The 62,765-nt window shown below is 37.2% G+C and overlaps 1 protein-coding gene across 1 annotated transcript; it reads left to right on the plus strand.

The window, feature by feature from the left end:
* Positions 1-7,136: 7,136 nt before the first annotated feature.
* Positions 7,137-55,617, plus strand: LOC127424991 (collagen alpha-1(IX) chain-like). The gene is made up of 39 exons (XM_051670560.1): positions 7,137-7,158; positions 10,640-10,793; positions 17,870-17,952; positions 22,705-22,776; positions 24,787-24,916; positions 29,559-29,955; positions 32,241-32,321; positions 32,988-33,005; positions 33,887-33,979; positions 34,795-34,830; positions 36,771-36,842; positions 37,566-37,610; positions 37,738-37,773; positions 37,897-37,920; positions 38,058-38,111; positions 39,049-39,120; positions 42,304-42,345; positions 42,870-42,926; positions 44,212-44,265; positions 44,368-44,421; positions 44,555-44,608; positions 45,107-45,160; positions 45,505-45,558; positions 45,679-45,732; positions 46,503-46,556; positions 46,818-46,871; positions 47,150-47,194; positions 47,318-47,371; positions 47,453-47,506; positions 48,270-48,323; positions 48,833-48,904; positions 49,016-49,051; positions 49,148-49,192; positions 49,288-49,320; positions 49,679-49,825; positions 49,942-49,996; positions 51,314-51,508; positions 54,319-54,396; positions 54,908-55,617. The coding sequence occupies exons 1-39, from the start codon at positions 7,137-7,139 to the stop codon at positions 55,105-55,107; spliced, it is 2,988 nt and encodes a 995-aa protein (XP_051526520.1). The 3' UTR covers positions 55,108-55,617.
* Positions 55,618-62,765: the final 7,148 nt, after the last annotated feature.

The raw sequence follows: 62,765 nt of genomic DNA on the forward strand, positions 1-62,765 counted from the left end.
CATTTTGAAACTTTAATCTTGATGAGTGAATGAAGATGGTCTGGGCCCTATGGCGATACCCTAAATCCTCTTGTAAGGTATAAATTACCTCACATTTGATGTAAGAGGAATCATTGTGGCTGACATGCCTGCGAGTCACTTCCATAGCTCCGTTTTGATGTCATTTGAATTGCCTTCCCCAGGATCTTTCTCTGATGATGGCAAAGCTGCAAGGCAAAACCTTCTTAGTACAAGCACTTCAGATCAATTTCACAGAGCATTTTATGGCAACATTATAATCTTTTTTTCTATGTTTAAGTTTAAACAAATTTTTACTGTGTCTCATATTAAAGGAATATTCTGGGTCCAATACAAGTTAAGCTCAATCGACAGCATTTGTTAACTACTTGGACCCCGATAACTGATACTTACTTTTAAATCTTTAAAATAATATATATATATATATATATATATATATATATATATATATATATATATATATATATATATATATATTTGCAAATTATTATTTGCAAAAAGCAGATTTTTGATAACTTTGCAAATTTATTAAAAAGAAAAAAACTGAAATATCACATTGACATAAGTATTCAGACCCTTAACTCAGTACTTAGTTGAAGCATCTTTGGCAGCAATTATCTTTATTGGGTATGATGCAACAAGCTTTGCACACCTGGATTTTCTGCCATTCTTCTCTGCAGATCCTCATAAGCTCAGTCAGTTTGGATGGGGACCGTCGGTGGACAGCCATTTTCAAGTTCTCTCCAGAGATGTTCAATTGGGTTCAAGTCCGGGCTCTGGCTGGGCAACTCAAGGACATTCACAGAGTTGTCCCTAAGTCACTCTTGCGTTGTCTTGGCTGTGTGCTTAGGGTCATCGTCCTGTTGGAAGGCGAACCTTCAGCCCAGTCTGAGGTCCTGAGCATTCTGGACCAGGTTTTCATAAGGGATATCTCTGTATTTTACTGTGTTCAGCTTTCCTTCAACCCTGACCAGTCCCCAAGTCCCTTCCGCTGAAAAACAGCCCCACAGCATGATGCTACCACCACCATGCTTCACCGTTGGGATGGTATTGCGCAGGTGATGAGTGGTGCCTGGTTTACTCCAGACATGACGCTTGGAACTGAGGCCAAACAATTCAATCTTTGTTTCATCAGACCTGAGAATCTTGTTTCTCATAGTCTGAGAGTACTTTAGGTGCTTTTTTGCAAATTCCAAGCAGTCTTTCATGTGTCTTGCACTGAGGAGAGGCTTCCGTCTGGCCACTCTGCCATAAAGCCCAGATCGGTGGATTATTGCAGTGATGGTTGTCCTTCTGCAAGTTTCTCCCATCTCCACACATGATCTCTGGAGCTCAACCAGAATTACCATCGGGTTCATGGTCAACTCTCTTACTGGCCCTTCTCCCCCGATTGCTCAGTTTGGCTGGACAGCCAGCTCTAGAAAGTGTCCTGGTTGTTCCAAACTTCTTCCATTTAAGAATTATGGAGGCCACTGTGCTCTTGGGTACCTTCAATGCAGCCAAAATTGATTTGTAGCCTTCCCCAGATCTGTGCCTCGATACAACCCTGTCTCTGAGCTCTGCAGGAAGTTCCTTTGACCTGGCTTTGTTTTTGCTCTGATATGCATTTTCAGCTGTGAGACCTTATATAAACAGGTGTGTGCCTTTCCAAATCATGTCCAATCAATTCAATTTGCTATAGGTAGACTCCAATAAAAGCGTAGAAACATCTCAAAGACGATACAGAGCAATGGGATGCACCTGAGCTAAATAGTAATATCTAAGTGTCATAGCAAAGGGTCTGAATACTTATATCAATGTGATTTTTCAGTTTTTTTCTTTTTAATAAATTTGCAAAGTTATCAAAAATCTGTTTTTTTCTTTGTCATTATGGGGTATAGAGTGTAGATTGATGTGAAATATATATATATATATATATAATTTAAAGCATTTTAGCATAAGGCTGCAACATAACAATATGTGAAAAAAATGAAGGGGTCTGAATACTTTCTGAATGCACTGTATATATATATATATATATATATATATATACTGCCTGGCCAAAAAAAAAAAAAAAAAAAAAAAAAGGCACCGTTTGGATTTCAATAATCAGATACTTAAGAGCCTATGATTGGATCATTATTGCAGTGATTAATATGTTTCAGCTGGCAACAATTCTTTTAACCCTAAATGATGCCGTGTGTAGCTTCTCATTTCTTAAACAACCACATCCCGTAGTCATGGAAAAGATGTTACTTTGTTTCAGAAGGGGCAAATTATTGGCATACATCAAGCAAAGAAAACAACTAAGGAGATTGCTGAAATTACTGGAATTGGGTTAAGAACTGTCCAACGCATTATTTTTTGTTTTGCGATTAATTATTTTTATTTCTTTTATTGATTCAACCATTAAATATAAATAGCAGAACACACATATACAGAATCAATATCCAACCCCCACTATCCCCCAACAACACCCCAGTGGTCACACAACCATAGACACACAACAAAAATAAATAAATAATAAAATTAAAAAATAAATAAATAAAGAAAACTAATCACACACAGAAAACCCCCTACACCTCTCTCTCCACTTTCCCTCCCTGAGAGCCCTCCAAAAAAGACAGATATCTGCCCCACTTCTAAACTCCCCAGTCTTCTGGATACCCCCTCCTCAAGAGCTGCCACTCTAGCCATCTCTGAACACCACTCCTGAAACGAGGGCGCTCCAGCCGACTTCCAACTCCTCAAACTGATCTGTCTGGCGATCATAATACTAGTTAGGACCCAGTTTTTCACGTTCTTATTCTCCAAATGAATGACTGCCCCATCTCCTAAGATACAGAGTCTGGGGCAAAGTAAAATTTGAGAGGCCAAAACCTCGCACATAAAACTCTGAATCCTCATCCAAAATTCTTGCATCTTAACACATCCCCAAAAGACATGGATTGTGTCTCCATCTTCTGATTGACATCGCCAGCAGGTGGGTGTGTCTTTAAGACCAAGCCTATGCAATCTAGAGGGGGTCCAATAGACTCTATGTAAAATCTTAAATTGCATGAGGCGAACCCTTGCGTCTCTAGATGCAGATTAGACATTTTTTAGAATCCCAGCCCACTCTCCCTCCTCCAATACCAAATTTAGATCTTTCTTCCATAATCTCTTAAGAGAAGTTGCATCCCCCAGACTCTGAATTAGTAGGGAGTAATACACTGATGCCTCATGACCTTTTCCAAAAGCAGTAATCACCACTCCCAGAGTATCTGCCGCTTTAGGGGGGTGTAAACCACTCCCAAAAACAGTACAGAGCAGGTGGTGCAGCTGTAAATACTTATTGAACTGAGATCTAGGAATCCCAAAAAGGTGAACCAAATTTTGTAAGGATCTCAACACTCCATTCTCATATAGGTCATCGAGTGTAGTAAGCCCCCTCCCAATCCACTCTGACCAGCAAAAAGGGGACTTGTTGATGCATTGTTTGGGGTTCAGCCATATGCTCGAGGCAATATTTAAAAAAATTTCCAAATTAAACAGTCTGGACACTTTTGTCCATACCGAGTTCAAGTGCGAGATAACGGGATGTAACTTAGCTTCTCCGATTAATTTGATAGAAAGGCTCTGCAGTGGCAAAATAGGGGCAAGAACTTCCTGTTCTAGACAAAACCAGGGAGGGGCTCTCTCAGGTGGAAGCGACCAATGAGCCAAATGTCTGAGACCGAATGCATAATAATAAAATAAAATCTTGGGCAGGCCTAGCCCACCTTTGTCAGTCGGCCTGTGTAACTTATTGAAATGTAATTTGGGACGCTTACCATTCCAAATGAAGGACTTCGCTATGCTATCAAATTGCTTGAAATAAGAGAGGGGGACATCTACAGGGAGAGACTGCAGCAAGTAATTGAATTTTGGAATACAATTCATTTTAATAACATTAACCTTCCCAATCATAGATAAATGTAATGAAGCACACCTGCCCACATCACTCGAAAACCGTTTTATTTAGGGGTCAAAATTAATTCTAACTAAATCACACAAATTTGCTGGAAATAAAATACCCAAATACTTAATGCCCTTTTTTGGCCACTGGAAAGCGCCCGGCTGGAAAGCCGTTTCTGGGCAGTATGCTGTCAGAGCCAAAGCTTCGGATTTAGACCAATTGACTCTATATCCTGAAAACTTAGAAAAGGATTTAATAATTCTGTGGAGGCAAGGCATAGATCTACTGGGGTTAGAGACAAATAATAAAATATCATCTGCGTAAAGCAAGAGTTTATGCACCATACCTCCCGCCACGACCCCTGGAAAATCATCCTCCTTTCTTATCGCGGCTTCTAATGGTTCCAGGGCAAGACAGAACAATAATGGGGAAAGAGGGCAACCCTGCCGGATGCCCCTTTCCAGAGTTAAATAATCTGAAATTAATCCATTTGTTTGTACCACCACTACTGGGTGTCTATAAAGTAACTTAATCCATCCAATAAATGTACTCCCGAACCCGTATATATCCAAAACCTTAAAAAGATAATCCCATTCTACCATATCAAATGCCTTCTCGGCGTCAATTGAGATAGCAGCGACCGGAGTCTGATCATTCGCCACTGACCACATGATATTGATGAGATGCCTAATGTTATCAGAAGAGCTGCAGCCCCGAATAAACCCCACCTGATCTAAATATATAAGAGATGTCATAACTTTACTTAATCGGTTAGCCAAAATTTTTGATACAATTTTTACATCTAGCTGAATCAGGGAAATTGGACGGTAACTCTTACACTCACTTGGATCTTTGTCCTTTTTAAGGATCAGACTGATCCGGGCTTGTGTCATGGTTGGCGGAAGTTTTCCATTCTTTAATGTTTCAGTCTAAACTTCTAACAAAAGTGGAGCCAATTCTGTAACATAAGATCTAATAAAATTCAGCAGCAAAACCGTCTGGCCCTGGAGTATTGCCTGTTGGCAAGGCCTTAATTACCTCATCAAGCTCCTCCAAGTTTATCTGAGAATCAAGAGAATTTTTTTGCTCAGTCGTCAATTTAGGGAGTTCTAATGGTTCCACAAAGTTTCTAATGTCTTAATCAGTAGACAAAGACATGGAACTATAGAGATCAAAATAGAATTCTTTAAAAGCATTGTTAATATCAATGGCCATGGTAAATATTTCACCACCAGCAGATTTCACTGAAGGAATGGTAGAAAAAGGCTCTCTCTGCTTTATATATCTAGCCAAAAGCTTCCCTGCTTTGTCCCCCGACTCAAAGTATGACTGTCTTGCCATGAACAACCAAAACTCCACTTTCTGTGACAAAATAGTATTATATCTGTATTTCAAACAGGTCAATTCTCTGAGGCCATCAGATGACATTTGGCGCTTCAGCTCTGCCTCGGCACTTTTAATATTCTCTTCCAATTCCACTAGTTCTCATGCTTGGGATTTTTTGGTGAATGAGGCATAACGGTATGATCCAAACCCCAAGAACAGCCTTAAGTGCCTCCCAAGCCACGCCCACAGAGGATACTGAGGACCAGTTAGTCTCCATATAAACATTGATTTCAGTCTTTAACATTTGTTGGAAATCAGAATTTTTCAAAAGGGATACATTAAAGCGCCAACTATATGATTTATTTTTCTCTGTATGTGGCAACATCTCTAAACTCACCAGGGCATGATCTGAGACTAAGATATTTCCAGTTGAGCAATCAACAACAGATGAAATGAGGGACTTAGATATATATATATATATATATATAGGGGGGCTTACACACATTTGCTTCACTATGATCAAGGACTGAGTCCATCAAAAGATTAAAGTCTCCTCCCAATATTATACCATGAGGGGTGCCAGCGGCATGCAACTTTCTTCAAGATCTATAAAAAAGCCCTGATCATCAGCGTTAGGTGCATAAATATTAGCCAAAATCAACCTTTGCCCCTGAATTTCAGCTAAAACAATAATGACTCTCCCTAATTTATCTTTAGTCTGTTTGAGACATTTGAATTGTAGATGTTTATTAATCAATATAATGACTCCCTTGCTCTTACTTGAGCCAGCACTAAAGAAAACATGTCCACCCCATATCTTCCCAAATTTTTCAGCTTCCTGCGGGGAGAGATGTGTTTCTTGAAGAAACACTATATCATATTTCTTATGTTTAAGAAAAGTAATAACCTTCCTTCTTTTTATGGGGTGCCCCAACCCATTTACATTCCATGTGGAGAGAGAGAGTACACTCATATTAACATTTGACATTTTGATATTGTAGAAAAAATAAATTGTGTGTAAAAAACAAAATTATACAGAATACATTCCCCATTAATGAAACAATCAAACCCCGAACTTCCCCCCGAACAAAACAAACAGAAAAAAGAAAAACGTGCAAATTAACCCCGCGCACGAAAGCGCCGACCGGCGACAATCCCTCTAAACTCAAAAGGTCCATGAACACCCACGAGTCCCCATGACAACTTTGCCATCGGATTGCTCAAAATTACATAACAGAAAATACTTTGTAAAATAAACCCCAGCCAATAGGAAGAATGAACACAAAGAACGTGTGGATTCATTCACAGAACTGTCTCAAAGGTGTGATCTTCCTAAAAACAAATTCCAGCTGATATAAAACCGTTCAGATTCCTCGGACAGACAAAGGGATGTTCAGTGAGCCAGCTGTTATGAGTTCAGCGGATGACGTAATCATTCCAATGTCCCGTAAAAATACTCAACAAAACAAACTCCAGCCAGCAGGAGGAATAAGCACGAAGAACAAACAGATTAATCCACAGCTGTTCCAAAGGTGTGTCATTCAATAGAACAAGCTCCAGCCACTAGGCGGAACCAATACAAAAATAAACAAAACTGGCTTCCCAGTTCCCCGGATGGTCGATTCAATTCACTCGGAGGCCGCATAAAAGTATATATCATGACTTACTCAATCTGTCAACTTTATAAAATACATCCTTTGTGTGAGCATGTAGATATTTTGCGGTCATCCGTAGTGTCCACTCTCAAACTGGCCGGGAACTTCAATGCAAAAGTAATCTTCCGTCAATGCAAATGTTTCTTTAAGGGAAAGTGTTATTCACAAAACAAACTCCAGCCGCTCGGTGGAGCCAACACAAAAAGAAAAAAGAAACCAAAATGACGCCCAGATTCCTCAAAAGTACAGCGAGTCGACCCACTCACATGAGAAACACCCAATGATCCTCACCCATTGATTCTATAAAAGACATTGTCTGATTGGGACATGTAAATACTTTGCGACCATCCTTCATTTCTATTCTCAGTTTGGCCGGAAACATCGAGCAAAAGTGATCTTTCACTGATGTAAGAGTTTCTTACATTCCTTGAACCGATCGCGTTTCTCTCTTGTTGAACTCACAAAGTCCAGAAACAAGAAAATATTATGTTATTTCAAGAAACTTCCCTTTGCTCCTCACCTGGCACAACACAAGATCTTTATCGGATGATCTCAGAAATTTGGCCAGGATTGATTGGGGCCTTTCTCCCTCAGCAAATCTGTGAGCTGGGACTCTGTGAGCTCACTCGATTTCCAGTTTATGGCCTGTTATGTCGAGCAGACTCGGAAAAAGTTCATCTAGGAATTTCACCATATCTCTGCCCTCCTAATGCTCAGGAATTCCAACAATTCGAACGTTATTCCTGCGGCTTCTATTCTCAAGATCTTCAAGCTTTTCAAGAAGATGTTCCAAATCAACTTTGGTCGCGGGCGGATTAGCCGTTAATTCCCTCTCCGAAGACTCCAGACAATCGACCTGTCGGGGCTTTCATCCTGAACACGTAAATATCTTTTAATATCTCCAGAGCCCGAGGATTTTGACTTCTTTGCCATGTTTTGCCTCAAAGAGCAAATGTGTAACTGGGTGTATCACATTTCACCAGATTATAACGTGAAAATAATTAAATATTTAGCAAAGTGCGCAGAGCTTGTCGCTCACACATCTGCTTCTTGCATGGCGTCACGTGACCTCTGTCCAACGTATTATTAAAACCTGAAAGGATAGTGGTGTACCGTCAGCTTCATGGAAGAAATGTGGTTGGAAAAAATCTTGAATGATCTTGATCACTAAAACACTTGGTGAAGTCTATGTTTAAGACTATGTTTAATAATGAAAGTAAGAGCATTTCCACATGCACAATGTGACGAGAACTTACAGGATTGGGACTAAACAGCTGTCTGGCCACAAGAAAGTCACTTGTTAGTGAGGCTAATCGGAAAAAAAAACTTCAGTTTGCTAGGGAGCATAAAGATTGGACTGTGGAGCGATGGAAAAAGGTCATGTGGGTTGATGAGTCCAGATTTACCCTATTCCAAAGCGATGGGTGCGTCAGGGTAAGAAGGGAGGTGCATGAAGCAATGCACCCATCATGCATAGTGCCCACTGTACAAGCATCTGGAGGCAGTGTTATGATCTGGGGTTGCTTCAGTTGTTCAGGTCTAGGCTCAGTAACATTATAAAATGAAATCAGCTGACTACCTGAATGTACTGAATGACCAGGTTATCCCAACAATGGATTTTTTCTTCACTGACGGCACAGGCATATTCCAGGATGACAATGCCAAGATTCGTCGAGCTCAAATTGTGAAAGAGTGGTTCAGGGAGCATGAGGAATCATTTTCACACATAAACTGGCCACCACAGAGTCCTGACCTTAACCACACTTTACGGAGTGGTTCGACTCTCCTGTCATCAATACAAGATCTCAGTCAAAAATTAATGCAATTTTGGATGGAAATAAATGTTGTGACGTTGCATAAGGTTGTCAACAAAAACAATGCCATGATAAATGCCCATCCATTGACATATTAGAGTATGTGATTTTTTTTTTTTTTTTTTTTGGGCCAGGCAGGTGGTGCATTCAACTTTTTATTCTCCTTAAATAAATTAATAGTTTTTTGCAAAAATAAAATAAAATAAAAAATAAATAAAAAATCAAATCATGTGCATTCAATTTAAATGAACATTCCAGTCATATCATTAGCCTAATAAAAGCTGTTTTATTTTTCATGGAGCTGGGATGCTGGCCAGCCGAATATTACTAATGATATCTCTGTAACCCACCTATTATTGGAGTCTTTTGCTCAAATTATACGTTAATCAGGGCTGACTGCACAAAAATGTACTGCAACTGTAAGAACAACTTAAATTCTGGTTTGTTCCTCATACAAAACTGTCATATGGCTTCAGAAGACTTGATACAATATAGCACACAAGTCATATGTCATTTTAGAGCTTCCCAAACAGTGGCTGGTATATTCTTCAGAAATCATCCTTTTGAGTGCCATGGTAGAAAGAAGGTCATTTGGATTTGGAATGACATGAGGGTGAGTAACAAAATTATGACAAAATTTTCATTTTGGACTGAACAGTTTGTTTCAAAGTTAAATTTGTGTACATTATTTAATGCCTGTCAACAGCATTTAACCCATTGTGTGTGTGTGTGTGTGTGTGTGTGTGTGTGTGTTCGGGGGGGGGGAATTAAATTTTCACACTCTCACCAGTTTATTTAATTTGTCTACTAACAATGTCCAAAAGTGTATGTACATGCATCATCACTGAAGATTTATGTCATTTTTTTGAAAGTCATGAAAATTCCCACCATAATGTAATTTCCAGCACATCTCAGATTCTGTATTGTGTGAAATAGAATTCTGTGGTGAAAATGAAACATTTTTGGAATAAAATGTTCTTTGTCTTGATAAGGTTAATTTTATAGATAGCATTTTATGTATTCTAAATACACACAATAACATATTTTCAAAAATGTTGTATAATTTGGCAAAATAACAGCTTGATTGGAAGTGGCGCCCAATAAATGTGATAGGCTATTTACCTTGATTTTTCTTTGTTTTATTTAAAGATCACATATCTCATATTTCATCTCAAGCATGTTCTTTACTGACACTTTTGTTGACATGGTTCACAAGTACACTAACTTTTGAAAATACATTCTTAGGGGCAAAATTGTTTGGTGTAATGGAAATGACACCACAACTGTGGGAAAGGCATACTTTTTAAAACACAATAAATATTGTAATGGTTTATGTTTACTTCACTCTTTGTTTAGATTATCATAGTTTCAAATGTGTTATAATTAGCATTTTTATAATGGATTTTTCTTTTTAAAATCTTGGTCCGGGACATGGCTAAAACAATAAAATCTATACTCATAAATGTTTCTAAGCCAGTTTTAATGTGACCTTCATAAAACACAAATAAAAAAGTTATTTTAGTTTTAATAAAAATCAGTCCCTTGGACATAAAATTGCCCAAAGTTGAAGAAACACCCCGTGAAGTTTGATCTCCTTTATTATCTAAGTCTTGAGCATATGTTCAATATGTATTGCATGTAATATTTGGAAGTATATAACAGGGCCTCTCTGCAGTAGGGCTGCTCATTAGCAGAATTACCGCTGCTCAACATGTGTTATTAGCTCCTGTGCAAAAATGAAAAAAGGTGCTTGTAATGCCTGAGGCTCAACATCTCTCTTAAACATCAGTCATAAACCTATGCCACCGCCCCTCAGACCTCTACCAGCCAATAGGATGCCAGGAACAAAGCCAGGTTGCCCTTGCAAAAAACCCTTAATGTGTCCCAAACGTTTGGCATCTCCTGCACAGGTCTTCTTCAGTCAGAGAAGCACCTGGGTACTGCTGAGGACGAATTGGAGGGTGAAGACATCTCTGGACCAAAGGACAAAACTTCTCCATCTATTCAGGTTCTCGCATCCCCTTTGAGGGACAGAAACATGGCTCCTCACCTCAGCATAAGCAGGTAAGATCTGGTGACCATCATCAAATCTCACGAGACTTGGAACAGGTCTTGAAAACTCATTTTGTGCTCATTTTATCTTCTGTTTTCTGCTATCCAAGCTGGTTTAAGCTAGTTTAGCTGGTTGATCAGATAGTCTTACTGCTGGACCAGCTCAAAATACCCTCTAAAACCAGCAAAATAGACTAGCCTAACCAGCTCTGCCAGTCTGAGAGACCAGCTTAACCATCTTAATTTTTAAACTGGTTTAATTATTTTAATGCTCTTAGACACTAATACTTCATTTCTGAGGAGGAATGGTACAGTACAAAATTAAAATTCCTTTTCTATTCCCTGAGCTTTCTGTGTCTAATTTTACTCTGATAAACTAATTTCACCCTTAGTACACTTATTTACAACCTAAATTGTGCCTTGTCAGCATTTAGTGTTGTTCTGTTGGTCTTTTTACCCTTGGGTCTTGCATCAGTGCAGATTCTTGGAGTTATAGATTTAGGGGGAGTTCACTAAACTACTTTAGTATGCGCTATTTTTGCGCAACATCCTGCGTCTTATCCACAAACAGTACCAACCGCTGTCCAACTTAACCAAATGTGCTAGTATAGTGCTGCGCAGTGCAAATTTAAATGTAGTCATTGTCATTCTTTTTTGGGCAAACATGCCTCTTTTCTATCCAAAAGTGGCGTATATGATAGATTGTGTGACATTTTGCACTAGTTGTCAAAATCTGATTTGCCCCATTCACTTCCATTGTAAGTGCCTCACTGTAACGTGAAGATTTTTTAAAGAAAAGAAGGGACAAGTTAACACATCTACAACACAATTACATCACATGTGTTGTCAGTTGAGCTTAACTAATATTGAACCCAGAATATTCCTTCAAATTTGTTTGCACAAACTGTTACAGGGCAATGCCAGCATTCCTAGATAAAGTATGTATGGGAATATATTCATACTACACACCTGCATACCTAAGGAACATACTTTATTAACAGTCGAGAAGTAAGTTCTCAATCAAATGCAGTACAGTGATCTGCCCAAACTATTACTGGCACTAATTTGAGGCCATGTTTGTGCTGTTACCTGATTTGCATAATTCCTTCAGTAAATGAGGTGCTGCAACTATGCAGATAGCATGTATAAATAAACAACACTATCAGCAGAGGCTGTAGTTCAGATATACAGTGCGTCAGTAAACGGATGCCTCCCCCTGCCAACCTGTTAAATCAAACTGTACATAATTTCTTCTCTAAGCGCCTTTGTAATTATAGTTTAGATAAAAGTTGAGGAGGAACTTCCCTTAACATCTGGATGAGAGTTGGTTTTGTCAGGAAAACAGCAGTTGCCTAGCAAATAAAATGACATGTCCTAACACAAATTTTGATGATATTCCAAATATACAGTATACTGTAGTGCTTCACATATTTGGTCACACATTAGCTACTGTACCTGAATATGCCACAATGGTGATATTTCATAAACCTGTGGTGTACATTGATGGTACTTTTATATGTGCCATGATACTGAATGATTACCATATTAATTTACCTTGGTATTTACATGGGACTACAAGGTACTTCATGGTATATTCTAAAATAAAAACCAAAAAACATGGCATTACCATGGTACCATGTCCAAATAACCATGGTAAAACCATTGTACTTTTTTGTTCATTTCATCTATTGTATTGTCTTCCTTGAGGTCCAACTGATAATGTTATAAAGGGTTTTTTTTTTTTTTTTTTTTTGCACCAATGATCATTGTCCACTGTGTTTTTGGCCCTCTGTCTGAAACACTCGGTTTTGAGCACCTCCTTAAAACTTAACGTAAACGCCCACTGTTCTGACTGACTGACATCATGCAGCCCCTCAAATTCAGTGAACTCAATCGGAAGAGAATGAACCTTGACATTATAAAACAAAATTGCAGGTTTACACATAATGCACATCCAACATATTGCATCTGAATATATTAAACTGTTCATCTCAAGCACAATTTTTAACACTCAGCACCATAAACTATCAAACAGTCATGACATTTGAAATATTCATGAATGAAATGCTTTACTTAACATTTTTGAAGTGTTTTTAACTGCCCCATCCTTCAATAACAGTTCCTTTGCCAAGCTTGAATTGTATTATGACTGTTCACAAGCAATCCATGCTGACATGAGCCGAAAAAAAAAACAAACGCATCATAGTCCAAAGAATGGTGAAATCACACACACACGTACTGTAGACGCACTGAGGTGCACACCAAAATTGTCAAAGATGTCCATCCCACATCGTCAAAGAAGTCCTATGTTTATATACACCAATAATTAAAAATTGTGCAGATGGGCAAAATAACACGTCCACAAAACAACAAGAGGCAGCAGCTGAATGAAAGAGACTTGCTTCTCCCTTTCAGAGTTGTAACTTTACACCGCATCTTTTAAAAGCGGCGAGATACATGGGAGCAGTCAAAGAGTCTGTGTAATTCCTGTTTATATACAAAATAATTCAAAACAGTCCCTCAGGTGTTATGTTAGGAATAGTTAGCCACACAAGGCCTTGCTCTCTTGACTTGAACGGTGCGATACAAATGAGCAATGTGTCGTGACGTCACGAACAGACGGATTTCAAAACGAGACATTTCAGCAGGGTGGCAATTATAAATGCTCATGGGAGGAAGTTTTGAGTTCTAAAATGTACAGTTATGTAAAAATTTACATGTTTGTATAGTACAGTTCCCTCCTATATGTCTAAATATCAAGGAAAATTAGATTCTCCATTTCATGATCCCTTTACAGCTGTCAGATTTTGGTTTGTAAGTGTCTTGCCAGTTGCATTTGGGTAGATGACAATTAACATCTCATGTCTTTCCTGTCTCCTCTCTTAATATTTTCTTTAATACTACGTATCAGAATCAGAATCAGAATCAGAATCAGAATGAGCTTTAGTATGCTTACACACAAAAGGAATTTGTCATGGTGACAGAAGTTTCCAGTGCAAAGAGAATGCAACCATATGTACATAGAAACATATACATTTAAACATATATACATATAGTGACATTAAAAAAAAAAAAGATATAACAGATAAATAAAAAGAGAAATATACAATAGTGCAATAATGTTGTTCGAATATTTTATATACAGATATACAGTTATGTGCAGGTGATGTAATGTATTGAAGAAGAGGTAGGATATGTTTAAAAATATAAATGAAATATAGATATAAGCAGGAATGGATGGATTGAATATTACAAATGGTTGTGTTGACAAAAAGGAAAGTATTTATAATAACAGGCCTACATAATTTTGATGAATAAAATGGAAGTTTTACTATAGTAATATTGTAGTAACCATGTTTTTTTAGTGGAAACCATAGATTTTATGCAATTAACAACTGTGTTACTACAGTACTGTGGTGTTGTTTATATAGTAACCATGTTTAATTTTGTGCTTACTATTATTTTACTACAAAATACCATGGTGATACTATGGTTACTTTATAATATAATAATTTTATATAATGATAATTTTCTTTATTTATCACACATTATACATTTGCACATATACAGTGAAACTCTTCTTTTTCACATATCCCAGCTAGGCTGGGGTCAGAGTGCAGGGTCAGCCATGATACGGCACCCCTGGAGCAGATAGGGTCAAGGGCCTTGCTCAAGGGCCCAACAGTGGCATCTTGGCGGTGCTGGGGCTTGAACCCCCAACCTTCTGATCAGTAACCCAGAGCCTTAACCGCTGAGCCACCACTGCCCCTAAAACATGGTTCATTTTTGTAAAGGATGGTTAGGGTTAGGTTTAGGGGTATATACTCTATAAAAATGCACAGGGGTGCAAACAGCATCTACCATTATTTGTACCAGGGTTGGGGTGCAAATAATATTTGCCAATATCTTTGATGCAATGGCTTTTATAAAGTACTAATGATATTTCTATAACCAACTGCCAAAGAAACATGTTAATAACAGTAGATTTAAAGCAAAACATTATTTATGAGCCTTTTTATCTAGTGAGGACAGCTAAATATGTTCTCACAAGTCACTATATTAATGAGGATATTTTCGAAAATTTCACACACACACACCACATGCACACATGCACGCACGCACGCATGCACACACCACATGCACACACAGACACACCACACACACACACACACACACACATTGGTGCGGCTATCCTTATGAGGACTCTCCATAGACATAATGATGACCCTAACCTTTCCTAACCTAACCTTAACCTAACACTAATGATTTTTATACTGTGCAAACTATAGATTCTATCCCCTAACCCTACCCCTAAACCTAACCCTCACAAAAAACTTTCTGCATTTTTACATTTTCATACATCGTTTAGAATGTTTTTTAAGTGATTTGAATTAAGGGGACACTAGAAATGTCCTCATAAACCACATTTATAGCATAATACCCTTGTAATTACCAGTTTGTAACCTAAAAAAATGTCCTCGTAAACCACCCAAACCTGCCCACACATGCACGACACACACACACACACACACACACACACACACACACACACACACACACACTGCTCTGCCTCAATGTAACATCTGCCAATGAAAAATACAAACTGTTATCTTTTGTATAATAGAACAATTTCTCGCAAAGCAAAAGTGTTTGTCAAGGGGAGTAAGATTAAGCTTCGATAGAGAGAGAGGATCATTTTGACTCTTGCATTATGTCAGCAATTGTGCTAACAGGGTGCATGTAAGGACATAATTGCATTAAACACATTCAGCTTTGAAAAACTGACGTTAATCCTAACAGACTAGATTAAAGTAACAACACTGGATTCACGTCTTGTTTGTGTGGTTTTCCCCTCTAATCAGGCATTATACAGTATTTATATGAGTTATTCAAAAATAACATGTCAATAAATGTCAGATTTTAGGTTAAAATATATATTTATGTCCAAAATGATCACACAAGAAATCTGCATATTAGTTCAGAATTTGTTTTCTGCCAGATTCGGATCTGATGTGCCGAATGTTAATGTTGAACAAAAAACATGACAAAACCTTCCATTGGGGGACATTCGGGAACATCCTCAATTGGAAAATAATCATAATGCAAATACAGCTTTGCTTTTTGTTTTTTTATTCTTAAAATGCAAAGTTATTTTAGGGGTGGAGTTAAGGTTCATCTATAGGAGGTGACCAATGGCAGTAGGACGTTTTCTTTAAAGTTTGCACTGGCAAGCTGTTTCAAAGCACTGCATCGAACTCAAAAACACCTTCATTTTGGCCAGATTTAATTTGAAATAACATGATACCCGTTTGTTCTTCGATTTCATTGGAAATATATTGGCCCCCTAAAGTCATAACAGTCTGAAGGTCTGTGCCGAGTTTGGTAGGTGTAGCTTGAAAGCTCTTAATATGTTTAGTATTTGTTCATGTTAAAATGTAGACCAGTGTGAGCTTTAAATAAAAACAATAGAAGTCCATGGTATGCCCCCATTTATATAACCAAGTAAAGTGCTGTGTGCATGTGGACATGTGGAGGTACATATTGTGTGACAGATTGTCACTGACCCGAGAGAATGAAACATTCATCATTACTGTGGCAGAACGTCTTCCTGTCACCTTCTTGTTCCTCCCTAACCAATTTAAAATAACATAACACACACACACACGCACACATACACGCTGACTGTAATTAGTCTTCTCTGCTGTCACATCTGAATATATTTTAACTCTGAGACTCCGTGAGACACATCAGCACTGCCCTGGACCATCAACTATATCCCTGTTTTAAACCCAGACCCATAACCACTGTAAACATTGATGGGGGTAGGGATGGGAATTGTAATGAATTTAACGATTTCAGTTCCGATTCCGATAATGGGAATTATGTTGTGACTAAACAAAATCCAAAATAAATCAAAACTGCGTTATATTTTAGCATCTTCAATGTAGTCACCCTTTGCCTAGAATTTGCAGACATGTACTCTTGACATTTTCTCAACCAACTTCTTGAGGTATCACCCTGGGATGATTTTTAAACAGTATTGAAGGAGTTCCCATCTATGTTGGGCACTTATTGGCTGCTTTTCTTTATTATTTGGTCCAAGTCATCAATTTCAAAAACTTTTTTTATTTAAATTAAATGTTCGTTTTATAATTAAATAAATTAATATGGTGGCACAATTATATTTTTGTCTACAAAACATTTCAAACATTTAAGCATACGCCTTCAGATCAAAAGATTTTTAAGATCATTAGAAACTTTTCAGTCAATTATTTCAAAACTTTTGACCGGTAGTGTAGTTATAAAAGAACTGGCTAATATGAGTCATTCAACAGAACCGGGTTATAAGAGTCATTTGTTCGGGAATCGGACTGCACTGGTCACGCTGTGTGTTTAGTTCTGTAGATTCAAAAGAACCCGCTCATAAGAGTAATTTGTTCAGGGATCGGACTTCATGTGTCACACTCTATGTTTTGCAATGTAGATTCAAAAGAACTGGCTCATAAGAGTCATTTGTTCGGGAATCAGACTGCACTGGTCACACTGTATGGTTCATAATGTAGATTTAAAAGAACCGGCTCATAAGAGTCATTCAACAGAACCGGCTTGTAAGAGTCATTTGTTCGGGAATCAGACTACATGGGACGCGCAGTATGTTTTGTGATGTAGATTCAAAAGAACCGGCTCATAAGAGTAATTTGTTCGGGAATCAGACTACACTGGTCGAAGTGTATGTTTCGCGCTGTAGATTCAAAAGAACCGGCTCACTAGATTCAGCCGTTTGGGAATCAGACTACACAGAAACAAAAGTCATGAAAATCAAACTGTTTCGGTATTGTTAAAAATATGGAACCAATTTGGAACAATAACCGGTTCTTGGTTCCCAAGCACACGTCCCCATAAAATTCAAAATGGTCCATAGCTGTTTTTTTAATGGCAGATTTTTAAACTTTTATATTTGGTTCCCCCCTAATCTTAAATATTGGTTATTTATACATACTATCATAAACCTCAGAAGTTGTATGTAAGAACTTTATTTCTAAGATGCTGAATATATTTTGTGATCTTTATATTTTTCTTTCTATCAGGAGTCGGATGTGGCAGCGGGTGTTGCCAGGGTGTTTAGCACATACACTTCTCTTTGTGCTGCTGTATGCACCAGCTCTCGCTCGTGAGTATCTTTTCTGATATATCTTCTAAAATAAAGCACAATTCTTGATTTTATCCTGTGATAAAGCACAAACCACTTTTATAATGCAGGTTTAATAATGATTTTAACTTTTTCTGCTGATACGTTTTAGCTCATAATGTATCTTTGATGAAAGGAATCAGGGAAATAAAAAGAGAAAAAAAAGATAGTTCACCCAAAAATGAAAATCCCATCATCCTTTAGGCAGATTGACAGCTGCAGTCACCATTTACTTTCATTTCATCTTTTTTCCATACAATAAAAGTAAATGGTACAGTAACTAAGGTTGTCATTCTACCTAACATCTCCTTTTGTGTTCCATGGAAGTCAAACACGTTCTCTTAAGGGTGTACTATCCCTTTAATTTTCTTGATCAAGGTCAGAGTGATAGGTATAATAGGTCATTGATCAACCTTTGAACCTGCAGCCTTTTGGTTATCACCTCAGATGTTATCACTAAATAGGGAGCAAGGGAGCATCCTATAACTCTCTGTGCAGCTAAATGCATTCAATCCTAAAATCAGAACAAAAGTTCAGTTTCAGGCTGCAGATGATGTTTGGACCACTCAACATGTTTGGCAGACATGGGACAATGATTTTTATAATGCTACATTCTATTTTAACATGGTTGGCAATGATTGGATGATGCTGGACATTATTTGAATAATAATTATTTATTCAGCTTTACAGAAAATCAGCTGTAATGTCTGTAACGTCTGAAAAACATGAATAACCAGCACTCCTGGAAACATAATAAACAATTTGATATAGCTTGGAATTATTTAAAATGTACTTAGTAATGCAGTCCACATATGAGGACATACATTTTTTTTTTTTTTTGCTTGTTTATTAGGTGCTACTAGTTACAAATCAAAAAGGGAAATAGAAAATGCACACAGCAACTTCCATTTTATTTTCTTCTTTGTGGCAGTTTCCCCAGAGGTGACGATTTTATTCTCTTAAACACATGGGATGGAAACATTGTTTTTTTTTTTTTCGCAAACAGTTTTTGCGATATTCTGATTTTGTGCATGAATTAAATTAGCAACTTAGATGGAAATATAAACTAAGTCTGGGTATGGTCAACCACCTCACGATATGTATCACAATACATATGTCACGATTCTATATATCGCATTGCATCACACAATCATAATTGGATTGTGATTGAAATTGCAGCAAACTCGCAAGAGAAACCCTGTCCTTGAGAGAAAGAATGAACTTGCTGTTTCAGTTTCGATCTCTCCCGCCTCAGAAGCATCTCTTACCACACACACACACAAAAAAAAAAAAAAAGTCGGTCTCAAAGTTTATGCTTATTTAGTCGACCTGCCTCTTCATTATAGAAATGTTGGACATGATACAAATACACAAATAGATGAACAAAAATTATCGATACAGGGGTCTAAAGTATCGATAAAGTATTGTGATAAAAAGTACCATAATACCTTGATATGCGACTGTATTGCCGCAGCCCTAATTTGAACCCATTTTACAGGTGTAAACGTTTGACATCAGTGTGTGGTCCTGATCAGCCCTTCAACATTAAAGCACCGTGTTACCGTAAACATTTCTGTGGGCACGTATAAACATGTGCATACGTGACTGCATGCCAGCAAATTCACAAAGGCTGTAGCTTCAGTCTCGGCTTAGTCCCTCATTTGCGCTAATGGGTGGTTTTAAAATGACACAAGAGGAGATGAGGGTTTAAAATGCTCTCACACGGATTTACACCCTGGGATAAACAGCACTGGTAAAACACCAGGAAATGCCTTTATTTACCCTGGTACCTATTTTTTATGGCTGTTTATTTCAGGCTTTCAAAAACATTCCAGATGTTGTCTATCGTTCACACTGTACCTGTGTAAAGTGCTGCGTCAGAGATTGAAGTCTCCCTCTCACTACCCCCCGGCTATAATTTTATGACTTTTAGCTCTCTCATTGTAAGTGTGGCAGTTTTGGTCTCTATTAACTCAGAGTCAAACCTCACTTTTCTGTCAGTACCGTGGTATCAGAAGGTTATACAGTGGTACTTTCATATATATATATGATATGAGAGAGAGAGAGAGAGAGAGAGAGAGAGAGAGAGAGAGAGAGAGAGTTTTAGGCTCTTGTGAAAAATGTTGCATAGTGAGGATGGCTTCAAAAATAATGCCATAAATAGTTATAATTTATCATCATACAAACTAAGTTCAGTAAACATAAAAAAAAAAGCTAAACCAATATTTGGTGTGACAACCTTTGCCTTCAAAACAACACCAATTTTCTTGCTTTTTATTGGTTGTTGGCAGATAGGATGTTCCAAGCTTCTTAGAGAATTTGCCACAGTTCTTCTATCTATTTAGTCTGTCTCAGTTGCTTCTGTGTCTTTATGTAATCTCAGACTGACTCAATGTTCAGTAGGGGGTTTCGTGGGGGCAATGCCATCTTTTGCAGGGCTCCCTGTTCTTCTTTTCTATTCTATTCTGTTTGCAAAGGGAATGTTTGGGAGTCTAAAATGTGTATTTCCTATTGACACAATAAAGCTGAAGACATACATGTGAAACATCTTATGTGCCTGAGACTTTGGCAGGGTACTTTATATACAGTATACTGTATATGCAGTACACTATGGTATAAATTATTACCTGTATAATCACTATATACTATTTAGGTATTGGAGAGAATACTATTGTATTACGTGATCAGAAACAACAAAATTATCTTGATACATGTCCAGAAAAATTACAAGAACAAGTATTTATTTTGTTATTTTTTTTATAACTTTGTATAGCTAAAAATTAAAAAGCTAAAAAAATAAATAAAATACATACAGCATGTAAAAATAAAACTGTTAAATAAACACTGGTTTTTATGTTTGATTAATGTGCATTGTCCCTGACAAATAAATTATTTTATTTCTTTTAAATCATTGCGCAGTGCAATGAAATTAGGCTGAACAGATTTTTTTTTAGCTGAAAAGCTTTTTCTTTTATCAGTACAAAACAATAATAATAATAATAATAATAATTTTCTAAACATAGTTAAACTGAACGCATCATGCAGTGACAAACATTTCAAACATATTGCTGTAGTACGCTATTGTTGTCACATTACCTCGTTACGTGCTTGTTTAATTCAGCAACTGACCAGTTATCATATAGTGTACAGTTTAAATACAGTTCTATACAGTGTATTGTAGAAATAGTATGAGTAGTATGGTAGTAAGCCATTTTGAAAATCCTCAGACACCTTTTTTGATTATTGAAGTGCATCAGAAATTTAAATGGTAATCTGTACAGAAGAAACAGGGGTAAGACTCTCCATCAGTGTTAAAGGTCTCATGTCTGTGGGAGGAAGCTGTCCAAATGATGGATGGAGTGTCTGTCACATTTGTTTTCTCATCATCTGATTACATTAGATTAATAAAAATCAGCACAGATTACTGTATCTGTCAGTCTGTCCTTCTGCAGTCTGTGCTGCAGCCCCACACAGAAAAACATGTAACACTTAAATCCATAATTCTTGAAACTCCTGCAGTAATTATTGCAAATCTATCACTTCTAGTGCTTGACACAGTGTGCTTGGACTGTAAATGAGGTTGGTGCTGATTATGATGCCTTCTTGTGGTGAAAAATTATTTACTGGGTGAACATGTCCGAGTTATATTTCATCCTCAAAATCAAAAGTAAAAATAAGATCTTGTATTTTGCTTTAAGAAAATATAGGCAATTTTTTTTAGAACTAGGGATATTTTCAGCATGTTTTCACGACAATTAAACACATTTCCCTCAAAATTTCTCATTTCCATAAATATTATTTATTTATTTTTATTATTTTTTTATTTTTATTTTTTTGTGGTTATTATTTTTCTCTATGATTTAAATTATTAGATTATCACTACTTATTCAATACAGCATGTTTACTATTTTTACTATTAAAGTAAAAAAAAAAAAATACTGTATATGCATTTTTTTAATGATTAAGATCAATATAAATTAAATACGGTACAACAAAAATTACAGTTACAATTTATTTTATTTTATTTTATCTTCGTCATTTTTTTTTTTTTTTTTTTTTTTTTTTTGTGGTGTTATGGTAATGAGAATTTTTGAGGGAAATGTGCTAAATTGTCATGAAAATAATGTCACAATGCAAATATATTAATGATACAAAAATAGGCTTCATGTTCTTTAAGCAAAATATAATTTGAGGTGAAATATGATCCGGAAATGTCCTTTTATTTGTGAAAGGTAATTAAATATTTATAATATTAAAAATTATTTATAAAATTATTTACAATAATAATAATAATAATAAAATATTAATTGTTATTCTAAATATAAATATTGTAACATAAATATTTGCTGCAAATGTGCATCCTAACAGGCCAAGTGCATTAAAATTTATGGACAAAATTTTAAGTATGTTTTCTGAGAACAGATTTTTTTTTTTTTTTTTTTAAAGAATAGTGATGTGTTTAATTGTCATTTCATTTTGTTACTGGGAAAAAAAATATATATGCATTTTATTTAAATAAATTTAAATGAGAACCCAATGATCCAGCTGTCATACATAGTAACTTCTGAAAACGATATGTCTACAGATTTCCACAGTAATGAGAAGGGTGAATGAAACATTGTGCCAATGTCACAATTTTACCCATTGTTTCTAAACAATGTGAGAGTAATCGCTGGTGATATGTCGCTGCAGTCAGGCTTGAAACAACGCTCATGTCACTTATGAATTTTTCAGAGCTGGATTTGAACAGATTAGATGGCGACACAGTGTGCCCCACCATGAAGAATGGACAAGACGACCTTCCAGGTAAAATCAAGCCTCTGTGGAAAAACATGATGAGCTGTGTTTTGATCATATGTATGCATGCACTGCAGAATGTTGGGCATTGCATATTACATACAAATGCATGAGGCATATGTGCAGCATATATATAATGCATAACCACTGATGAAGTCTCTTTTTATATATCTCAAATACTAAGTTTAAAGAATTCAGAGAATTAATCACACAGAAGAGCAAAATTAGCATGAATATTTAACCAGAATCATTAAAAATATCTCAAATAATTTAGGCATTGTTTACCTACTGTATTAACAGCTTGAAATTGTTTGCTGTATGCTGTCCTACAGCTGCAGACAATATAACAGCTCTAAGCTGTTTGTTTTTATTACGTTAAGATGCTGAAGCATATATTCGCCTTGTTTTAAGACATCTTTAGATCTCAAATGAGCCAAATAAAACTTGGTCTCTGGCTGGCCAATTTCTGCCATGGAAACACTTCTAGCTCAGCAAGATCTTAATTGGTTGCGACTCCTTCGCTTTTAACAAATAATGCGGAGGGTGCAACCTCAAATCACAAACATGTGCTGCTCTGCACATGCTGGATACAGCATAAGTGAGTTTTATTGGCAAGACTGAAATGCAATTACTAAGAAGTAAACTAGATCAGGGCTATTCAACTTTGTAAAGTTCAGGTGCCACAAAGCTGGATCCCTATTATACATATATAATATGTACAGTATGTTTATTATATATATATATATATATATATATATATATATATATATATATATATATATATATATATATATAATTATTATTATTATTTTTTTCTCCCCAATTTGGCATGCCCAATTCCCAATGCGCTCTAAGTCCTTATGGTGGCATAGTGACTCGCCTCATTCCGGGTGGCGGAGGACGAATCTCAGTTGCCTCCGCATCTGACCGTCAATCCGTGCATTTTATCATGTGGCTTGTTGAGCGCATTACCACGGAGACCTAGCGCGTGTGGAGGCTTCACGCTATTCTCCATAGCATCCATGCACAACTAACCACGCGCCCCACTGTGAGCGAGAACCACATTATAGCGACCACGAGGAGGTTAACCCAACATGACTCTACCCACTCTAGCAACCAGGCCAATTTGGTTGCTTAGGAGACCTGGCTGGAGTCACTCAACACGCCCTGGATTCGAATTTGCGACTCCAGGTGTGGTAGTCAGCGTCTTTACTTGCTGAGCTACCCAGACCCCCCAATTATAATTTTTGTTTTATAGTAAAACCATTTTTATAGTAATTATTTTATACATTATATACAGCCTATAAATTAGGGGTATAACAGAATTTTCTCATGTTTTTTTTTTTTTTCTTCTTCACAGATTAATAAATGCTGTGAAATAATTGCATTGTGCATTGTTACCTCATGTATTAACTACTGTTAACGAATATAACCTTATTGTAAAGTGTTACCATAAAGTCTGACTTTTACTTGGCAAAACATCCAAAAGGAATGGCAATGAAAGTTAATCATATTTTTGGACTCATTCTAAATGGATCAGATACGAATCCTCTAAGAATCTATTAGGAATCATATACGATCTTTATGGATAAATCTCAAAATTCAAATTCAAATTTGTCAATTATTTTCTCAGTCAATCCTGAAAGATCTTATATGATTCTTTGGCTTTGTTCAAACAAGCAGCAAAAATCTGATATTTTTGCATATTTGACTCAAATCTGTTTAGTTTTTCGGAGTTTGAATGGCAAAAGCAACATAAAAACAAACGCATAGGTGGTTTGAAATCCTATGTCATTACTATAGCAACCGATGTAGATATACCAGATATTGAGTATATTGTCTGAACAAGCGGATCAAATTTCATCACTTGCAAAATAGTGCAGACAGTCCAATAGATCGGATTTGAAAAACAAATTAGATTTGTGTCCAGTTAAGATTGGTTCCAAATTATTACAGAATTCCATTTCCATTTTATGTGATACGTTAGTAAAAGTGTGTGTTTGTATTTGTGTGTGGCAGGGTTTGATCTGATCACACAGTTTCAATTAGATGTGATCCCAATGAGAGGTGTCAGAAAGGTAGAAGGTTCCACTCCCCTCCAGGTGGCATACAGACTCGACCGTGAGGCTAACTTCCAGATTCCAACCAGGTAATTATAAACCTGATCACTCATGAAACTGTATACACACACGGAAAAGCTGGGAATGCCTTTATGTGAACTAACACGCACAATGTACGACGACACAAAAGTACACTAAAATCAATATATGTATCAGTGCGCACGACTACATGAACCAAAGCTAAAAATGTCACATACTGTATTTACACACACACACACACACACACACACACACACACACACACACACACACACAGCCTTTTTGAATACGTGGTCGTTGCTTCAGGTGTTGCATTATTACAGGTCACACACAGATGTTAACACCTCTGAACAGCTTCTAATAACACAAAAAACAACTTGTCTGAACCTATATGGCATCTGCTTAAGCTTCATTCCCAGATGGCCCATAGAGCCAGTTAGTCTCTGTCTGTCTCTTTCTCTCTGACAAAGAACAGTCATGTTACAGCTACGCTGCAAAGTTGTATTCATTTATTTATTTATGCCTATTTTTTAGCCCTTGTTTCTTCAGTACGTACGTTACCTGGGTATCAGACGAATGACAATTGCACCATGCTCTACCAGTTATGCTACAAGAACTCATAAAAATCATGCTTGTTAAAGAGATTAAACTAATGTTTTTCACCTGTCAGACTGAGAATCCCAATATTCACATGCTTATTAGAGTATCACATTAGCTTAGCAACATGTGCTAATGCTAAACTCTTTTGGAAATGTGTGTCCCAAATCGCAAACTTCTGCAGTATTTTACGTCATTTTGTTGTGCAAGTAGTTCGAGTAGTATGGGTGCGTTTCTGTCAGCTCCCTAGTTTAGTAGTCAGGGCACTGATCAGGGAGTCGGCCATTTTAAGGGCTGTCTCAATTGCAAAATCGTTCCAGGGCACTGAAACATTCGCTCCCTAAAAAAATCCCACAGTGCACCGTAAAAACCAGGGAGCATCGTTGCTCACTATGTTCCCTTACTGGAAATTGTCATGTCTTCATGACGAGCACAAGTTTAAAACTATGAAGTCAAAGCCTTATTTTCTCTTCAAAAGAGATGTTGTTTGTAATGTCTTTCATCCAATTGCAATGAAAGGGAAACAATCTTTTAAATATTAGAGTTGCTAAAAGTAGGTTTAAAATACACTCCTTTATAATTTATGTATTTATTCAATGTAATTTATCTTTCATAATAACACTGTAAGTTTGAATATCTTCAACGAAAATTAACGATAGTGTCATTTATACAGCGATGTCATTGATTAAAGGTGCTGTAAGCAATTTTTTCATGGAAAGGTATGCACACAATTGCACTACTCCCTGAAAGATAATAAAAATATAGTGAGATATCTCAATGGTCTCTGTGACAGCTCTAGACCTTGTAAACAGCAAAAAAAAAAAAAAAAAAAAAATGTCTGCAGGCCGTGGACAATGATGCTTTCTGCCTGTCAATCATTTTGCCCATTCTAATAGTAATGTAGTTGCAGTGAAATACTGAGGCTAAAAATGCTATTTTTTTGTCATGTTGCTCATAACAGTTGTCAGTTGAGGGCGCTATTTTGCTGCTGTTGTTTTTGACAACTGTTTCTGCTCGTATCTGTGTCAGTAAAGCTCATGTGGTATCTTTGGAGTGCTACATTTTGGAAAGTGGGGCGTGGCTAATCCAACGGTTAAACTTTTCAATTGCTTACAGCACCTTAAATACCAGCTGCGCTTGAGTGCGCAAGCTCTTTATCGTGACGCAGGTAATTGAGTCACAAGTGTCCCAGTATTCAATGGATGAACACCCTTTCCAGTGCCCGAATTCGTGTTCACTATATACTGATTCACAACATAGGGAGCTGATTGAGACATATCCTATTTTTACACTGAAAGAAGTGTACTTTGAGTACTTGGCTGATGTACATCATCTTTCATCATCACATCACATCACATTTAGCTGTCCCTAAATAGCAGAAGGGGCGAAGTTACCTGGCAGCATTGCTGGACTGATAAAACAATTAAAATTAATGGTGAATGTGGCAACTAGTGAAACTTCTGTGAAGACAGAGCCTTACAAATGTGAGTTGATTGCTTTACCATCACCCCACACTGTGTAAATATGTACATTATTTTAGATATAAGTATTGAACTAAGTTTGGCTAACGTGCTAAAGCTAGCAGCAACGCATCGCATGTTTTTGAAACATCACTTCCGTCAGCTGTTAAACAGTGAATACTTCTGTGTAACCAAAAACTTGTGTTTCAAAGAACTAGTGTTCTATATGGGACTATACTACACTTTAAAAATCCATACACTACATGGCTGAGTGCATAGTGTATACTGCATCATTTAGGACACAGCTGGAGTGTTATTAAAAACAGCAAGACATGGCACAACCATCAAGTCCTTGCATGCAATTTTTATATACAAAGAACACAAAGCTTAGCAAAATGTGGTAATGCTAAATTCTTTTTTTTTTATCCACTTTTCTCCCAATTTGGATTGCCCAGTTCCCACTACTTAGTAGGTCCTCATGGTGGCACGGTTACCTCAATCTGGGTGGCAGAGGACAAGTATCAGTTGTCTCTTCTGAGACAGTCAATCTGCACATCTTATCACGTGGCTTGTTGTGCATGACACCGCGGAGACTCTCAGCATGTGGAGGCTCATGCTACTCTCCGCGATCCACACACAACTTACCACACGCCCCATTGAGGGCAAGAACCAATAATCGTGACCATGAGGAGGTTACCCCATGTGACTCTACCCTCCCTAGCAACCGGGCCAATTTGGCTGCTTAGGAGACCTGGCTGGAGTCACTCAGCACTCCCTGGATTTGAACTCGCGACTCCAGGTGTGGTAGTCAGCGTCAATACTCGCTGAGATACCCAGGCCCCCCAATGCTAAACTCTTTTGGAACCAGCTGTGTGTTAGCGAACATGTTATTGCGCTAAAAAAGCTAGACACTGAGCAATGAATAAAACAAAATGTTGGTGTCTCGTGAAACCTTTTAAATAGTTGAAGTTGACTTTTTAACTTGACACAGTGTCTTAAAAAAACAGAGAGATGCGGCACAACGTTCAAAAATGATCGTCTAGTGCATGTTTACATAGTAATTGAAAAACTGTGCAGTCAGACACAAAAACATGTTTGATGAAAACAGCCCTTGTCAGACCTTGCGTGCAATTTGTCAATAACTAAATGAAAATTTAGATTATGCTAAAATCTGCATTCTGGCATTCGGTAACTGAGGCTACCAATCAAAAGAACTCAAGAACTCACTTTTAGAGTATGTTGAGTCAGCTTGTCTTTTGTAGTGCTAATATCCATTCTTGTGCTACTATCCATTTTACAGTTTCTCCTCAGAGAAAGAGCGAGCGAAGTTAATTCTTTAGAGTAAGAGTGAGATTATTCAAGAGAGTGGCCCAAATAATTTTTACTAACCAACAGGAAACATCATATTTATGGCTTTTCCTTGATCCATTTACAAGCTGGTTAAGGGCCACTGTAAAAGCATCTCCTGCAGGGCGCCTCTGCCCATTAAAATGCCATGTTGGGTCAGACCCAGAGAGGGTCCATGTACCACCGGACAGCGTAATTGATCCTTAAATGGTGTGTTATTGATCGCCTACGGCCTGGGTTCTGATTCTGTAACATGCTGCAACGAAAGCCAGACATGTCCCTTTGAAATAACTCACGGAAGCTTTGAAGATGAAAGTGCACTTGGCTCTGATCCATTTTGCTATTCATGATTGTATCTTAGAGCAAGATTTGAAGCCAAGCAGCTTTGTGTTTTATAATGCACAGCTCCTTGATGATCAGCCAATAATAGAGGTAAAATGATATTCTTAGCAGTAGGCTTATAGATTGCTTTTATGCAAAAACATGCTTTGTGTCTTTCCAGAATTACTTTCGAATGACCACAACAAACAATGTGGCGCAATAGTTAAATTACATAATTTACAATAGAAAGATGTCTATAACAAAAAAAAAAAAACAAAAAAAAAATGTATTTAGTGATGCATTTAATGTTAACAAAGAACACAAAATTAGAAAACATTAAACAAGAGGTTTATAAGTGATAAGCCATCACCAGGTTTACCATGACTTAGGGGTGTTCTTAGATACAAAAATAACCTGTACCACGGTAAAATTACTCTTACATATGGCATCAGTTGGTTTATTGCTTTTATAAAACTTCAGCAACAGCAATATAACAAAATACACAATATAATATAATACTATACTAGATATATAATACTAATATAATAATATAATATAGTGCATATACTATCAACTTGCTGCATTAATATAGATTGTATGGTCACAGGTGCATTTTTGTTGGCTTCGATCACGGCTCATCCAATCAAAATTTAGTAGAACTGTCTGTTTTATATTTTTTTTTTTTTTTTTTAAATACTTTGAAAAATGTTTTGTCCCCAAACATGTTATATCCTTTAGCTCAACTAGTGCTAGCAATGCCAAGGTCATGGGTTCAATTGCCAGGGAACACACATACTTAACAGTATGTACACCTAGATTGAACTGTGAATCACTTTGGATAACAGCGTTTACCAAATGTATAAATGTAAGATTTCTGCTTAAAATCCATTTGTGAAAAAACTATTTGTATCAAGGTATATACAGTATGTTTAATATACGGTATATATCCAAACTCATTGCCCAACAGGCTGAACTTTCCAAGGGGATTCCCGGATGAATATTCTTTCATGACCACCTTCCGCATGATAAAGAACACTGTAAACAAGGTGTGGAACATCTGGCAAGTGGTGGATGAAGATGGTTTGAAGCAGGCAGGTATGCGTCTCAACGGAGACCAACAGGCTCTGGAGTTCTTCCTCACGACGATGGAAGGAGATCTCCAGACCGTCACCTTTCCGGGTCTTTCTGTGCTCTTCAATACCAAATGGCACAAGGTGATGGTCGGTGTGGAGAAGGAACTGGTGACGCTGTATGTGGACTGTCAACCGGTAGACCAGAAACCCATCAAGAGGAAAGGTTACGTCAACACGGAGGGAGACACTCTGATTGGACGACTGGATTCTGATCCCAACACATCTGTTGTGGTGAGAATGATTAGTCTGATCATTCATAGATCTATGAATCATATCTATATGATATACAGATGGGGTCCGAAAGTCTTCGCATTTTTTTATTTTTTTTTATTCTAATTTAATACAAGATGTTTACTTTGGATAACATGAGAATTTGAAAAATTAACGAAAGAATTTCAACATTTCTTAGAATCTGGTATGTCCCCCTTTTTCTTTAATCATAGCATTCACTCAAGCTGGCATGGACTCCACAAGTTTATACAAAATCTGATTATCCATGTTCTCCAAAATGATTTGAGAATGTTCCAAAGAACATATTCTGTGCTTCAGTGAAAAGAAGGAAATCTCACCATCTGTAAAAGGAGTTAACATGGTCGATGTCACTAATTTGCTTACATATGATCATTGACCTAGAAACAGTGCAGAATCCCACATATTCCTTTTTTATTTTATATCATAATGTTTAATTATTTAATTTGTATTTATTTTTTATCTTATAACTTTCTGTTAGTGGTCAACCAATAAATCGCCTAGGCCAATAAGTCAAACTATATATGGCATTTTTAAATTATCGGCACTGGCCAATGAATTTTCCCGTTTGTCTGATTATTATTGGAAGCCATGATCTACCATCTAAAATGCACAATATATATATATATATATATATATATATATATATATATATATATATATATATATATATATATATATCTTCATATTCCTTCTTAATTTTACATCATACATTTTCTTTCTTTTACATTTTTTTATTATTATTTTTTTTTTAATCCTAGAACTTTCTTTTTGTAGTCGACCTATCGGCAAGGCCATTAAATTAGCCAATATTTGGTATTTTTTAATTATCTCAATGGCCGATAAATTTTCCTGTTCGGCCAATAACTGTTGAAAGCCGTGATTTACCGTACCATAAAAAAAAGCATAAAATCGTATTTTTAAAGATTTATTTTCTATTTTTACATAGTTTTCTACATATTCCATTTTCTTTCTTTTTGTTTTTCTTTTTTTTTTCAAGATCCTAGAACTTTCTTTTAGTGGTTGACCCAAATATTGCCAAGGCCAATAATTCGGAAAATGTTTGGTATATTTAAATTACTGTCATCAGCCGATAAATTGATCTACCATGTAAAACTCACAAAAATCTTTATTTATTTATATATATATATATTTACAAGTTAAAGTTTCTATATTTTCCTTCTTAATTTTACATCATACCTATTCTTTCTTTTAATTTGTATTAATTTTTTTTTTTTAAACTTTCTTTTAGTGTTTGACTGATATATCGCCAAGGCCAATAAATTAGCCGATATTTGGGATTTTTTTAAAGTATCGGCATTGGCAGATAAATGTTCCTGTTTGGCCGATTACTGTTGAAAGCTGCAATCTATCATACAAAAAAAATCGTAAAATCTTATTTCTTAAAACTGCATTTTCTAATTTTACAAAGTTAAAGTTTTGTGTGAATTTCTGCATAAATATAAAGCTAAGTTAATTAAATTCTTAGCGATTTAGCAATTTTAATTAAAGTACATGTCATTTACTATCATATAAAATTATGTAATATATGCATATATCGGCATTATATCGGCCATTAAAAAATCCATATCAGTCAATCACTATTTGCTTTTTATTTACAGGTTTAAATGAATAAAAAATGTAAAAAATCATTTTGAATGTGTCTAGTCTGGACTTTTGGACCCCACTGTATATTTCTAAGGTTGAAATTATAAGATTTTGTATTGATATGTCATTTTTTTATTTGAGACTTTCAGCGACAGTTCCTGAGGTAGTACTGAGCAAATCTGAACCACTGAGTGGATTGTGTTAAAATGGTTTCCTGTGGATTTTGTCTCCGACCATAGGCCTATATGATGAATGTTACTGTCACCCTGTACCTGTCAAATCCATCTCATCCTGTAACAGTCTGTACCTGTGATGAATGCGACTGTCAGTGTGTGTTACTCTCACACACTCTTATGAGTGTCACCATCAGTCACTGTAACTGTCAGATTGCAGAACCTCAGCACCTTGTCATTTTCTGTCAAAAACCAGATCTGATACTGTTGTCAATCACAGCTTATAGTGTTGTAAAAACCTGAAGCTGACCCTGCTGTAAATACCAGTATTGTGCATATTTACATAGAAAAACAATTCAAAAACAGCTTAGACAGAAGCAAAAACCCGTTTGGTGTGAACGGCACCTCAGTATATAAGTGTAAATGTTACTGAGACATTGCCTTAAGATGATCTCTTTCAGTAAGTGTGTGGTGTTTTTCTCCCAGTTTGAGTTGCAGTGGATGCTGATTCACTGTGACCCAAAGAGAGCCCAGAGAGAAAGCTGCACTGAACTTCCTCTGACTGAGGTAACTGCGCTTTCATCACTTCCTGTTTTGTCTATATGATAAACCGACCAATCACAGACTCAGATCTGTAGCAGAGTAGACAATTAACTATTGATTTTTAAAGCCCTCAACTATTGTTGTAACAGTTAAATGCTTACATACAGAAGGTACTTGAAAACAGTAAAGATTATGTGTTAAGATGTTTCTTACTAAATCTATACATTTATGAATATTATGTACAAAATCTCATTATGGCACAGTGCTGCACTACTGTTAGTGTTAAGACTTGATTTAGAATATTTCATAATTCATCAACAGCAATACTTATTCTGATATATGAGCTGTTTCACCATGGTACAACCTTGATGAAATATTGACAATGCTACTGCAGTCAGAATGTAGCCTACAGCAAACTTCCACACGTTAGCTGTTGCGCTAACTGTGCTAGTTTCCTAAAAAAGACAACACAAGCATCAACAACCATTTTGGCACTTAACAATTTACATTTAAGTGTATATTTTTTTGCTTTTGCTTTATTTTATGATGAGTTGGCCGGGCGAGGCGCTGTTATAGACCGCATGTTGTGGCGCCATCTACAGGTGTGCTTTCTCACAGCCTTTTTGGTGAAGGGGTTTTATTTTCACTAACGCTACAATAATCTTTATTTTCTCTCTTTTGCTTCTTCAGATGTATGCCAATGCTGAGGTATTTGATTTTTACCCATTTATGTTTTCTTTTTGTTTTAATTTATAACTGATTTTAGCAAATAATCTACAGTGCTTTGATGCAGAATTGACTCGTGGCTACCTGCTATACTTACTGCAATCAACAAAACATTACAGTCAAAAAGGATCCAAAGCGGGATTACAGTATAAGACGGCTTTTATATTGATCATTCTGATTTTGAAAGTGTTTATTTTTAGCATGCGCAGGAGATTATTAGAAACAATAAAACTGTTTCATCATTTATTCACCGTTCTGTCATTCCAAACCTGTATGACTTTCTTTCTTCCATGAAACACAAAGAAAGCCCTTTTTAAATGGAAGCAGACAGTGAAGGGAAAGACTTTAAGTAAATAATGACTTGATTTTGGTCTGTTTCCACACATAGCTATGTATAGAAAGTCATTCAGGTTTGGAACGTCATGAGGGTGAGTAAATGATGACAACATTTTTACTGTTGGTTGAACTATTCCTTTAACAGCACAAGGTAAATAACTTGTAGTATTGTTTTATTGCATTGTTAATAAATTTGAATTTCCTGGCTCAGTTTAACTTAACCATCCTTTAAAAAAATGACTATTATCTTCTAATTTGTTTTTCCACTGAAGATATTTTTGGGGGGCTTGCTTGAAGCTTAAGCTAATAAAGAGAAGCTGGGAGCAATAAGCTAATGATTTACATTTTCTTTATTTTGTTACATATAATTCTTTGAGGTCTCTGGAAAGAGAGAATATTTGCACACTTTCCAGTGATTGATTTGGGTGCTATATTTTGCTAAAACTAATAATCAAATGGATTATAAAGCATTTTTAGTTTATTTTTACTCAGTATGTTCCCTCTTTTACTTCTTTAACCCCCAACAGCCAGACCCCAAGCCAATCCCTGGTCCCCCTGGCCCTGAGGGTCCCAAAGGGCCTCGCGGACCCCCAGGAGAGGATGGTCAAGATGGGAGAGATGTACGTTTTTTTACAATTCAGTATATAATTCAATGTTTATTTTTTTATTTATTTTGTTATTATTAAAATAAACAATTTAAACAAATATTACCATAATGTATAAATACTTCACAATTTAAATAATCTATAATTGATTTTGACTAATGAGAATGAGATCGCTGTACATTTTGGTAACAAGTATTTTTACGGTAAAAAAATACTATAATGCAATAATTAATTTTATTACAATTATGATAAAATAAATAAGAAATACTACCCTAATGTATAAATACTTCACAGTTTAAATAATATATCATTGTGTTTGAGTTATAAGAATGAGATTTTTTTTTTAATGTCCAGTATTCAGTGAGAATGGGTTTAATTGTCATGAAAATAATTGAAGATATTGACTCTGTGTTGCATCGTGTTTGGTTAGTATATTATGTTACAGTCAGAATTCAAGACTGAGTCAAAGAACCGTTAGGCCTACATAAAACTGCAGAAATGAACATCCAAATCAGGTCACCAACATTCAAAATATACTTTCACTACTTTTTGAAACTCATGTCCTTTTGCATGGTCAGCTAGACTGGAGAAAATATCTCCATTAGTGCTGTTCCTAAAACTTCATTATCTCAGTCCTCAACACACACTAAGAAGATAGAAAAGGTTCTTCTCTTCCCAGGCAACTCATTATGGATTTATCCTCTTGTCAGCAGAGGCGCAAGCTTCTCATTAGAGATGTTCTCATGTCAACACCTCTGTCATGTCTCGCTGACTTACACTTATTGGTTCTAACACAGTGTCTCTTTTTCTCATTGTTTTTTATTCTCTAGGGTGTTCCAGGCATCCCAGGAACTCCAGGAGCGCAGGTAAGTACAAGACAGAAGAATATCTCTGTTTTAAGGAGACAATGTTCTAAAACTCAGCAGGATGTTATGCTAAATGGAATTCACGCAAGTAGGACATGTTCTTTCATCAACATCCCTATCAACAGATTTTAAGGATAGGTAAAGGAGTAGAGTAAAGGCCGAAACATACTTTATGCAAGTACATCAACGCAGATGCTTCTAGCTACGCAATCTTTGATTTTGTGTGTTGTTGTGTTCCAAAATGGGTCAGACCGCAAATATGCATTGCATTCTCAACGTTGCTGCAAGGGGCGCTACATTTTGAAGACAATTTTGCTAGGTCAGTATTTTGCATCACTGTGGTAGAGTTACAGTACCTTGAGAAGTTTGGTCATAAAACCGGATATGTTATTATTCAGTTAAGAAGCTATAAATATATTGAATTTAAATTACTTCCTCAGCAGTATTATCTTCAAACTGTTGCTTCGAAATGACAGTAGTTGACCTGAAAGAGAAAGAGACCATAGAAGAAAACAATGCACGCTTGTTTAAGCTATAGCATTCCCTTGTGGCAACTCTGAGAATGCAACATTTGCAGCACAGATCACATTTTAGAATGCATCCTAACGTTTTGTTTTTGGGGTACTTTTATACCAATTTTTTCCTGAATTTTACCATGTACAATTCATAATGAAGAATGCACCATGACAGTGGATGGAGTACAAACACTTCTTTCACTTCGGTTCATTAAAACCTCTTCAACTCTGCAGACTGTACAGTTTATTTTGTTGCCCTAATATGACAATTCAAAATTTTTCAAAAGAATCACAAAGTGAAATATGATTTCTGTAAGACATCAAATACAAACATTTCTTTTATGCACCAATCAATGCTGCTGTAAGCCCCAAATAGCAAAAAACTTTATATCTGCTTTTACCTTAGATAATGTTCCAAAACATTTGACCATTTTTTATCTGTGAGCTTGCTTGTGTGAATAACCCAATGTTATATCTTAGATGTACAGAACAAAATATGCGGTCCAGCAAGTAAAGCATGCTAAAGAAATCATCAGAAATATGTTATCGACTATTGAAAGAGAAGGATCTCAGTTTTCTAATGACACTTAAATTGAGCTTCTAGTCCACTCAGAGGCCGAGATATTTGATGAAACAATGGGGGTGGTACATGAACTGAAAATTAGACTGAATGTCTATGGACAAGCACATTTGCAAGGGCCAAAATGCGTTAGAGCACCACCTACATTTCAGATCGGCATTTTGTGATGGAAGGTGATAGACGAAAAAATATTTTTTCTAGTACTTGCTGCTATCTAGTGGAATAAAATAAGACTTTTTGGAGGGAGGTGGAGTGAAAAGAACCAGAATTACATGCTTACAAAGTTAGGACAACAACAAAATAAGATTTAAAAAAATCTATTCATTATAAGATTGTAAACATATACAATATTATTTATGAATAATTGGAGTCTTTTTATTATTATTATTTAATGGGGTTTCTGAAAAAATGAGACCAATTTATGGCAATTAGTCCACAGTATGTAAATGGTGAAAAATTGCTGGCGGCAGCCCAAAAATGCCCCAGAGTTGAAGAGGTTAAGTAAGATAGGAATGTTATATTATAAAAAAGTTTTGTTGTATTTCTTAGTCAGAAAAAATGCATTTTTAGACTGCTGAATCAAAAATACACTCAGTCACAATCCAGCTTCATGTGTAAATATCTGCTATGAGGAAGAATGGTTAAACTGCTCCATCAACTGGTGTGTCATAAATAGGTCACATGCTGCTCAGATCTGACTCTGATCAGAACAGATGCACAGACAAGTCTACCATTCCTAATTAAGTTAGCATAGACCGGCCATGCTTCACTGTATCTTAGCAACAGCAGCAGTAGATGCTGAATTGTGATAAAACTGTTTTTGTCCTGTTGTGTGTGTGTTACAGGGCAGTAAAGGAGACAGGGGTGAGATTGGACTTCCAGGACAGAGGGGACTGCAGGGGCTGCCGGGGCCAGTGGTTAGTATTGGAACACTTTACCTGGGGCCTTAACCTGGACACTTAATAAAAGAACCAAATTGAGAATGTGTTTCTGAGATGGTGAACTGACTTTTGTCATAATATCACATCTAATATACAGTACAGTGGCTCCAAAATTTATTTGGACACTTAAACCACACTTAAAAATGTCTGAATGTCATTGAATTAGATAACAAAATATCAAACCAAGTGGCTTTTATTATATAGAAAGATGGCACAAGCACACTTTTCAAGCAAAATAATGCACAACAAGAAGTTTGTTTTAAACAATAAAACAATAGATATACTGTTCAAAATGAAACTATTTGGATAATTAAGTATTTGGATACTTTCTGATTGTCAGATATTAGTGGAACCTGTCCATAGTTACTATAACTTGAAGGAAACAAACTTTATACATTCACTATAAATCATTTTGACAGCAGTCATAGCAAAAAAAATTGCTCAGAAATGTTATTTAGGAAAAATGTATTGCATAATTTGTTTGCATATGGCACTTAGTTTGATATTTTGTGATGAAATTCAATGACTCTCAATCATTTTAAAAGTGGCCTAAGAGTTCAAATGGTTTTTGGGGCCTTTTATCTACTATTCCTTTGTCTACTATTACTATTTTACTAGTTGTCTACGATATCTTCTATTGTTTGTTTGTTTGTGTGATCATTATCAGTATCATGTATATTGACTGACGTCTTTGTGTAGGGATCTATGGGCCCCATGGGGCCACGAGGACCAGTGGGAGAAAGAGTAAGTTACCTTATAATGACCCCTTACCTTCATTTCCTGTTTGATTTATGTTCTGGAAAGGTTCACTCCAGTAATGGGATATTGAGTTAATGTCATTGTGCTAACATGTGGTTTTATCTGGTTTTAGGGTCTTCCTGGTTTCCCTGGACCTGCTGGACCCCCTGTGAGTTCCTTTTTTTTTTCAGTGCTTTTATTATTGTGCACTTTTAACAAGCATTCTGTTAATTTTGGATTGTTATTCTCTATGTATTCTTCTATATTTCAAAATGTGTATCTTCTTTTCTAGGGACCAGAGACTGTTGGACCTCCAGTATGTACCGCTTTTACGTGATTTCAGATTAAATATGAATTGGTCTAACTGTTATTTATCTCACATCAGTACATATTCCATATTCCACATATTCCAGAGATAATAATAGTTTTTACCTCTGATATTCCCTAACATAGGGAATTCCAGGGAAGCCCGGAACTCCAGGGGATGAAGGAAACATCGGACCAGAGGTCGAAATCATTTTCAGAATGCCTCACTATGCACACTTAGGGGCCGTTCAGACCAAACATGCTCTTTTGCAAAAAATACGAGACATGTAGAACACAAAGAATGTGTCTTAAGACTCATTTTTTTTAACTCCTTTTAAACTTGACATGTCATCTAAAACACACAGCGCTCCTGAGCGAGATGGTGTAAAAACTGTGAGACGTAGGCAACACTCAAAGACACAGGAGGTATTTACACTTGGTCACTTCATGTGTTTTTACTGATTAGATAGCTATTCGATTATGAAAAGACCAAGTGTAAATGCCCTCCAAGACGATTTGAGATGGATATAAATCCAATCATGCATCAGATGCATTCCAGATGAAATGTGTAAATGCATCTGTCTGTTCTGGCTTACAGCTACATGTGTAAACTTAACTCCGCCCAAACAGCGCTACATCAGCATGGGGAAAATGCTAAACATAACAGCTGCTACCAAGTAATTGCCTTAGGCTTGCGTCGAGCAATGGATAACAACAAATTAAGAAACAGATGCATTTTATAGGAGAGATAGAACTTTTTTCTTCATTTATTTGATGCAGATCGCCGACGAAACTGAAACTAAACAATGCATAATCACGAAAGTGAACTCTGTTTTATTTGCATATAGCGCTGGAATTGAAAATCATATTTCTATCCATTTGGCAGAGACACATTTATGTGGCCAAGCGTAAATGGAATGTGCTTATTCAATTGGATCGCAATCTGATCAGTAAAAACGCATGAAGTAACCAAGTGTAAATACCCCCCAAGTCTAGCACGTTTACACAGAAAAGAACAATTGTCAATCAGCGGACACAGACGCAAAAATTCATTCGATGTGAACAGCCCTTAGATTTCACATTTACAATAGCAATGGTTCCTTTATATACCTTTATTCACGACGCATTATTCTACCAGGGCCCTCCTGGACCAAGAGGCATTAATGGGCTCCCAGGACCCCCGGGGCTCCCAGGACCACCAGGACCCGCAGTAAGACCTGCTCCCATTACACGCTACAGAATTTCATATGTTCATCATTTTACATGTAGCAAATGCATTCTTAACAAAGCAACTCATAAGACCCAATATACAGGTGCATCTCAATAAATTAGAATGTCGTGGAAAAGTTCATTTATTTCAGTAATTCAACTCAAATTGTGAAACTCGTGTATTAAATAAATTCAATGCACACAGACTGAAGTATTTTAAGTCTTTGGTTCTTTTAATTGTGATGATTTTGGCTCACATTTAACAAAAACCCACCAATTCACTATCTCAAAAAATTAGAATACATCATAAGACATAAATGATTAGAATACATCAAAAAACATTTTTAGTGAATTGTTGGCCTTCTGTAAAGTATGTTCATTTACTGTATATGTACTCAATACTTGGTAGGGGCTCCTTTTGCTTTAATTACTGCCTCAGTTCGGCGTGGCATGGAGGTGATCAGTTTGTGGCACTGCTGAGGTGGTATGGAAGCCCAGGTTTCTTTGACAGTGGCCTTCAGCTCATCTGCATTTTTTGGTCTCTTGTTTCTCATTTTCCTCTTGACAATACCCCATAGATTCTCTATGGGGTTCAGGTCTGGTGAGTTTGCTGGCCAGTCAAGCACACCAACACCATGGTCATTTAACCAACTTTTGGTGCTTTTGGCAGTGTGGGCAGGTGCCAAATCCTGCTGGAAAATGAAATCAGCATCTTTAAAAAGCTGGTCAGCAGAAGGAAGCATGAAGTGATCCAAAATTTCTTGGTAAACGGGTGCAGTGACTTTGGTTTTCAAAAAACACAATGGACCAACACCAGCAGATGACATTGCACCCCAAATCATCACAGACTGTGGAAACTTAACACTGGACTTCAAGCAACTTGGGCTATGAGCTTCTCCACCCTTCCTCCAGACTCTAGGACCTTGGTTTCCAAATGAAATACAAAACTTGCTCTCATCTGAAAAGAGGACTTTGGACCACTGGGCAACAGTCCAGTTCTTCTTCTCCTTAGCCCAGGTAAGACGCCTCTGACGTTGTCTGTGGTTCAGGAGTGGCTTAACAAGAGGAATACGACAACTGTAGCCAAATACCTTGACACGTCTGTGTGTGGTGGCTCTTGATGCCTTGACCCCAGCCTCAGTCCATTCCTTGTGAAGTTCACCCAAATTCTTGAATCGATTTTGCTGGACAATCATAAGGCTGCGGTTCTCTCGTTGGTTGTGCATCTTTTTCTTCCACACTTTTTTCCTTCCACTCAACTTTCTGTTAACATGCTTGGATACAGCACTCTGTGAACAGCCAGCTTCTTTGGCAATGAATGTTTGTGGCTTACCCTCCTTGTGAAGGGTGTCAATGATTGTCTTCTGGACAACTGTCAGATCAGCAGTCTTCCCCATGATTGTGTAGCCTAGTGAACCAAACCGAGAGACCATTTTGAAGGCTCAGGAAACCTTTGCAGGTGTTTTGAGTTGATTAGCTGATTGGCATGTCAAAATATTCTAATTTTTTGAGATAGTGAATTGGTGGGTTTTTGTTAAATGTGAGCCAAAATCATCACAATTAAAAGAACCAAAGACTTAAACTACTTCAGTCTGTGTGCATTGAATTTATTTAATACACGAGTTTCACAATTTGAGTTGAATTACTGAAATAAATGAACTTTTCCACGACATTCTAATTTATTGAGATGCACCTGTATGTCATTGGCTTAATCTAGTTTATAAATCTATCATATGTAAACACAAAACTCATTTAGGGGATTGAACTCAGGAGTTCACTTTTTCTTTCCAAGTCTCTTAGAGTTCACATCTGTGTCCAGTAGAACAATATTATTAGCTACACTACTAAGAGGTGACAGTGATTTTGCTAAGAAAGACACATTTCTGGATATTTTGATGGTCCTGGAACAACATTCCTTTCCAAGAAACATACAGTATTCCTTAACCAATCTGTCCCAGTTCTTCCACAAGAGTGTCAATAATGTGAAATTATGTCGTCCTAGCCGAGGAGGTTCCTATGGGTGGAGTACAAGCATTTTCTTCTTTTGTATGGCAAGTTGCCTTGACATTGACAAGTTTGTGTCAAAACACAATCAACAAAATGTTGTTGAAGCCTCATTCCAAGGCCTGATCTTAACCCTAAAGCCCAAAGTAAACTTTGGTTAGACGTGAATGCTAGATGTCTGCGTACAGAAAGCATGACGCAAATTTCATCATCAGCAAAATGCTCTAGCACTGAACGTGTGCAGCCAGATTTTTCAAACCAAGTGTACTCTGAACGTGCAGTATGCGCATGTGCCTGGAACTATTTAATTTGTGGGTCCACAAGGTGGCAACACTCGTTGGAGTGGTGGTGGCATAGTGGGCTAAAGCACATACCTTGTAATCAGAAGGTTGCTGGTTCAATCCCCACAGCCACCACCATTGTGTCCTTGAGCAAGGCACTTAACTCCAGGTTGCTCCAGGGGAATTGTCCCTGTAATAAGTACACTGTAAGTCGCTTTGGATAAAAGTGTCTGCCAAATGCATAAATGTAAACACTCACAGTTGAGCCATTTCTGTCACGAAGAAGCGCTAGAAGAAGATGTAATCACCGCTAAACAACAGGAGATGAAGGTGGAAACTACAACAGTGGATGTGCATGTCAATAACGCATGTGTGAGGAGGTCAGGAAATACCTTCATTTGTATAACGTGAGTCTGAAGAGAAAACTACTGAAGAGAAATAGTCCAGTATCTCATAGCAGTCGCTGTGCACATGCGCCAACCACCTGTGTATGCACACAGTCAAATGGCTAAACTTTGAAAGGCTAAGCGTTCGACCGTACGCAGACACTAAGCGTTCGTGTCAGAACTGAAGTATACTTTGGGCTTATCTGATTGGTTCATGGGAATTATGCACCAAAACCAACAAAAATTATCTGGGAACCTACTTGGCAAAATCATGGCCCCCTTTTGTTAATACATTCTCATTTCCTGTATCTCTCTTGTCTGTGCTGTTAGCCCTGACTTTACCTTTCAATGCTTTCTGGGTCAGGTGGCTTCTGTTCTCGGAAGGTTTTTGGGGCTTTTACAAAGACCTGTTTTAAACGCTGTAATATCTGATGCTTTTTAAAGGGCCTTTTCTTTTGTGTCTGTGTTTGCTCATGAATTTAAACTATGCCGCTGTCATTCTGCTGTTTGTAGGGGCCTCCCGGTGCTGGAAATCCTGAGGGAAGTGGGGAGACCGTGAGTGCTCTTTAGATTTTAATAATATTCATGTTTCAGTGGACACACAGAACCTGCACATCAGTACTCAACAAATATATTCTAAAAACGACATTCCCTTTGAGATCTGAGGCCTACATCTTAAAGTCCCAAATAAGAAAACCATGCAATGTACAGAATATAAAAAACTTGGGAAAAATGTGTCAAACTTCACTGTTCATGTTTTATAATTTCCCATTGTTTCATTGAAAAGATAAAAGTCATTAAGTGAAAAGTTATAAAGCAAGCATCACTACTAAATTGCTCATAATTTGCATTTTACATTTTCTTCCTCAGAAAATGTAAAAATGTTGTTACGAGTTGAAATTTGGCTGCGGTTTTTGCTGTTGTCCCAGATCTTACATGTTCTGAGCTATAATGGGTCTTCTAAATGTATCTAATGAGTGATGGATTGGTTAAAGTGTTCTGTTTTACTACACTTCCTGTCTGCTCCTATCATTAATGATGAATAGATCTGATGTGTTTATGTGTGCATTTGTTAGCAGTGTCAGGCTACATGCCCGGCTGGACCTCAGGGACTGCCCGGTCTGCCAGGGATGAAGGTGAGCCATAGACAAATGCTTTAGACTAGCAACTAGCATAGGGCTGAAGAAAATGCCTTAGGAACACCTTAGCAACCACCCACAACAGCCTAGCAATGCCATATAAACCGCAGAACCACCTACTAATGCCCTAGCAACAGGGTCAGATTTGGAGACTAAATTTTACCAGGATTATCAGGATTCATGTTGCGCACTGGACATCTATTATCTGCATTATTATTATTATATGTGTTCCATAGGCTACGTTGCACATAAATAGATTAGCTGTTTCACAAATGACGCACTATACACTATGCACTTACAATATACTCAGTGCACTCAGCCATGCAGTGTATGAATTTTCAAAGTGTAGGATCGTCCCAAATGGAACACTTAAAAAAACATTTTACTACACGGAAGCATTCATAGTTTAACAGCTAGACGGAAGTGATGTTTCAAACACATTTGACGTTGCCACTAGCTTTAGCACGTTAGCTAAGCTCAGTTCAACACTTGTATCTCAAACAACGTACATATTCATAAAGCGTGGGGTGATGGTAAACCATTCAACTTACATTTTTAAGGTGCTATTTTCACGGAAGTTTCGCTGGTTGCTACATATCCAGATAACTCCGCCCCTTCTGCTACGTACGGCAAGCTGCGCGCACTGAGTGCATAAAATGTCCTACATTCCACATCATCCGGGTACGCATAGTACACTTTTTGTTGCATTTTCAGTGTTTACATACTACTCGTACTACTTACACTTCAAAATGATGTAGAATACTGCAGAAGTGTGCGGTTTGGGTGCACCACTGATCGGTCCATGCGGCATGACACACTGATATTGATTCATCAATATCAATCAAGAACACCGTCATTTTACATTACGGCGGATCTAGCTGCAAAGTTTTAATTCTTTTGATGCACTGTTTTTCCGCAGCACACTTTCTCTTTCATTCAAAAAAGAAATATGGCGTACGATAACAATAAAATATTTTCAAAGGGGATTTCTTCGTTTAATTGGCCATTTAAATTTTATATATATATAAATCATAATGTGCATCTGCCTGCTAGCAGCCCACTGGCCCACCAGGAAAAGTCCCGCCCATGCCGATGGCCAATCTGACCCTGCATAGCAACCACCCAGAACAACTAACAAATGCCTATCAAGACCCAAAGAAAAACAAAACAATTTTTAACTCTTTAGAAACCACACAGAGTAGCTATACATCAGTATGCTCACTAAAGAGCTTTTGTTTGGCCAAACTCTCAAATAAATTACTCAATTACATTTCACTGCCAGGGACACCGCGGCCTGCCTGGAGTGGACGGCGTTCCAGGTACTCAAGGTGACAAGGTAAGTCAAGTTTATCTGCACATGACAGATAAAATGTTCTTTACAATAATAATAATTATGAACAAACACTGAAAAAACACATATTCCCTCTTTTATTGACAGGGAGAGCGAGGAGCCGCTGGAGAGCCAGGTCCTACTGGACGCCCAGGAGAAGATGTAAGAAAACTAATGTGTTTGTTTGTGTGTCCATTGCAGAGTCTGATGTGTGCATGTTTTGACATTTTCTACCACATTTTACCCCAGAAGAGACTTGGCATAGTTATACCTTACAATGCTGTATTTATTGCAGGGTCAGCGAGGTCCAATTGGATTTCCTGGAGCTCATGGGGATAAAGGAGATCGGGTAAGACTTATAGCATTTTCAACTGCAGCAGAGCAATGCTTACAGAGCAATATCCACAGATTCCACAACAAAAACTTAAGTAATAATTACATTTATTTTATGCTCAATACAGCCAATCAAATAACATCTGCAGTGATCGTACAGAGTATGAATGCTGTGCATACTGTACAGGAAAATTCATGTAGCTAGCCAATTTCGCTAAGAAGTCAAGAGTATTATTAAATGTAATCTCTGGTGACTGGTATGAGAACATATACTTACAAGTAAATTTACATGTCTTATACAGAATATCACTGTTACAGAGTAGTGTAACATATATAAAACTGGAAAACTAAGCGAGCATTAACCATGATTTTTATTGCTTTCTAACAATATAAATCTATTTCGTACTCTTTTTAGAACTCATAGATTGCTACCTTTGAGGGATTGCTCCATATATATTCTGTGAAGTTCATGCTGTCAATCAAAGATTTTACTGTCTGTCGCATGTGCTTACAGGGTCCTCCAGGATTTAACGGTATCCCAGGACCAACAGGACCACCAGGATCTCCAGTACGTGCACAGTATTTAATCGATTATTTTTATTAAAAAATCAAACAGACATTGCAATTCTGAACTACAGTCTGGCAATAAAGTAGATAAAGAGGATTTATGTTTTACTTCATCTGATATTTATGAGAAATAGCCAAAAAAAAAAAAAAAAAAAGAAAAGAAAAAAGAAAAGCTCTACACCAAACTAATCTAGTGGAAATGTTGTTTAACAGAACTTATGTGATATAAGGCAAGGTTTTGAGATTTAAGGCTTTTTCGAGGTCTTTCAAGGATATGTGCAGAGGGTGCAGTTTATTTTGTGTGTGAATTTTGATGTAGTTTTGTGTATTAATTAATATTAACAGGGTGTTGAAGGCATCAGAGGGCGACAGGGACATCCTGGACCTAAAGGAGATGATGTATGTCCTCTTTGCTGTCCATATGTCCAACTCTACTCAGAATCACTATGAATTAAATAACAATCATTGACATCCTTTTAACGCACATTGTTTTCTGTTTTTTTTTTTTTTTTTTTAAAGGGTGCGATCGGAGCCCCAGGCGAGAAAGGTGCTACTGGTGCCAAGGGTGACACTGTGAGACATTGATCTGTTTTCAAAACATTTATTTATGAAAATGCCCTTTAGATTATATAATTAGGGTAATAAATATGAAATGGTACCAGAATGTAACAGTAATATGGAAGCCCTAAACCGCAAGGTAAAAATCAATAAGATCACTAAGATAATAAGATCACTAGGTGAAAATGTTTTTTTAGGTGTCTTAGTGCCCTCCTGAGCCTACAGTTTTTTTGTTTGTTTGTTTGTTTGTTTTTGTTTTTTTTTCTGAAATTTTTTTTTTCTGAATTTTTTTTCGTTCTGAATTAATTTTTCTCTCAGTTTTTTTTTCTCTCTCCAGAATTTTTTTTTTCTCTCTTAATTTTTTTTTTTTCCCTCTCTCTGGATTTTTTTTTCTTTTTATTTTTTTTTTATTTTTTTTTATTTTTTTGCTAGCTAACAATTAGCATGTGGTACCAACCTCAGCCACCAGGTGCCACTATCAGTAAGTATGAAATCTTATTCTTAAAATCAGAATGTCTGTGGTACTTTATTTGTTGATTTATAGATTCATAGTTACATTATAATACAATAACAAGAATGTTTTGCAAATATTAATCAAGAAAAACACAAACGAAGTATACTTCATTTATGAAGGGGGGGTTAATGCAGGACAGACTCAAGGTACCATGACACCTAAAACAAAAATAAAAAAAAATCACCTAGTGAATTTTTTTTTTTTTCACCTTGCAGTTCAGGGCTTCCGTATAGGAAATATCTCTCATAACTTTTAATGATTTCATGTTTAGGGTGAGCCAGGAAAGCATGGTTCTGATGGAGCACCAGGAGCTCTGGGAGAAAAGGTGAGATGTGATGACGATTATGCTTATGACTAAAGTTCAGAATTCAAGACATTTCCATTTGTATTAGATGCACTGAAATGATTTTATGATGCTACATTTTGCTAAAATATTGAATATATATTGTTTTGTTACTTTAATTGTTCTTAGATTCAACTTGCTAAGTGCTAACTTGCTAAGTATTTAATAATATTAGCAGGTTCTTTTGATTACTAATTACCTCAAATCAAAGAGGTGTTTGATATTTTGTTGTCTGTTTGACAGGGAGAGCCAGGGCTGCCCGGAGCCATCGGTGTCAGAGGAATTGTAGGAATTCCCGTAAGTCAATCAGTGATTGTATATTTACCTGTTCGTGTTTCTTTTTCTTTTTTTCTTTTTTTTTGGTGTGCGTTTCCTTAAGTGATTCCTGAAAATGCTATTGTGAGAGTCAGTTTTACTCTTATAGCTACTTTGGTTTAAACTTTGTCAAAGGAATGCCTTTAAAAAATGAATTTCTATGTTAATGGAGGGCATGTGATACTGACTCCAAAAAATTTAAATTATTATTTTTTTTTCTCATTTGTAAACAATGACCAAATGCTGAATCTCAAATTTAGGGTTTGCCAGGAAAACAAGGACTCGTGGGGCCTGCAGGTCAAAAGGTAAAATTTACATGAAAGAAAGCATCATTTACATGCAATATCATTTTGTAATTTTAAAACATGAAATGTGATGCTGTGGCAAGCAGTAAGCTTTATTTTCTCTCTCTATATATTATGTTATAGGGTGAAACTGGCGCTCAAGGACCGACTGGTCCAATTGGGCTTCCTGGTAAAGATGTGAGTATTATAATATTAGCCATTTTTGTACTTGCATATATTTTTGTCATTATTATTAATCATATTAATTCAATATTTTAGGGTGCAGCTGGACCCGCAGGAGAAGATGGAACTCCAGGAGCTAAAGGAGCCACTGTAATTAAAAACACAATTCATACATACTTATGTTTAATTGCCCTGTAAACACAGTATTTATGTATTCTGTATTTTATATAAACTCGTCATATCGTCTGCTGTCCAGTATGAATTGCTGTTAATATGTCGGGTGCAATATTTGTGTCATTGTTGTTACATTTGACAAAAGTGGAAGCAATATGGGGCCTGGGTAGCTCAGCGAGTACTGACACTGACTAACACCCCTGGAGTCATGAGTTCGAATCCAGGGCGTGCTGAGTGACTCCAGCCAGGTCTCCTAAGCAACCAAATTGGCCCGGTTGCTAGGGAGGGTAGAGTCATATGGGGTAACCTCCTCGTGGTTGCTATAATGTGGTTCTCGCTCTCGGAGGGGCGCGTAGTGAGTTGTGCGTGGATGCGGAGACATAGTGCATGTGGAGGCTTCACGCTATTCTCCGCGGTATCACGCTCAACAAGCCACATGATAAGATGCGCGGATTGACGGTCTCAGACGCGGAGGCAACTGAGATACGTCCTCCACCACCTGGACTGAGGTGAGTCACTACACCACCATGAGGACTTAGAGCGCATATGGATTTGGGCATTCCAAATTGGGTAGAAAAGGGGAGAAAAAAAAAAGTGGCAGCAATACTGTACATCATGCTGTAACACACTGAGTAATCTACATTGTATACAGCAGTATTATTGAGTAGGAATGCTATACATATTTTTCATGCTTTTTTCTTTGGAAAAACAAATTATTAACAAACTTTTCCCTTCTCAGGGTGAATCAGGAAAACAGGGTCCCGTCGGCCCCGCAGGGCCACCAGGAATAGAGGTAGGCTAGACCCAAGGATGCACCCATGGGCTAAGCTATGCAAAAATATGCAATTTAATGCAAACATTTTGTTTAACATAATAAAATTACACTGAAAGTCAATGTAAATGTCAAAGTATAGCAAAAATTGGAAAGTATAGCTAAAATTATATTAACATGATACTTGTGTTATTATCCAATCTTTCAAGTCCTGTAACGACCGTGTCAGTACAGTAAACCATGTAAGAATACCAGAAAAGGGACTGTTTACATAAGGAAAAATCCACCAGGAGGAATTGTCAGTAATGCAAAACTAAACGTTCATCCACCTAGAAAAGTAGTCCCACTGCTAAAAGGATGATTTAAACAACTTTACAGCTCATATAACACAGGTCTGTACAGAATAATGAATATAAGTGCTTATATGAGTAAATAAAGTGGTAATCGAAAGCATATCACCGATGCTGTGATCTTTATTTCATTATTTTGTGAAACCCTTCTTTCTTGTTAATTCTTGGCTGCTTCTGCAGGGAGATAAAGGTGACCAGGGACTTATGGGTCCTCGTGGAATCAAAGGTCACACGGGTCATAAAGGAGACCAGGTGTGACCATGTTCATTTCACAAATCATAACCAACCAAACTTCATTGTTACTGCTCACTTTATGTGATTATGTTGATTATTTTATTTTTTTAAATTCTTTTTTAACTTCAGGGTCCGATTGGTCCAGTTGGTCCTAAAGGAAGTGAGGTAAATAAGCCATAGTCAAACCACAAACTCAGTTACCTTATTAAATGCCTGGTTGATACAATGTAATTTTACACTCTTTCTCTAATCGGTCTACAGGGCGATCCAGGTATTGCGGGAGAACCAGGCGTGAAGGGTGATCAGGTGGGCCATATTTACGTCAACATTCCTTTCATAAACCCTCTAATTATGATATTACAGTATGTGCACACTAGTCTGATTTTAATAATGGTTTACAGGGGCCTCCTGGGATTCCTGGCACCAAAGGAGAGGTATGCGCTTTACCAAACTTGAACACTCATCTATGGGCAACACATTCTTAGAATTTAAAGTTGTAAAAGTGCACAGTTTGTTAAAGTTGTTTCATTTTCAAATGCATTATTGTAATTATTAGTGGTAGTTGCTAAAGCTATCACCCCTTTGTGCATACTTAGTGTTAGGGACTGGAACAAGCCCATTAACCCCTTTAAAAATATTAACCTTTGGTGTGTTAGTCATCCTGGCTCGTCACTAAAGATCACTTAGAACACCTTAGCAACCACCCAGAACCCAGAGTTTTTTACGGGCAACATCTAGTTATATACTTCTGTTGTACATTCATTTCTCTTCATATTCCTTGTCTTATCTAAGAGTGGAGAGAAAGGCCAAAGAGGAGCTACAGGTGCTGATGGTCGTCCAGGACAGCCAGGCCATGAGGGTCTGACCGGCCCCCAGGGGGCGAGAGGTCTGGAGGGGGAGAGAGGACTGATGGGACCCCCTGGTCCCAGAGGTCTACCTGTAAGTACTTGTCACTTTGTGACATGCATTTTTATATTTGAGCGGAGATTACAGGTTTGTTTCAGAAATGCTGTGTGTTTGTTGCTGATTTGTTGTGTTGTGGGTTTGTTTTCAAGGGCCCCAAAATGAGTGACGAGAAGATTCGTGAAATGTGTTCAGCTATTGTTGAAGGCATGACATTTTTTTTATTTTATTATTATTTAGGAATACTTCACTCCAGTATTCAAATTCTGGCATCATTTACTCACCCTCATGTTGTTCCAGACATGTATGTCTTTTCATTATTTTCCAAACAACTAAAGCATAGTGACTAGGGGCTGTCAAGATCTAAAAAGTACCATAAAAGTAGTACATACCCGTGTGCACCATATTCCAAGTCTTTTGAAGCCACCAGAAATACAGGTAGGCTGGACCCAAGGATGCACCCATGGGCTAAGCTATGGATCTCTATAAAAAAATTTTTTTATGTATCTACAATATTAGCACTATTATTCTTTAAATTAAGACATTAAGGTTTCTTAAATTATGTTATTGCTCATAAAAGTAAGGTACTTAAAGAAATTTTCCAGGTTCAATGCTTTTAATTACAACTGAAAATCATTTTGACTCGTTCCTTAGCTTTTAAAAACGTTTTTTTAATGCAAAAATTGCATTTAATATAATGAACTTACAATGAAAGTCAACGGGGCAAGGCATTGCATTGGGATAAACATTCAAATACAAACTGCTTGGAAAGCATAGCTACAAGAAAATAATAAAAAGTATAGCAAAAATGGGAAGTATATCTAAAATTATGTTAACTTGTTACTTGTGTTATCATCCAATCTTTCAAGTCCTGTCATGACCGTGTCAATACAGTAATCCATGTAACTACTGCATGATACGGGCAAGAACACCAGAAAAGGGACTGTTTACATAGGGAGCAGGCAGACAGGTAGACCTCTGGGACCAGGGGGTCCCATCAATCCTCTCTCCCCTCCAGACCTCTGGCCCCCTTTGGGCCAGTCAGACCCTCATGGCCTGGCTGTCCTGGACGACCATCAGCACATGTAGCTCCTCTCTCTCATAGGGGCTGTCAAGATCCAAAAAGTACCATAAAAGTAGTCCATACCCCTTGTGTGCAAAATTCCAAGTCTTTTGAAGCCATATGATAGCTTTGTGTAAGAAACAGACTGTAAGTCAATATTCAAAAAGGTTCTCAGATCTCATTCGCATTTGGGGAATCATAATAATAGGCAAGTGCTTTTTTTTTTTTCTTTTTTTTTTTGGAGCTCGACAGCCCCTGGTATATCAGCATGAACATTCTTCAAAATAGTTGTTCTAGGGAAAAAAGAACATCAAACAGGTTTGGAACGACATGAGACTGAATACATGATGACATAATTTTCATTTTTCAGGGAACTATCCCTTTAACCAATTGAAAAGCATCAGGTTTATGTCCTTTTATAATGTATCACAAATGATGACATATTTTGCTCTGCTTAACAGAACATTTAGATGCCTATAAGAAAGAACTGGCCAAGAAGCCTCTATCTCTTGGGGCTCCTGGAACTCCAGGACCCATGGGGCCACCTGGACCCCCCGGACCAGCAGGGGCTGCAGGAGAGGCCGGACCCAAAGGTCCTGTGGGCCCCAAGGGGCATCCAGGATACTATGGCCTTCCTGGAAAACCAGGAGCCAAAGGTACAAGTTGATTTGTTAATATGAATATCAAGCATACTTGCCTTAATATTTCCAAACAGTGCATTATCATTCCGGCTAAGCTTCTGCTGTCAGCTGAATTAAAGACAAACACTTCAAAATGAAAGTGTTTGATTGGAATGAGCACAACTGACATTGAGTGTTTGATTGCAAAAAATGTTATGTGCTTTTAGACTGCCAATGAATTCCCAAGATTAAAAACTCATACATATGAAATATTGAGGGAGTTGTGGGTCAGCTGCATCATGCATATATTAAGTTTCAGATTTAAACTAATGTTGGTAGTAGGGAATGGGTCATGATGGTCAACTAGTCATCCAATGACTGACTAGTTAGTAAGCGAGGCCTAAAGAGCGCAACAGTGCCCACCCACGTTGTCATCCATCTAGGTATTTCATTTCATTAATGTTTTTTAAAAGTTCTAAGCCATGAACCAAACCAACCAACTTCAAGATGAATCACATTACAAACTTTGATTAGAAGCAAAACAGTATTTGAAAATCAGCCAAAAAGACAAAAGGTATCAGACTGTGTATTTGACGTCTTTAATGAGGGAATGAACTACAATCCCATGAAGCACTGCGAATGACATAATTGAAATAAAAACAGTATAAAAATATCAAACTTGTTGGTTGAAGTTGTTGATTATAAGTATAGAAACAATATACTGTATTTAAAATGTATTGCAAAATATTCAGATATTTACAAATATATAAGTAGTTTTTGAGAGTGTAGGTTGACTCGATTGCATCATTCACAATGCATCATTGAAGTAAGCGGTCACTCTTGAGCTCTTTGGCCACTTTTTTTTATGCCATGATTCTCTGATTGGTGGATCTCTCTTCAGCATCATAGGTAGTGTAGTTCTTCACCAGGGATTCCACAATTAAACAATAAGTTAAAATAACACAGACTGATGGCTTCAGCTGATGCATGTACCATCGATTAACAGCGTCAGCGCTCTGAATTTAAAGGTTCGTAAATTATTGTTAAAAGTAAGTCCCCCTATGGAGAAAATGAATGGAATTTTTACATCTGGAGCCAGACTGTTGTGCTCTATTAGTGAGTTTTTCGTTATGTTTTTTACCTTTATTTTAAGGCAAAGTATGTAATTCTTTCATTGTTAAAATACTTTCTCCTATCCCAGCTTAATGTACAGAGTAAGAAAAAAATAGCCATTATTATTTTGCTATTCTGTTTAGTAACACTAGTGGTGAAAAAATGATACAATTCACCATTAAATGTCTATTTAGCTAGTAGCCGTATTATATTAAGAGCATTTGCTAAACGTCCTTAATATCATGTCATGTTCAAAACTGATTACCCTTGCAAGAACCAGCTGTCTTTATGCAATAATCGCTTCTTTCATAATTGGATTTTGCCCCAGGCAGAATTTAGAAGCTAAAACTCAGAACAAATTGATTAATGTTATCGGATGCTTCTGGCACGGTCATTCAAGGGTAACAGACTCCAGAGAGATTAGCATTGCTTTTCTTTTGTCCTCTTAAATGGAGGTTGTTTTACAGCGAGTTCAGCCAGCGGTAATTACTGCCGAGCCGAGAAGGAATGCCACACTTGCTTATGAGACAGATATTGAGAAGCAATAACAGGAGGATTCTGAAACCCCTTCAGTATCTCCGTCTACCTCAAATATTACATGGGAAAACATCAGAACCTCTGAGAAGATTAGGATGTTAATTGATGATTAATAATATAAGTCAGAGTCTTGACTCCAGTCAGGCTTACTAAGCAAGCAAATTGGCCCGGTTGCTAGGGTGGGTAGAGTCACGTTGGGTTACCCTCCTCGTGGTCGCTACAACGTGGTTCTCGCTGTCGATGGGGCGCATGGTGAGTTGTGTGTGGATGCCGCAGAGAATAGCGTGAGCCTCCACACACACTAGGTCTCCGTGGTAACGTGCTCAACAAGCCACGTGGTAAGATGCGCGGATTGACGGTCTCAGTCGTGGAGGCAACTGAGGTTCATCCTCCGCCACCCAGATTGAGACGAGTCACTACGCCACCACGAGGACTTAGAGCGCACTGGGAATTGGGCATTCCAAATTGGGGAGAAAATCCAAAATATATATATATATATATATATATATATATATATATATATATATATATATATATATATATATATATATAAGTCCTGCTCCAGAAAAAAAAAAGGTTGTCTAACATTTGCTAAATACTCATGCCTAGCAGGGTTTTTGACTGTATATCAACAGCAACAGTCTTTTAGAAGTTGTGAGTTCTGAGGGTCATAATACCTTCAAATGTACACTGGAAACATAATTTTCTCACTCAATATTTTTGTTTTGTTTCACTTGAGAAGCACAATTGCTTAAGCTATTATAAGAATATATCAGAAATGTTTCTTAACCCATTGCCACTTTGTCTTGTTTTAAACAAAAAGTTCAAAAGTGAGTTTTATGATTAAAACAGGAATAAAATGAATTACCAATGGGGTAAGAAAAATAAATCCAACTTTACCAGCTGATATATGCATTACAGAATATGTGTTTGACATCAACAAATGATCAAAAAGGACCATGGGACTACTACCATTTTTTGGGCATAGTACCATAGTAATACCATGTTTTATTTTTTTTTCTTTTCTTTTTTTTTTTTTTTCATATATAATGGCATTCTTTGAAGTACCTTCGGACTAAATATCATGATACATGAATATGGTAATTATTCAGTGCCATGGTATTATAATCGGACACATTACTGCAACATTAATGTGATATACTTTGTGTCTAATACTTTTTCATGTGTTTGTGAAGGCGATGCAGGACTAAAAGGGGATAAGGGAGATAATGGAATTGGAATTCCAGGAATTCCGGGAGAACCCGGACCACAAGGTACAAAACATCAAACCTCAAAACAGATTTTAGCACCACTTGAATGCTATACAGAGTGGTCCAAAAAAAAAAAAAAAAAAAAAAAAAAGAACTGGGCCACTATGCTTGATTGCTCATATCCTAAAATGCATAAAGGCCTTTGCACGATTTTTGGCATAATTCTACGACTTTTTGTAAACAACAAAATGACGTCATTGTGACGTCATCGTGAGCAACAACTTGCAGCAAATAAATAAATAAGTAAATCGTTTGGCCCAAAAAAAAGGGGGGCCACATGGCGAAAGAGAAGCACCTACGTTTGCTGCCATTGAAAACTTGGCTAAACTATTTACTTAATTATTTATTTGTAGCAAGTTGTTGCTCACGATGACGTCACAGTCACATAATTTTGTTGTTTACAAAAAGTTGTAAACGACTGCAAAAAACAATTCAAAAACATTTGTAATCAATATTATACATCTGTGATTCAAAATCCACAAAACCCCATGTAAAGTCTTATTTTATAAAACAGGACCAGCTGGCAAGCCTGGCATTGGTAAGGATGGTGCCAACGGTGCCAGAGGAGAAGCAGGTGTACCTGGAACCCCTGGTACCCCTGGCGCAAGAGGACCCCCAGGCACCCCTGGTCTCTGTGATCCTTCAACCTGCTTCAGGCCTCAACCGCTTTATCTGGTTGGTGGGAAAAAGTCAGTGAACATCAAGGGTCCATGAACGGAAACATAGAAACCTTCTAGAAACCTTCATCACATTCATCGGGAACACAGAGGCTGTCAATTTCCGATAAACTTGAAGAGACTTCACATGGTGCCATGGCAACAACGAGTAAACAAACAAGCAGTTGTATAGAGACATACGTATGGATGCAGTTTTAATGATGGATACAATTCATATGGTTATTGTGCCTTGTACATAATCTAGAATGGAAGGGAAGAAAATATAGAAAAAGTGTGTTTGATCTTTCAGAGGGTTTAAAGGGGTTTTGCAGACAAATAAATAAAATGATAGGAAATTGAATTTTTGGGCCACTAGGAAATATGATAAAATCATTTGAAATGATGAACATTTTCAACCAATGCTGAACTAATTTGCAGACCATAAAGTGTCATACAAGTCCATTTTTGCATGTTTTTTTTTTTTTTTTTTTTTTTTTTTTGTTTATTTGTTTTTTAAAATAAAATGTGATTGTAAAGACTGATTTTAGTCATGGTGCCAGAAATTAAGCTACGCCAACTCCATAAAATGATCTTGTTATCCAACAACAGGGCAGCTTGAAATAAAAGCTTTTCACCACCATGCTACTGCGTAAAAATTGTACTTCAAACTCTAATAACAAAATTGCTCTCAACATAAATAAGGGTGTAGTTTTTGAGTCACACAAGGGATAGTTCACCCAAAAATGGATATTCTTTCATCATTTACTCACCCTCATGCCAACCCAGATGTGTCTGACTTTCTTTCTTCTGCAGAACACAAATATTTTTAGAAGAGGATCTCAGCTCTGTAGGTCCTCACAATGTGAGTGAATGGAGGCCAGGACACTGGAGGTTGTAAGCGATTGTAGTGGTTTTGTTAGCCAGTCGATTTCAACAAACTTAAACATGCAAAATGATTGACAGCCATAAAATATTTCTGAATTGCTAGTTTCCAAAATATAGATGTATATCACTTACAACACCTTTAATGAGGATAAAACTAAAAACTCTACAAAGAACAGATCTTAAAGGTGCACTCAGTAATTTTTTCCTCATTAAAATGTTTTACCCCTAAAGAAATGAATTGTAATTTTACACTCACATGTGATGAAGTCTCCAGTCATATCAGTAATCTTGTAATGTTTTAATCTACATGGAGAGGGTCCCTCTCATGGGGGCTGCCATGTTTGAATCATATGACCATTCAAATACTACTGGCTTAATCTAAGTAGCTGACTGTGAATAGTGAATTTGTACAATAGCATCTGTATCAGAAAACTACTGAATTTGAATGATGCTGCATCCACACCACTAGGTGTCACTCTATGTCCAAAGTGACAAAAACAAAAAAGTAACCTTTAAAGTAAAACATTTTGCACACACACACACACACACACACACACACAACCTAAACATGTATGCAATAAAAGGTGCACTCAGCAACTTTTGTCTTTGTATATTGGACTTACACTGACACCTAGTGGCTTGGATGCAACATCATAAAATCAATAGTGTTCAGTTTCAGATGCCATTGTAGCAATTAACTATTCCCAGTCAGCCATGATTACTTTAATCAGTGATTGAAAGTGTCAAATAACAGGATGGTTACTGAGATTAAGCGAGTAGTATTCGTCTGGTCATGTGATGCTAACATGGCAGCCCCCATGTGCGGACCCTCTCTATGCAGATTAAAACTGCTTTTATAAGGTTACTGATATGACTGGAGTCTTCATTGCAAATTTAGTGGTCATGATTTCCTTCATATATTGCAAAATTACAATTCATATCTTTAAGAGTTACTGAGTGCTCCTTGGATTTCATGATTTCAATCAAGCTAAACTCAAAGGCTTTATGCAGGTATAAATCTATTCTTGACCTTCTCACTGATGCTACAACACCGTCAGTTTAAGATAAATTGCATCTGTGTTTGGGGGCTGAGTAGAGTGTGTTTTGAAAGAGTCTCTCTTGATTCAACAGCTTTAATTGGCTCACAAGGGAGCAATCTGCGAGAAGAATCCATCAGGAATGCTTTTTGTGACACAAAACTTCTGAAAGACCTGACCAATAATAAACCACCCAACCAAAAATGGACGGTGTCCTTGAAATGTGATTCATGAGACATAACAAGACAGACTAAACAGCCACACAGTGGCTTTATAAGAGGAATAGACCAAAATGTGAAAATCGCTCTCGAATCTAGTTCCATAGTCTACATTTCCAAACGTGCAACTAAATTTCAGAGTCCCTCCAAACTGTATTTGTTGTTCATTAAAAAACTGGCCATTTTTGATAAGTTGGGATTCAACCTATGTGTAGTTTTAAAAAGGGTATTTACAGTGCTTGCACTATATTGATGCTGGTTAGGGTTTGTTCAAAACCTCTTAGAGCTGAAGTATGTCATTTCTTCTACACTTGGGCCACCGAACGCATAAACAATGTTTTCAAAACAGCTTTCTGAACGCCCCTCAGTCTGGTGTGCTGTTTTCAAACAGAATGATAGTCCCGCCCCCAACTCACGGCATTGGTTGAGTAACGTTGTTGGGGCGGTTCCAAGCAGGTCTCTCAAAACAAACACTTTTTATCCACAGTTTTCCTGAGCAACCACTGGGTGGTGCCATGATGATTCTAATTGCCTGTTTACGGTTTCTGGTCTCAAGATGCAATGTAAAAACTACTGAAACGAGCAATTCAGATGGAGAACAAAAAAACATTCAAGTGTTATTTAGAGTAAAAATGTATTTCAGGCTCAACTTATGCAGTTGTTGGCTGTCATAACAACGCAAAGTAGTTAATGATATCAACAAAACAAACCTCGGACCACCGCTTCATGACATTACATTATCAGGTGAGGCACTGTCTATAAAAAAAAACGGTCATCTCGACTCTAAGTATCGGCACTTTAAAGCCACATGGTTTTGAAAATGTTTACAAATGTAATACTTTAAACGTCACATAACCCGCTAAGAATATAAACTGATGCAAGCGAAAACACTGGAGACCGGAAATTGAAAACAGGCGAATCGTGGAACACTTCTGCATTCTGGAAAAAGGTGGATAGTGCCACACAGAGCATGTGAGCGGAGTGAGAGCAGAACGTGGAGCGAGAGCGGAACTCGGAGCGAAAGCGGAACGTGGAGCGAGAGCGGAAAGCGGAGCGATGATCATTCCACCTGAGCACAGAGTGCCTTTTTGAAGATTCCACTCTGCTCGCTCAACCCAGTATGCACTTCATGATATACTGGTTTGGCAATCTGCAAAATAAGCAATAGGCCTGAGGTTATGGAGTTCAAACATTGTTTTAGTTAAGTTTCAAACCTTATACATAAATGCAAAGTAAAAACAAACGAGGAAGGAGAAGAAATCGAAAGGGAGTGGAGAGACTGTGAGAGTTAGCAAAGCACGAGATTATTTTACGCAAACATGGTAGCGCAGCAAAAGGTAAGCTAGTAGGCTACACTACCATTCGATAATACATTAAGAGATAAGTAGTAAGGTATCTTGTTGTTTTGCAGTCATGTCAGTGCAGCTGCCAGCTAGATGCAAGCCCGGTTCTGCGGGGGTGCAATCGTTAGAGCACCCTCAATTGAATATGTAAGCTTAATATTATTGTATATTGGCAAAGCATATTCCTTGGATCCCTGTGAACACACACAAAAAATCCCTGCATCAAAACGAATAAACATGTATGATCTTGCAGATCAGTGTGTCCTAATTTGCAGGCACAGCATTCTGCTTTCATGCCTTCATCGTATGAGCATTTGATTGGTAAAGGTTTCTGCTCTCTCTTCCCAAAGCCAAATCCACACCTTAATGATAAGTGAACCATAAAAAATAAAAAAAACACTGGCACTGGTAGTGGTTGCGGATAACATCTTCCAACATCTCCTGCTGCATTCATGCACAGAGAAAAAAGCTATAAATTATTATAGCCTACATTAGAAAAAAAAAAAAAAAAACTTTTCTTAAACGAAGGCATTGCAATTCGTGGATTAAATATTTTTATTTGTTTTGGGATCATTAAACATGATTTCATCTAATATATATATATATATTGGACAAATTCTCACTTTATGTACAAATAATTTACCCAAAGTCTGATAGCATTAAATCAGTAACATATCAATGTATCAAATCTACAGTATAATCATTCCGTGGAGACAACTGAAGAACAATTATGAATGTCACTTTTACCTGTAATATTTTCCTGGTACCAGTCCTTGTTTTTATTATTGCCATAAACGACACCGGAAAAAACTTTAAAGTTTGTGATTTTCTGGGTCGGTTGTGTCACTCAGATCCGGTTCAGTCTGAAAACTGCACATATGTTTTATTACTTGTAGAGGCATGTTTGATGACTTGTACTGAACTTGGAAAAAAATAAAAAATTATGGTATTATTTGAAGATGTTCAATAGCACGTGTGCTACATATTTGACTGATTACAAGGAATTATCAGACCCAGTTATCTAACAGCCATTGTACACCATTACAAAATAAACAGTGACGTTTTATATACTAAAAAAACAATAATACAATCACATAATTATGGATGTGTCCATTACTAAGCATTTCGTAATTGAATAAATGTTGGCATGTAGCCTATATTTCACCCAGAGGGGCACCTCAGTCCATGTGGTCAAAGGGGCAGTTGCACGGGCATGTCTGCGTATAGCCTACTACAGAGAAATATTATGTCAGAGCAGGATTTAAGCGGTGAGGATGAGAGTGAGCGGTACTTGAGTGGAGCACATGCACATGGAGCGGATTATTGAGCAGAGTGTCACACCGCTCCGCTTCGCTCACATACTCTGGTGCCACAGAGACACAGTGTTTACAGTTTTCGAGAAAATGAACCTATGAATGGCTTATTTATAGTTGTCTCTGCATATTAAAGTGGGATAAAAGAAAGTTACATCAGCTTTAACTCTTCCTTTGCAATGAATTGAACACAGATTCCATTCAAACTTTGTTTTGTAGATTTCCGTATGATAGGTGCATAATCTATTTAAAAAATGTAAGTTATTTAACTGAAAATCTTCCATTGACTTGCTTCGTTAACACTGATTATTTAACTGTGTTATTTGCACATTGAATTGAGGTTGGTCTTTCCTTCTCGTTTTTTTAAGGAATGGCACTGCACCCAGAAACTAAAATTGTCATCCTCTTGGCGTCCCAATCCCCAATGCTGTTATTGTTCCTGTGGAACACACAGTTCTTCACAGTTATTTTACATACAGTGACTGTACATTATTTTCCTGACACAGTGTTGCTTGCTTGTCTCATGGCCAGACGTCATGACGTCAAAGCCATGCCGTATTTGTTTTGAGAGATGGGCTGAGTTTGGAATGGCTGACTACACACACTGATCTTATTACTTCTGCCATATATACCTATGGCAAAAATAGTAAGAGTAGTAAGGTAGTATGCAATTCAGAACTCGGTACCGCTCACGAGTTGCAGCTCCCCACACTAAGCGTGACTTCAGAAGATTTTAAATGTACAAGTCTTATAGCCCACCTTTATTGTGCTGTTCAGAGGCGTGCAGCGGGAGCGTGTTTTGCGGAACACATGCATGTACAGAGTTCTCACTTCCTTTTCTTTTCCAATCGTCTGAAAACTGTTCACAAGAATAGTGCCGTCAATAAGAATGCTGCAAATGATCTCAGGCCATCTCAGGAGGTGCTTGAAGTTTAGTTCACTTTATTTCCATTGAGCAGTTCATGCTTAACATGCATTGTGAACATTTTTATGTGTGATTAAATCATAATACAAAAACAAGTTTACTTTGAACCTAAAAAATTATCGTCATTATTATGATGTTCACTTCATGTTTGCTGTTTCGTTTTTTTGAAGTGCAATTTGAATTTAAAAATATAAATACGTTTTTTGTGCAAAATCAATATAGCAAGAATATTCACAGGTCCGGTTTGTTGATGTAATCGGATATTGTGATATTGGTTTAATAAAAATACTGTGAACATATTTCTTGCATATCACCCAGCCCTAAATCACCTTGAACACCCTGGCAACCACCTAGCAACCCCCTAGCAACAGCCTAGCAATGCCCTAGCGACCACCTATATCATCTTATCAACCCCATAGCAACACCCTGGCAACCACCCAGAACCTGTATTTATGCAGGGGCAAAATCCTGTTATATGCTTATATGTAAAAAAAAATTTCTTCATATTCCTTGTCTTTTCTAAGAGTGGAGAGAAAGGCCAGAGAGGAGCTATAGCTGCTGATGGTCATCCAGGACAGCCAGGCCATGAAGGAATGACCGGCCCTCAGGAGGAGAGAGGATTGACAGGACCCCCTGGTCTCAGAGGTCTACCTGTGAGTATTTGTCACTTTGAGACATTGAATGTTTTCATATTTGAGAGGAGTGCAATATTCCAAGTCTTTTGAAGTCATATGATAGGTTTATGTAAGGAACAAACTGTATTTTAAGTCAATATTCAAAAAGGCTCTCAGATCTCATTTGCATTTGGTTAATCAAACTTGTTGCATCAAGACTGGTTATGGCACGAGAATCAATGGTGTTTGGCATCATTGGCGTAATGCGATGCATCTTCACGTGCCAAGAGTTCTTTCTGGAACTCGATAGCCCCTGGTTGATGTATGCTTTCATTGTATGGACAAAAACAGCTTGAACATTGTTCAAAATATTTTGTGTTTCATTAAAGAAAGAATATCAAAAAGGTTTGCAACGACATGAGGCTGAGAACTTTACTGTGCTCAACTGAACATTTAGATGTCCTTAAAAAAGATCTGGCCAAGAAGCCTCTATCTCTTGGGGCTTCTGGAACTCCAGGACCTATGAGGCCAACCGGACCAGCAGGGTTTGCAGGACAGGCCAGAAAACCAGAAGCCAAAGGTACAAATTGATCTGTTAATATGAATATCAAGCATACTCACCTTAATATTTCCCAACCATGCATTACTATTCCAGCGCAAGCTCTGCTGTCAGCTAATTTAAAGACAAACACTTCAAAATGAAAGCGTTTGATTTGAAGGAGCATATCTGACATTGAGCGTTTGATTGCAAATGTCTTTAGTGTGCTCTCTGATTGCCAATGTATTCCCAAGATTAACTCATTCTAATGAAATATTGAGGGAGTTGTGAGTCAGCAGCATCGTGCAAATATGAAGCTCCAGATTTTAACTTATGTTGGTGGTAGGGAATGGATCATGATGGTCAACTAGCCATCCAGTGACATACTAGTGAGTTAGCCAGGCCAAAAGAGCGCAACATTGCCCACCCACTTTGTCAGCCATCTTAGTTTTGGAAGTATTTTTTTCCCATTCAAATCATTTCATACATTTCATTAGGGATTTCATAAAATCCTTCATAAAAGATTTCTAAGCCATGAACCAAACCAGCCAGATTCTAGGTGAATCATAACATTACAAAGTTTGGATTGAAGCAAAAGAGTATTTGAAAGTCAGCCATAAAGACAAAGGTACAAGACTCTGTAACTAGCGTGTTAAATGAGGGAATGAACTGCAATCCCATGAAGCATTGCGAGTGACGTTATCTAATTAAAATAGTAGAAAATTATCTAACTTTTTGTTTAAAGAATCGGCTGCGTGATTCACAGTGCATAGAGAACTAAAGGATGCTCCCTTGCTCCCTATTTAGTGAATGGCTTAACCTCCAGTGTGTTGTCTGTCTGCA

The sequence above is a fragment of the Myxocyprinus asiaticus genome, chromosome 34 (assembly GCF_019703515.2).
Source record: "Myxocyprinus asiaticus isolate MX2 ecotype Aquarium Trade chromosome 34, UBuf_Myxa_2, whole genome shotgun sequence".
NCBI lineage: Eukaryota > Metazoa > Chordata > Actinopteri > Cypriniformes > Catostomidae > Myxocyprinus > Myxocyprinus asiaticus.

Excerpts from the sequence above, each read along its gene's own strand:
- LOC127424991 (XM_051670560.1), top strand. The coding sequence starts at position 7,137 with ATGACGCCCAGATTCCTCAAAA. Across the intron at positions 48,324-48,832 it reads CAGGGCCACCAGGAATAGAG|GGAGATAAAGGTGACCAGGG; the intron begins GTAGGCTAGACC and ends CTGCTTCTGCAG. Across the intron at positions 54,397-54,907 it reads GGGAGAACCCGGACCACAAG|GACCAGCTGGCAAGCCTGGC; the intron begins GTACAAAACATC and ends TTTATAAAACAG.